Genomic DNA, 72,089 nt, shown 5'->3' with positions numbered 1-72,089 from the left:
TTTATTCATTTAGATAGTTTGTATACTTAGATGAAAATTGGATTAGGGATCAATTTTGCATCTAAATAATTTAATCATCACCATTCAATTCATTATGTTTTTTTACATTAAATTGTTAACTATAATTTTGTAAATAATTGATTAACACACACAGTCCCTATGGAGACAATAACTTATTTTACTTACTTATTACTTGAACGAATGTGTACAATTGCACAAAAATTCCGTTACAAGTTTTTGGCGCTGTTTCCAAGGACTGTTGCCTTAATCATTCTTTGTGAAATTATTTTTGCAGTTTGGTTTTTATTTAGTTTCTAACATTACTAATTTATTATTTTTCTTTAATTATGATTTATTTATCAGGTGTTTATGAACATAGATCGAATCATTGATCAATTACCTGTAGACCCTGAAATTGAGTGAACATTTAGATAGAGAAGACGCTAGAGATTAGCTCAAAGACAAACTGAGATGAACTGTAACAGCCCGTTTTTAGTGAAATCAGAACAGTGGTTTTGGGACCACAAATCTGAGTTCAAAAAAATATTTTATAATTATTTCATTGCCTACAGTATGATAGAAATACCGTATAAATATTTTGTTAAGAAATTTTACCGTTTACATGTTCAATTTGATAAAAATATACTAAATTGCGTAAAGTACAAAAGTTGAGTTCTAATAGCTAAAGGTATTAAATAGCTATAGAACTTTAAAGTGGAGGTCCTTATATGGTAATTAGAACATTAAATGTGATAATGGATGTACATGGCTTGGCATTAGTGTAATTTTTAAAGTTAATTAAGGTTAATTTTGTAAATATGCAATAAATGATAAAACAAATAAAACCAAATTTGCTATCACCTTAATCCATCTTTTTTTTCAACCGAAGATTGAAGGAAGAGAGCCATTTTTGTTCAACTCAGGTTCAACTACTTTGAAGCTCAATTGGTGAGTGATTTTTGTCCTATTTTTAATGATTTTTAAGTTTTCGGGATTATTGTAGCTTAATCTAGCTAGCCCGGGGACTAATTTCTAAATCTGTTAAAGTATTTGAGTTTTTCCATTGATGAGCATGTTAGATTTTTGAAGTTTAATGGTAGAAAATGAATGGCTGTTGTTAGATAAACAATTTTTGTAAAGGAATTTTTGATGAAATTATTTATTAGGGCTTAAATTAAAAAAATATGATAAATTGTGTGGTAAATTTTTAAATTTTTGGAATATATAGGCTGCTATAAACATGTTTATAATTCGGCTACGCTTGGGTAGGGATAAAATTGAATGAATTTCATTTTCCAAACCTAGGGACTAAATTGCAAAGAATTAAAAGTATAGGGGAAATGGTAATTTTGCCAAGAATGTGTATTGGACTAAATTGAATATGAATTATATTGAATTGAGTTAACTTCATTCGTATAGATCCGGTTAGACCTCGTATGGAGTTAGATCGAGGCGAAGAGAAAATTTCGGATTAGTCGCCTCCATCTCTACGAACATTCGTCAAGGTGAGTTTGTGTAATTAAATTGTGTAATTATATGCTTTGATTGAATTAGATGTATGTTATTTGCATTATCCTCATATATGAATATCGATCGCATATCTGGCATCGTATGATGATTATCGATCCTCATTTGAACCTTAGGAATTTGAAGGAATACAAATGACATGTCATTAGGATTACCGAGTTCAGCTCTTATAAGCTTACAGATACTCAGCTCATACGAGCTTACCATTATTTAGCTCGGAAGAGCTTACTGATATTCTGTTTGGAGGAGCTTACCATTGTTTAGCTCGGAGGAGCTTACGTTTACACCTCATATGAGCATACATGTACATGAATTGACGGATTACAGTTCAGTACACCTTGTATATGCTAACCGCGTATCCAACGATATTCTAAATGGTTCAATGGGAACAGTTCTGTCTCAAGTTTCTATGATTTCAATACGAACTAGTACAGGTATTTACATGCATTACATGGAAATGGTTTGTATATGATATATGGATACATGATATTGATGTTACATGTATATGGAGTTTGAATAGTTGTTGAACTCATACTTGATTCTTGGTTTTTATATGAATTATATGGCTAATATGGTTGATGAATATGTGTTAGGCTTTTGGCCAAATTGAGTGAGATATGCTTTGGGTTTACTTACGATAAATGTGATTAAAATGGTAAGTTAAATTCTCTATTTTACGAACTTACTAAGCTTAAATGCTTACTCTGTATTATTTTTTCATGTTTTATAGTGATTCGGGAGCTCGTTTGGGTTGGAAGCTTGTCGGAGCTATATCACACTATCCATCAATTTTATTGGTACTTTCAGTTATTTAATTTCGGTTATAATGACATGTATAAGTTAATTTGGCCAATGTTGGCATATATGTGTTTGCTGAGATTAGCCATTTATATGGCTTGTGTTTGGTATATTTTGATGTGTATATATATGTGGCCTTATCATGTTTGATGTGCATTTTTGGGAGTAGGTTGACGTCATTTTTGGGTGTGAAATGTGGCTTAAAAATGACCTATTTTTGTCCACACGGGTAGAGACACGAGCGTGTGTCTCAGCCGTGTGTCCCATGTATCTTTTAAAAGGTGCAAGTCAATATGCTCACACGGCCTAGCACAAAGGTGTGTAGCTTGGCCGTGTGGCATAAGTCAGTGAGTTACACGGGTTAGGACAAGACCGTGTGTCCTTATTTCGAATGCCCACACAGTCTGACCACACGGTCATGTGAGCTCTGCAGTTTTGAAAATTTTATAAGTTTTCAAAAAATTCTATGAATCGCCGATTTCTTCTCGATTTGCTTATAAGGTGTATGTTAGGCCTCGAAGGCTCATATTAGTGACAACATGCATATCTATGATTGGTTTCTTTCATGAATGCTATATGTTATGGAATGTTTAAATTTTTGTCCATTTAAATTGTAAATTTCGATAATACTCTGTAACCCTATTCTAGCGACGGATTCAAGCTAGAGGTGTTACATTTATTGGTATCAGAGCTACGATTTAGTCAATTTTCATACCAACGTAGCATATACGAATCTAGCTATATATGCCATTATTTAACATGTGATAATGTGATATCTCCTGTCCATTTTAAAGTATGTTTTTATATAGCAATAGCATTCAACTGAGCTGATTCCGTATGTTTTTATATAGCAATAGCATTCAACTGAGCTGATTCCGATGAAGTAGAAAGTAACGCTCAAGCCTCCGTTCACGGAGTAGCTTCGAGTGGCACGAGGCTCATATCTAAGGGCCGAGAAGGAGAGGCTGAGGAAGCCTTCTTCCAGTTGATGAATGAGTGGTTCACCGAGTTTGTACGAATGAACTCGGCTGCTCAACAACCTCCACCCTCTCTTGTTCCCCAATCAATTCCCGTTTTCTTAAGGTACGAAACCAATTCGAGTTAGTAAGCCTCTTTTTGATAAGATTCGTAAGTACGGGGCTGAAGGATTCCGAGCTACTGCTAAAGATAATCCTAAGAGAGCTGAATTCTGGTTAGAGAATACTACCAGGGTTTTGACGAGTTATCTTGTTCCCTGATGGAATGTGTAAAGTGTGAAGTATCTTTATTAAAAGATTAAGCTTACCAATTGTGGAATACATTAACTTCTATACTGCCGAGAGAGAGGATCACTTGGGAATTATTTCAAACCAAGCTCTGCAAGAAATACATCAGTCAGAGGTTTCTAGATCAGAAACGTAAAGAATTTCTAGAGCTCAAGCAGGGCCACAATTTGTTCAATTGAGCAAATATGCTTGAAAGTGTATTCTGACTAAGACTGCAATGTGTAAGCGGTTTGAAGATGGCTTGAACAAGGATATAAAGCTTTTAGTTGGGATCCTTAAGTTGAAAGAGTTTGTTATACTAGTTGATAGGGCAGATAAAGCTGAAGAGTTGAGCAAAGAGAAAAGACACGCTGAATTTGAAGTTAGAGATTCAAGAAAGAGATTGATAGAAAAGTCGTATCAGTCAGCATCGAAGAAATCTAAAGAACATTACTATCGTTCTACTGCTTCTATAGGATACTCCAGTAGAGATAGAGGTACCTGAGACTCCAATCCTAAACCTTAGGCTACATCTATAGAACCCATCGGTAGTGTTAGAAACACTAGACCCAAGTGTAAGTACTGTAATAGGCCATATTATGGTGAGTGTTGAATGAAAAATGAAGCATGCTTTAGGTGTAGTTCCTTAGGCCACTGTCTTAGAGATTGCTTAGAGAAATCCAAGAAGGAGAAAGCTCAAACCACGAGGCCAAGCAATACTACTATGAGAGGTAGACCACCTCGTATTCCCAAAAATATGAATGGTAGTCATGGCGTAACATAAGACTCTGCTATGAGATCTGAGGCACGAGCACCAGCTAGAGCTTATACTACTTGCGCACGCTAGGATGCTTCTGCGCTAGATGTTATTACTGGTACTTTTTCTCTTTATGATACTAATGTAACTGCTTTTATTGATCCTAGATCCACCCATTCATATGTAAGCATGAATTTGGTGTCTAGTAAAAATTTACCTGTTGAGTCCATTGAATTTGTGGTTAAAGTATTGAACCTCCTAGGCCAGTATGTGCTAGTTGATAAAGTCTGTAAGAATTGTCCTTTGATTAATCGAGGTTTCAATTTTTCGGCTGATTTGATGCTATTATCATTTGATGAATTCGATGTGATTTTGGGCATGGATTGGATAACTTTGCATGATGCTGTGGTAAATTGTAGACGAAAGCTTATCATATTGAAATGTCAAAATGGTGAAATGCTTCGTATTGAATCATATAATCTGAGTGAGTTGTCTACTGTGATATCAGCTATGTCAACGTAGAAATATGTGAAAAAAGTTGTAATGCTTATCTTGCTTATGTACTGGATACTAAAGTGTCTGAATCGAAGATTGAATCAGTACCTTTTTAAGTATTCTGATGTATTTCCAGAGGAGTTACCTAGATTACCGCTGGTCAGAGAGGTTGAGTTTGCTGTAGAACTTGTACCGGGAACATCACTGATATCGATAGGACCGTACAAAATGGCTCCTTCTGAGTTTAAAAATTTGAAAGCACAGTTACAAGAGTTGACTGATAGGGGTTTTGCTTGACCTAGTTTTTCACCTTGGGGTGCACCGGTTCTATTTGTCAAGAAAAAGGATGGATCGATGTGATTATACTTTGATTACCGTCAGCTCAACAAAGTTACAATCAAGAACAAATATCCACTCCCTCGTATTGATGATTTGTTTGACCAGTTGAAAAGTGCCACAGTGTTCTCGAAGACTGATATTCATTTTGGCTATTATCAATTATGAGTGAAAGATTCAGATATGCTGAAAACTACATTTAGAATTAGGTATAGACACTATGAATTTCTTGTGATGTTGTTTGGTTTAACTAACGCACAAGCAATAATTATGGATTTGATTAACAGAATCTTCAGATCGTATTTAGATAGATTTGTTGTGCTATTTATTGATTATATTTTGATATATTCCCGAGACAAGTCTGAGCATGCCGTGCACTTGAAAATTGTGTTGTAAACTTTGCGAGATAAACAATTGTTTGATAAATTCAGCAAATGTGAGTTTTGGCTCCGAGAAGTTGATTTTCTAGGACATATAGTATTTGATCGAAGGCATCCGAGTTTATCCGAGTAAAATTTCTGATGTGTCATTGAGAGCACCAAAAATATCCTATTCCATGTAAAATAGTAAAATAACAATAAAGGGGAAGTAAGGTCGAATCCTCAGGGACCGGATTGTACGAATGCTCGTTTCTTGAAATCCTGGACAATTTCTTGGCCAAGAAAACCTGCGTTCTTGAAAAAAAATTGAATTAAGAATCTGGAGAAATAAAAACAGAATTTAAAGTGAATTAAAATTGTGAAATTAAATAAATTGCAGAAATTAAAATGAGGAATATAAAAATAGATAGAGTTGAGAAAAGAGAAAGTTTCTTATGTGGCAAGATTCCAGCCTCCGGTTGTCTCGTTCCGCCTTGGGCTCAATCCTTGGCTTTTAAGTAACCCTTCTCAAGCAGGATAAGCCAGTTATAGTGGAAGAGGACGCCTACGACCACCAGCTCCAAGGATTTAGACTTAAAATTTGGCGGAGCCTGACTCTAGCCAATAATCGCTTTTGTCGGACTATCTTCTGCTAGATCACCTCTTCCCAACGGCGAATACCATGCTGTTTTGTCTCTTGGATTCGCCAACCTCTGATGCAGAAAGCCAACGAACCGACTGTGCAACCTTCCTAAAACGTACAAAGCGGCTATTCCTTGCACAAGTTGAAAAGATCACTTATTAAGGGACATGGACGGAAGCGTCGGGCCCGTAATGCGGAGAAGCGATGAATACCCTGTTGAGAAGGCTAAGCGCGGATTCTAAGCCTCATAAACCTTTTTGGAGAATTTTGACAACCTTCGGCTAAAGGCTCATGATTTTGGGGAAAGAAATAAATATAATATAAATGTGATTTTAATTAAAGACAATATGGAGAGAACAAAAGACAGTTTTTGGGAGAGGGAGTGTTTACAGAAAAAAAGAGATATCAAATATGTGCCACTCCATTCCCTATTTATAGAACTAGAAAACCTAGTCTATTCCTAATGAAATTCTAAAAGATAAATACAAATAAATAAAGAGAATTAAAGATAAATAAAGATAAATGAAAATAAATCCTAAAATTAAATCTAAATAAAAATCCTTAATAATTATCCTAATATAATTGAAATTAAAATAGAGTCTTGTGCTATAAAATCTCTTCTTTTGCATTTTAGTCCTTGGGTCTTCCATGTTTGCATTTTTGGCACCACTTCTCTCTTCCTTTGCATTTTGGCCCTTTATATATTCAAATTTGCACTTTTTTCCCTTAAATTTCCTCTTGTCTCTAATTTAGTCCCTAAAATATAAAAGACCACAAAATAATCCAAATTAGGAGGATCATTTTCAAAATAATATGCAATTAGCAAATAAAATATGTCGTTCTAGAGTATTATCAAATTCCCCCTACTTAGCCCATGCTTGCCCTCAAGTATGGTTCGTGTCCACTGTGAAAGTTAAATCTTGCCATGAAAGAAATACTATTCCAAAGTTTTATAAAAATTAGTCAGAATGCATATGTGATCGCGTGATTCGTAACAAGTAATAAATATTTATAATGAAGATCAAACCTAGACTACCTATTATCACGACGAAAAGACAAGCGCACCTATCGAACAATAGTATAGTAATGGCAAGATCGGGATATCGTACCCAAGGGAACTAAAAGTACTAGTAATAACTATCTTTATATTTTCTAGCCTAAGAATAAAAGGGTTTATTTTAATTAACTAATTATCTAAACTAAATAACGAATTTAATTAAAGCAAAGAGAAAATTTGGAAAAAGACTTGAAGAAAAGCAATTGATAAAGACGACAACCAAGGAGGAATCCACCTAGATTTCACTTGTTATCTAACTCTGAACCAGACGATTTATTCACTTAACTTGTTCCGTAAAGATCCTTAAGTTAAGTTATTATCCCTATTCAAGACTAATAACGTCTTATCCCTAGATTGAATAACCGAGAATTTTCTCTAATTAACACTCTAGGGTTACATTAACTCGATCTATGGATCCCCTTATTAGGTTTCACCCTAATTCGACAAAATCTCGTAACCCTGTTTCTAGGCGCTCGATCAAATCCGCTTAATTATGCCAAATCTACTCTTAGGCAGGGTCTATTCCTCCTTTACATAAGCACATCAAAACATAAATTAATACCCGAAATATTAACTCAAGCATTAAGAACACATAATTAAGAATAAATCAAGTATTTATCATACAGTTCAGATAATAATAACAAGATCCATCATAGGTTTTATCCCCCTTAGGTATCTAAAGTGTTTAGTTCATAATAAAATAAAAGTACATCTCAAAAGTATAAAGATAACAAAACATGAAGAAAAGTCTAAAACCCTTGAAGGAATTCTGAGAGAGATCTTCAGTCTTGGAGTGGCTCCACTTTTGGGATGGATCGTCTGGCTTTCTTCAAGTAATTCCCGGTGTGAGGTTCTGTATTCCAGAAATGTTCTAGAAGAGCGGCCCCCTTCTAGGTCATACTTAGGGTGTTTATATAGGCTTTGGATTGGCTTTCTTCCTCTCTAAGTACCCTTTTCCGTGTAAAATACAACTCTTTGAAAAAGGGACACGCCCGTGTGCCACGGCCGTGTGGCGTGATTACCAGACCGTGTTCTATCCGTTAAATTGCACATGGCTGTGTGGGCTCAATGACCTGGCTGTGTGAATTGTCAAAACCTTGGTCGACACCCCCGAAGGCCATGGGCGTGTGAGATGCCCGTGTGGCAAGGCTTAGGCCGTGTCATCTTTTCGATTTAGTCCGTTTTGTCCCTTTTTAGCTCATTTTTGGCTCATTTCGACTCTTGGTGCTCTCCTGAGTACAAAACATGAAATAACTGGATTAAGAGCACCAAAATCCACAAATCTAGTAATAAACATCCATAAATATGCTAAGTATTTGGGGTATAGATATGTATAATTTGGTGTCTATCAATATGAAAAATAAAGAGAACCCTTAACTTGCTTTAAGTAAAATTGAAAAAAGTATTCCAATTAACACACACTTAGATTATTTTATGAAAATTAGGTAATTTACCAAACCTATCAAGACACCCTATTCGTTTCTACCTATAGTCCTCACACTTTATTAATGTCTCTTTTTTCTTTTTTTTTTTCTTTTTTTTATAGAATTTTAATTTTAATTATTTATTTTTACTTAGGAATATATTGAACCTTTTGATGCGAAGAGAGATGATAGCCAAGCACCCCACCCCGGTTACTCAGCCCAACATACTCCTAATTTTTATTTTTCTTAAGAATATATCGAACCTTTTGACGCGAAGATAGATGACAGCCAAGCACCTCACCCCGGTTACTCAGCCCAACACATTCTTAAAAATTAATTCCTATTAGCGGAGTTTTGCCTAACACGTCACACAACCTTTTGACGTGAAATAGGATGACAACCCAAGCACCCTACCCCAGTTACTCAGCTAGTCACGTCTTAAGCTGCACTCATAACCACGGAAACATTATTATTAAACGAAATTTTAATTTTAGAGGACTTAAGAAAAACGATCAAGTGTGAAAAATAAGTTTTAATAATCACCTTAAAAGTCATGAACATATTTTAAGCATGCAATTGTATTAAGTGTCCTCTTGTATTTAGACTTAATCAAATTTACCAAAATCAAGATAGGGTTAACTCCATTAATCATAATCATTTAAGCTAAAAGAAATAAAACAGTGGAGATGAAATCTATCAAGCAAAATCATAATTAACTCAGTAAATAAGAATCATGCATGTGGGTCAAATAGTAGGCAAGTCGTGGTCAAATTCTTGGGCATGAAAAGAAAAACATAATATGCTAAAAAAATAATTGTGGGCAGAACGCAGCAGCAACAATAATATAACAGCAAAACAGATGATAAAATAACACTAACAACGAAGAATACTTCCCCTTACTTAAAACATATTGTCCTCGATGTGGAAGAAAATAAACAAATAGATGGAAGAAAAGTTTAGAAGAACTCCCTGTGTAGTTACCGTTGTTCGCGCATTATAGTAATGAGTTCCCGCTATTGTTGCTTCAGTTTACCTGGACAAAAGAAGAGAATTTTATTAATATCTAAAAATAATAAGTAAAAAAATAATAAATAAAAATAAATAAAAATAAACTCAACTAAACTAAAATAAAAAAAATAAAAATAAAAATTCGGTTGCCTCCCAATAAGCGCTTGTTTAACGTCGCTAGCTTGACGCCCCAACTAGTATTGGGGCTGTTCCAGTTGAATTCTTTCATTTGTATGGGCTTGGAAATTCTCATTTTTTATCATGCCCACCATATTTGGGTCTAATCATCCTTGCAGCTCTTTCTTTGGTTTCGTATTTTCCTCCAAGGGGTTGATCCCTTTTAAGTCGGCAATGGTCTCATCATTCTCCAAAAATATGCATTTGAGATGTTCGGGAAGTGGTTTTAATTTCAGATCTGGTGCTTGCACAACAAAAGGTAGAAGTTTAGTATTCATGAGAGCCAATAATTTATTAACAGATTCAAAATCATCAAACATCATTTTAGATTTATCTCCATAAGATGACTCAAAAGTTTTTTCTACTGATGAGTCAATTATGTCGACACGGTTTATGTCCAAGACTTCACTTGGGTGACTAATAGTGCCATAAACATTAAACTTCACGATCTCTCCGTCAAACTCCATCGTGAGGGTTCCGCTTTGTACATAAATCTTAGTATTCGCAGTACTAAGGAAATGTCGCCCCAACAAGATGTCTAAAGACCCAGGAGCATTATCCTCCTCCATTTTTATCACATAAAAATCTGCAGGGAAGATAAGTCCGTTGACTTTACTAATACGTCCTTGAGGACTCCTTCGGGATGCACAATGGACCTGTCTGCCAATTGAATGATAACACCTGTCTTTGTCAAAAAACCTGCGTTAGGTGATTCATAAACGGAAAAAGGCATGACGTTTATGGAGGCCCCTAAATCACACATAGCCTTCTTAATTCCTAAATGGCCTATTTTGCATGGTATTGCAAACATGCCCCTATCTTTACATTTCGCTGGCATTTTTCGCTGTAACACTGCTGATACATTCTCACCAACACTTATCTTTCCATTACCTGTTAATTTTCGTTTGTTGGTGTAGAGTTCTTTAAGGAACTTGGCATACCGCAAAATTTGTCTGATGGCATCCAGCAGTGGTAAATTGATCTCGACATTTCTGAATGTTTCGAGGATCTCCTTGTCTTCTTTACTTTTTCGACATTGATTTAATCGTCCTGGGAATAGAGGTTGGACTTTCGGCAATGGAGGTTTCGCTTGGATCTGTTTGTCACTTTTGGGATTTTCTTGGGTGATTTCTTGGCCAAGATTCCTATCAGGAATTGGTTCTAGTACCTTTCCACTTTGTAACGTCACTGTATTTACATGTTGTCTTGGATTAGGTTCTGTTTGTGACGGCAACTTCCCTTGAGAGTTCAATTTCTCAATTGATATGGTCAATTCTCTTATAGATACCTTAGTTTTCTGTTGAAAATCAAGTATATTAGTTGCTAATTTATTGACCAAAGTTTCTAAAGAATTACCTAAATCTTGTGGCTGCTGTGGAACCCGATTTTGGCATGGCTGGTTATATCGTGGATTAGCCCCAAAACTTAAGTTAGGGTGGTCCCTCCATCCTGGGTTGTAGGTGTTAGCGTAAGGGTTGTATCGCCTTTATGGTGGCCCAGGGAAATTTCCCGCAACATCTAAATGAGCCATAGTATCATCATAGAAACTGGGACATGCAACAGTTGTATGTTCAGGTGTAGCACATATTCCGCATATTCGGGTTGGTTTCGCTTTTTCTGCAACAAGAGAGCTCATAATATTAGTAAGTCTATCAATTTTATCTTCTAAGGTTGAATTACTTAACTGATGAACCTTTCTAGGGGGTTCAGGATTGGCTCAAAATTGCTGGGAATTTGCAGCCATTGTGGAGATTAAGTCTCTTGCTTGTTGTGGAGTCATGTTGACCAACGCTCCTCCACTCATGGCGTCTACCATATTCATCTCCTTGGGTTTCAGGCCTTCATAAAAGTACTAGAGCAAAGACTGTTCCGTTATATCGTGTTGTGGACAGCTCGAACAAAGCTTTTTAAATCGCTCCCAATAGTCATATAGAGACTCTGTGTCTTTTTGCCTTATTCCCACAATTTCTCTTCTTAACTCGGCTACATGCGACGCTGGGAAAAACCTGTTGAGAAACAAACGAGACAATTCAGCCCAAGTCATTACAGATCCAGGAGGTAAATATAATAACCATTCCCTAGTAGAATCTGCTAAGGAAAAAGGGAAAGCACGCAATTTAATTTGATCCTCAGTTACCCCCTAAGGTTTCATACTAAGGAAAACCATATAGAATTCTTTCCAATGCTTGTGGGGATTTTCGTTCTGTAACCCCCGGCAAGTTGGCAGCAGCTGGATCAAGCCTGACTTTAATTCAAAATCAGTATCCATAGTAGGATACGCGATGCATAGTGGCGGTTGTTCTGTCGACGCTTCATCCAATTGCCGAATTTTTTGAGCCATAGGTTAAGGTGTGAAATTAGAGTTTTCGTCAACCCTAGCCCTAGTGTTAAGCACTTCTTCTGGGGAATCGACTTCTACTTTTTCGCTTTCAAAAGTTTGAGTAGGGTTTTCGTTAACCCTAGACTCTGCTTCGTCGTCGATTTTGATTTCTGGTGGTGGATTGCTTTGAGTTCCAACCACCGCTGACTGCTTTTTTCTTAGCTTTGTTTCCTTGTGATTAGCTCTCGTAGTCTTTTCAATCTCCGAATCAAACGCAAGAGTTCCTAGAGCAGATCTGGTCATAAGAAACAAAAAAAAAGATTAGTACGTTACCGATCCTCGGCAACGGCGCCTAAATTTGATGTGTCGTTGAGAGCACCAAAAATATCCTATTCCTTGTAAAATAGTAAAAATAACAGTAAAGGGGAAGTAAGGTCGAATCCTCAGGGATCGGATTGTACGAATGCTCGTTTCTTGAAATCCTGGACAATTTCTTGGCCAAGAAAACTTGCGTTCATGAAAAATAACAAAAATAGAATTAAGAATATGAAAAAATAAAAATAGAATTTAAAGTGAATTAAAATTGCGAAATTAAATAAATTGCAGAAATTAAAATGAGGAATATAAAAATAGATAGAGTTGGGAAAATAGAAAGTTTCTTATGTGGCAAGATTCCAGCCTCCAGTTGTTTCGTTCCGCCTTGGGTTCAATCATTGGCTTTTAAGTAACCCTTCTCGAGCAGGATAAGCCAGTTATAGTGGAAGAGGAAGCCTACGATCACTAGCTCCAAGGATTTAGACTTAAAATTTGGTGAAACCTGACTCTAGCCAATAATCGCTTTTGTGGGACTATCTTCTGCTAGATCTCCTCTTCCTAACGGCAAATACCACGCCGTTTTGTCTCTTGGATTTGCCAACCTCTGACGCAGAAAGCCAACGAACCGACTATGCACCCTTCCCAAAATGTACAAAGCGGCCGTTCCTTGCACAAGTTGAAAAGATCACCTATTAAGGGACATGGACGGAAGCGTCAGTCTCGTAATGCGAAGAAGCGATGAATACCCTGTTGAGAAGGCTAAACGCGGATTCTAAGCCTCATAAACCTTTTTGGGGAATTTTGACAACCTTTGGCTAGATTGGTTTAGTGGCTCATGATTTTTGGGAAAGAAATAACTATAATTTAAATGGGATTTTTATTGAAGACAATATGGAGAGAACAAAAGATAGAGTTTTTGGGAGAGGGAGTGTTTACAGAAAAAAAGAGATATCAAATATGTGTCACTCCATCCCTTATTTATAGTACTAGAAAACCTAGTCTATTCCTAATGAAATTCTAAAAGATAAATGCAAATAAATAAAGATAATTAAAGATAAATAAAGATAAATGAAAATAAATCCTAAAATTAAATCTAAATAAAAATCCTTAATAATTATCCTAATATAATTGAAATTAAAATAGAGTCTTGTGCTATAAAATCTCTTTTTTTGCATTTTAGTCCTTGGGTCTTCCATGTTTGCATTTTTGGCACCACTTCTCTCTTTCTTTGCATGTTGGCCCATTATATTTTCAAATTTGCACTTTTTTCCCTTAAATTTCCTCTTGTCTCTAATTTAGTCCCTAAAATATAAAAGACCACAAAATAATCCAAATTAGTAGGATCATACTCAAAATAATCATGCAATAGCACATAAAATATGTCATTCTAGAGTATTATCAATTTCTACAGTTGTTGATTGGAAACCACCGAGAAACGTATCTGAAGTTAGAATTTTTCTAGGATTAGCTGGTTGTTACTGGAGATTTGTAAAAGGGTTTTTAATTATAGTTACACCGATGACACGACTATTATAGAATGATGTGAAGTTTGAATGGTCTAATAAATGTTAGCAAAGTTTTAACCAGTTGAAAGCACTATTGACCGAAGCACCAGTTTTGATTCAACCTTAATCGAGTAAAGAATTTGTAGTCAACAAGCTCCAAAACCACCTCAAGCTGAATCATTAAATAGTTTAAAGGACTTGTTGAAGGCATACACGGAAACAAATGATACTTTGATCCAAAGTCAAGTAGTAACACTAAATAATCTGGAGAATCAGATAGATCTGTTAGCTATAGAGCTTCGTAGTAGACCGCAAGGAGACATGCCAAGCGATGCAGAAAATCTGATAAATTCTGGTAAGAAACATTGCAAGGTAGTTGCATTACAAAATGGTAAGATTATGGAACCCAATGAGGTTGTGATTGAAGATGAGCCTACTAAGAAGGAGGAAAGTCAACCAACAGTTGAAGTTCCTACACCGACAGAATTAGATGCAAAGAAATTTGATGAGGTGAACCTTAAACTAGTAAATTCTGAGAAGCTAACACCTTTTTTTGCAGATTTACCTCCTTAGAAAAGTTATCCGTATCAACCTAGAGTTCCATATCCTCAAAGACTTCAACAAAATAAGCAGAAAGAAGAGGTGCAATTCAAGAAGTTCTTATATGTTCTAAAGCAATTTCAAATCAACATCCTGCTGGCAGAGGCTTTAAAGAAAATGTCCAACTACGTGAAGTTTATGAAGGATATTTTTTCCAAGAAGAAATGGCTTAGTGAGTATGAGACTATTGCTTTGACAAAGGAGTGCAATGTGTTCTTACAGAACAAGCTACCTCCTAAGCTGAAAGACCCTAAAAGTTTTACGATACCCTGTGACATCGAAGAATCTTACTGCGGTAAAGCTTTCTGCAACCTTAGAGTAAGCATCAACTTGATGCCCAAATTTATTTTCAAATTTTTGGGAATAGGTAAAGTAAAACCTAGTACTGTGACACTTCAACTAGCAGATCGTTCGTTAGCATATCCTGAGGGAAAGATCGAGGATGTTTTGGTAAGAGTTGATAAGTTTATTTTTCCTACTAATTTTATTGTGTTAGACTTTAAAATAGATAAAGAATTCCGATCATCTTTAGGAGACCTTTCCTAGCCACGGGAAGAATGTTGATAGATGTGCAAAAGGAAGAACTCACAATGAGAGTTCAAGATGACTAAGTAACATTTAAAGTTCTAAAGGCTATGAAACTTCTCGATCCGATAGAGGAATGTTCAGTAATTGAGGAATTAGAAACCTTAGTTTCTATGGAATGCAAGAGCAATTTTGAAGAATACCCATTAGAGAACACTTTAGGGTCTAAACCATTGGAAGATCAAAAAGGTAATGAAGGCATGGCTTTGATGGAAGCCTATACGAGGAGCTATGTTGAACCACTACTTTGTTAGAAGTCAACTCTAGAGTTGGAAGTTCGGGAATTTACATAACCCAAGTTGTCAATCGAGGAACTGCCTAAGCTTGAACTAAAGGTACTTTCGTCCTATTTAAAATACATTTATTTAGGTAACAATTCTACTTTTCCTGTGATTGGTTAGTAGAATTGACAGAACACCAAGAGGAGCAACTAATTGCTGCTTTAAAGAAATTTAAAAAGGCAATTGGTTAGACCATAGTTAACATACGAGGTAGAAGTCATTCCTTCTGTATGCATAAGATTATTTTAGAGGAAAGAGAGTGAGGTAGAATTGATGGGCAAAAGAGACTTAATCCTATCATGAAAGAGGTAATACGGAAGGAAGTGATCAAATGGTTAGATGCGGGAATTATCTACCTCATCTCAGATAGTTCTTGGGTAAGTTTGGCACAATGTGTACCAAAAGAAGGTGGAACTCGACGAGAACTATATAGGGGTATTGTGATGCTTTTGGGAGTAGTGTTATTTTACTTGTAATGGACATTGGATATTAAATTTTGGACTTTAATTTTGGTGATTTTAAAATTACTTTAATACATGATTTTATGTCTAATTGATGTTTGATTTATGGTATGTTGATGAGTGTTCGTACGGTGGTTGATAACACGGTGTATGAAGCATGTATTTTATACTAGCAATGTTTAATTGAAGTTTACCATGGAGTGGATTGCTTGCAACTAAGGTATGTAGCTTGTGTGAATTGATTGATGTTTGCTAAGCGTGTAATTGGGTGTTAAATTTTGATTAATCGTTGCATATTTGTTGTAAATAAATTAAATTGTAGATCTGTAGATGTTTATGGTAATTAATTGTAGTTATTTCAAGTTTAATGGGTAAGTAAAATATATAAAATCGGGTAATTAAAACAAATTTTTGACAAAATAGGTGTAGTGGTTTGGACAGGCGTTTGTCTTTTCACATTGGTTTGTCGGGTTTGATTTTTGGTTTTTGTAATCTAGTATTCTAATTTGCTTAATTTATAATTTAGTCCTAAAAATTGATTAGATTAATTGAAGCCTTTAATGATAGGGAAACTTGGTATTATTTTAGGATTAAACTTGTAACTGTTAATATTTAATAGAAACACTCTTCATTTTTAATATTAAAAAAGTACTAAAAGTTTGTAAAAGTTATGATTTATCCCCTAATAATAAACCTTTAATTAGACATAGTAAATGAACTCGAATTAAGCAGAAATTTTTAGGAATTGCATAATTTGACTAAAAGAAGGTCGATAACTATTCAGAAATAAAATCAGGATAATTTAACCTTAGGCGGTAAAATAACCAAAATACCCTTAAGTTTAAATACATAGAAAAAGTTATAAAATGGTTCACAAATGGCTTCCGCATTAATAAATGATAGTTAATTAGTCATAAATAAGGTGTTATAAGGTTGGGGTGTATGTCAGGTGGTTGTTAGTTGGAGAGTCGCTTTGGTGACTAATGTAACATTTCAAATTCGGGCTAGTCCGTCCCAGTCTGATTTGAGGTGTCACGGTATCGACAAACAAAATTGAGGTGTGACCTGATCTTACATATGATCAAGAGCCAGTGGAAATTATAGCTCGCGAGGAAAAGGTCTTACGAAGCAAGAGGATTCCTTTAGTTAAAGTGTTATGGAAAAACCACAAGACTAGCGAAGCCACTTGGGAAACTATGGAAGCAATGAGGAGTCAATATCTTCATCTTTTCTAACATAGGTAGTTTCAAGGACGAAATTCCTTAAGAGGGGGATAGTTGTAACATCTTAAGATAGGGCCTAGGAGTTTGGAGTCTAGTGAACCGAAGTTTGCCAAATAGTCAGGCGAGCATGTAACACCCCTATACCCAGTCTAACTGTATGGACCTGGTATAAGACTATTACATTTGGTGCCAAAATGGTTTTGGCTAGACATTGTATAATTTAATCGTTCATACATAGTGTATTAACTTATTTAACCTAAAAATTATTAATATAAACATCCAGGGTTATTAATGGATGTTTATTTGCGTTCAGAAATGATTTAAAAATTGTTTTTACTCAAAACAGGGACAAAGCATCAATACCTTATGAAAGGTATCTATACCACTGCACAAAATCGATACCAAAATAGCATTCTGGAACTCCAAAAATTCAAATTTTGATGAAAGTATCGATACATATGCTTTAATATCAATGCCCACCTAAAAAACGATACCAAAATTGCTCTCTATTTCTCAAAAATTTGATTTTTGGGTCAAGGTTTCGATACCTTACCCTCAAGTATCGATACCTTGGGTTATAATGACACAAAAATAGTTGGAAAATTTTCTAAAAAGCTCCCTGCACTAATTCAAAACATTCAAACACTTCCAAACCAATTCAATTACCCTCAAACTCATTAAAATTCACCACAAAATCCATATAATAACATCATATATCCATTCATATGTTAAGATATTATAGATTCCTTTCAAAATCTAACTAAATGTGCCATTAGATCACCAAAATAATAAGGTTTCCAAAGTTTGCATTTTAGTCCATCTAACATTCACCTATACCAAAAACCTATGTACATGCCATACTAACCCCAAAATTCATACATACAACCTTGCCTCTTGGAATGGTGCTGAGATGGGATGCACTCAACCTTGATATTAGCCTAATAGGATCTGCAGCACCTACGCATTAGAGAATTAACACGGTAAGTCTGTGAAGACTTAGTAAGTACTTCAAGATTTTTAAAATCTACTACTAATAAAAATATAAAATAAAATTATATCCATTTTATAGACATATAATTCATATAAAATTAGTCCCTAGAGTTTAACATTTTCCTAAAATTGTGCTTACCATTACTTATCGTAACTCATTAATTGATAATAGCTGAATTACAACACTGTAGCCCAATGTAGACTAGCTGAACACTTAGGATATACGGAAATAAACCGATAATGTATTGTTAATGCATATCTTATATCACTAAGAAAAAAGTGAAAATAACGAAAAGCACCTAGGTGCAAAATAATAACGATAAGCACCAAAGTGCAAATTTTTGCAACGATAAGCACCGAAGTGTAAAATAATACGATAAGTGCAATAATTTTTCTTAATGGCATGCCATCAATATCTCAATAGTTTGGGACTCTTCTACATGGGCTTTTCTTGTTATTAAATCTTTTCATTCATTCACTTGATAGAAAATAATATAACTTTGTATTTTTTTACGATTTAGTCCTTATCACAATAATAACACTAAAACTTGTAAATTCTCTTCACTTTTACTACATACAACACTATAATTTTTATATCAATTCATTTAAACTCACTTTCCACATATTCATAATATCATAACATATTTTAATTTCTTTCAATTTAGTCATTTTTTCATTATCACCACAATATGTCATATAATGGTACACCAAAGTCAAAATTCATAACATTTACATTATTTACCCCTATTATGATATCATAATTTAGTAATTAAACTACTTAATTAACATAATTATCTAATTAACATAACTTAAACAAAATTACTACTTGAAGTACTTACAACCAAAATTTGGATGAGGATTTTTTCTTCTCTTCTACTTATTGGCCACTTCTTTTCCTTTCCCTTCAATTTTTTCCTCAAAATTCTTCTATTTTTCTTTAATTTCATAACAACATATAACATTTATAAGTTAAAACTAAAATTAAATAACTTTTCTATGCTAGATTATGAAAATAAGCATGTATGTTATGAAAGTTTCCATCATTCTTACCTTAACTCTTTGAAAACCCAAAACCCTAACTCATGTCTTTCTCTTTTTTAGCCCATCTATGGAAGTTTCCTCATGAAATAAAGTTGCTCACTAGTCTTCTTTTTAGCTTTTACTAAATAAATTTCAAAGAAAAATGAAGGTTTGAAGCTCGGATGGTTCAACAATAGAGGAAGGACATGAAAGGAAATAAAAGAAAAGTTGGATGGATTTGGAGGGGTGAGTGATGGTTTCGTGTTTGGTAAAAGATGATATCTTTCATATTTTTCCACTTTTCTACACATTTCCACTAAAAATATCTCACCTTTTTATTAAATGGTCAATTTGCTAATAAGTCCTCAAGTCATCCATTTTTACAATTTTGCCCTTCATCATTACGCCTTAAAATATCTACTTGACTATTTACCATTTTATCCCAACTCATCTTTTATAATTCTTAGGATGACTCATACTTCACTTTGGTTAAATTTCTTTTTAATCATTCCTTTCTTTCTACTACCACTATGTATCTCTTAACTTTCTAAATTTCTACTTCTACTACAACAATTTCTATACTCTTTCAATTTAGTCTAAGCTTCTATTTAAATCTTTTCTATCTTGAAAATATTTTCTAATCTCCTATCGGGTCTAAATACTTCCTAATTTAATACTAAAAATCCCTATTTAGTCTATTTAAAAAATTCTCCATTATTTTTTGACCTGAACCATCATTGTACCTAACTCCAAGTCAAAATATGGTCATTACAGAGTAGGTATTGACCAGTTATGTTGGCAAAGAGGAGGTTTGCCAAAGGAATTAGTGAACATGTATTCGCCAAAAGATTTTACGAGATGAGGTCGCCAGTAGGTTTGGCGAATAGGGGTTTGCCAGTAAGTTAGCAAACTAGGGCTGTAGACTTTGGCCACATGTGAAAAGAGCAGTTATACCTGAGTTAGGAAATCAACTTATACTATGACACCATTCATACAAGTAATTATTTCCTACCTCTAATACAACTAAAGTATTCTAAGAACATTAGAACACTTTGTGCCTATTAATTAAGCTTTTTTCATTAGAAATTTCATATTCTGATTCTTCATCGATTATTCTATTATCAAGTACTAAGAACCCAAAATTTAAGCCCTTAGGACCTAAGGTAAGACTCTGTTCCTCTATCGGTGTTTAGAAGAGTTCGCAACAAAGGATACTAGGTTCACAATAAGACTAGCATGTGTGAACCTAGGCTCGCTTATGTTTATGTACGAACCTTATATGTTTAGTCTGTTAATGACTTGTGAAATTGCGAACTTAATAGAACCATCTATAAAATAAAGACAAGGCAAATACGAAGCTTGTCTAAAAATATTCAACAAATTGGTGAGTGTTCAGGGATCGCCACTTGTATGTGCGAACCACAATGTTAATCAGGAGCTTAGGGTTTTAACCTAAGTTCCGAGAGTAAGCTTCCTCTAAAAACTCTTCTTTTGTGATTGTGTTTTAACTGTATGTTTTCATAAACAGAGTGATACATGAGCTCTTTATGGTGAGCGATACATGTTCATAAGTTTTGCGAGCTCCTCATGATTTGTGAGCCCTATGTTTTAAGTATGTGTTTTGACACTATAATTTTCTACAATTGTTGGATATAATGGCATGCCATAGGATTTTGAGTACTACATATGTTTTATGTTTAAGGCATGAGGCCTTGGGATAGGTTGGAGAGATAAGGGAATGTTGAGCTTAGCTCCCTTCAATGGGACATATTGGTGTACTAGAGAGTGCGTAGGTTATGCTACACTTAAGGGACATGTTAAGACCCATTGAGTCATTTTAAGGCATTATAAGGAGATCCGCTTATCCAACAATAAAGATCAAGTATATGAAATTATGTTTTCTGAAATACAATGTTTTACAATTTTAAGCTATCTGGCAGTAAGCATTGACGAACTAGATTTCGCGTAAGTATGGCAGACCCAGTTCACAGTTTAGTGATTGCCAAAGTTCTTATTTAACTTATGTTTTACGCGTTCTTTGTGGTTTTTCTTTCCTATATATTCACTAAGTTTGAAAGAACTCACACACTCTTTCCTAAACATTATAGATAACTAGATCGCAAGGTGAGTTGTGGCGAAGCGAGTGATCTAGGAAGCAAAAACTCTGGAAAGGTAGAACAAGTAAACCTTAGATTAAAAGCAATGTAGGTTTCTGTTTGGGCATAGAGATAAATTTTTTATTACTTCGCAGCTCGTCTTAGGACTTAGTTCTTTTCTTTATGATTCTTTATGTTTGTCTTTATATTTTAACTAAGAATCGATATTACTTTATAAACACCTTTGTATTTCAAGAATAAGATTTTAATCCAAGTCTGAATTATGTTTTCTTAAATGATTAGTTCACAACTAAGCACTAATTTCTAAACCTTGAGTACGCCAAAGGAAATAGTGTGAATGTTTTAAAACTAACAAACCTATAGAGTTCGCCAAGGTTACTGCAAAGTGACAAGGGTTGAACTTTACTAAACTATGAACCCTAGTGATTGGCGAACTGCTATCTACGAACCCATAATGTTTTTAAGTTATAGAACCTTGCGAGCCGAGTTTGAATAACCTTAGCTCATAGAGGTAGCTCACTAGACCTACCCGATTTAACAACGTATCCCTTAAAAGACTTTGAATGAGCGAGCTATGTAGGGGTGCAAACCCCTATGTTAGATAGACGAACTGTTGTGCTCTACGAAATGCATTGTTTTGTAAAAACTTAGAGTTCGCATGCTAATAATTCCTTTCACTATAATCATATATGCTTCCAGGGAAAGATGTTAAGTTTATTCTAGTGAAGTATGTTTGCATGTTTCTGCCACTGTGTACACTAAAGCCTGCAAAATGCGTTCACGAGTTTGGGGTTGTCTTAAATTTGTGCATGTTTACTTACAAATATATGTGTACCCCTAACTTATTATGAATGCGAAACCCCTTAAGTCTGCGAACCTTTATTTGAATGCGAGCTGGTTAGTAGATTTTTGTTGTAAGTACTCATGTGAAATTCCACTACACATTAATCACTTAAGCATATTCTATGGTGTGATGGAGGTTAGGTTGTGAATTAATGGAGAGTCACTTTGGTGGCTAATGTGGCGTTCCATAGCTCGGGTCCGACAACTAGACCAAGTATGGGGTGTTACAAACCGATGTGACAAACCATTATTTCAATAGTCTGGGAAGTTTATACAAACGTCTCATATGGTCGAAATAACATAGTTCAAGTAAGGGGTGTGGATGTTAACATAGCCCCAAGTGAGATTATAGGATTCATAAAACACAGAATATTCCATACGATTTTTATGAGAACCTTGATTTGGATTCGGTGAATTTTGATGGTAGTTTTCAACAACTTACCAAAGGTTGAGGCCAATGGAAGTTGAAATTTGCAAAAAAAGCTCCCGTAAGTTCCCAAGAAACGATAATGTTTGCAAATGCTAAAATGTGGATGTATTTTCTTTGCGCTAGACTAATCGTGAACGAGCTGTCTTGTTATATGCTATTTTGAAGCAAGAAAAAATTGATGTTGGGGAAATGATTGGTCACCAAATGATGAGGATGGTTGTTTCCGCATTTGATGATTGCAATGTGTCGCAAAGCGGGTGTGTAGTGAGGTAGGATGTGAGCCAAGGGGGATAATTGACCATGTAATTGTGGAGTCTCACGAAGCTGTTTTGAAGAAAAAAATCAAAATTTAAAGGAGATGGCGAGTCCGTTTACTTGTCCTACGCGTCAAGAGACATTTGAACCTATTCCTCCACGCCTGATCAAGAAAGGTAAAAAATGGATGCGAATATGCAAACATTTACGGCATGGTTAGGACCAATGATCAGCCATTACGATTGATTTTGTTTATACATTCCTCCAGTATCATAAACCCCTTTTTCACTCCCCAAAAGAATCACACTAGAAGACATTAAACAACCATTCCCATAGAAAATGAATATTTACATGATGCTAACAAGGTTTTAGTAATGTGTGTAAATTGTATTCTATCTTAAATCTCATCCACTGATTTTTATTTAATTATTAAATCGTAATTAAAAAAAATAAAATCTAAAGTTGAGTTATAATGCAATCAACACATTTTTAAGATGCTTCTCTGTCACATGATCATCATTATTCACCAAATCTGCTACATCAAGTCATGAAACAATCAACCCTTGCGTGGAGCCACCACACTTTTAATATAAAAACTCAGGCTGGCTCAATTTTAAATTAGCGGCCGCCGCTGCATTATACACTATCCTCTTAATTTATCATTAAACATACCCTACCCCAAAATCTAGTATCTTGCTGTCTGCCGCGGACTCCATGCCTAAAATTTCTTTTAGGTTTTTTATTTTATGGGATTTATATTTTTTAATCATAAATTTAGTTTAATACAAGCTAGTATTCTAAATATTAGTTTGGTGAAATAAAGTTTATATAAGTATCTAAATATTAATTAGGTAAAAGATAAATAATTATAATATCTAATACAAATTGAGTATTTAACTATTTTTTTTAAATTTTAGTGATCAAAATTATCTCAAATTTAAAAATATTTTATCAAAAGCACAAGTCAAGCCTACTTTGAACATGTATATTTTATATAAATATCTCGATCCCCTTTCAACAATTTTGACTTTGTCCCATTCATGCTTTTTTAAGTGAGATTGAGGTATTTTTTTTTCCATTTTTTTTTGAAGCTTATGACTATCTTTCTCAATAAAATTATATTCGAATATGAATTTGAGTTTTCTCTAAAAATGCAATGTGTTTTAACATATGGTGTTTATTAATATAAATAAAAGAAAGAATTTTTTTCATTTGCATGTGTATAAATGTTATTTATTGGTTATTAGTAAGGTTAATAAAGATCAACAACTGTTGGGTGAAATGTTAAGGTACCTTACATTTTTAAAGAGAGAAAATATGTTCGAACCTTAAAAATAACATTATTGAGAGGGATAACTTGGAACCCACAATATGAATCTCAAATTTTTTTTCTTCCCTTTCATATGTATATAATTTTATACATTTAAATATGGGTACTCTCCTCCCAAATTAAATGTATAAATTTAAACATAAATTAATCTCACTTCTTAGATCTAATTAGACACAAACCCAATTACTTTCTCTTTTATTTATTTACTGTTTCCATTTATTCTTCTTGTAGTAAAAAAAAAACGCTTATATATTATTCACTTGATTTTAGAAACTTTAAAACAACATGAAATCCTCGTATTATCTTTTATGTTTTACACCTGAAGAGATAAAAAAAATAGCTCAAGTATTATTTTTCAAACCTTTTTCAATTAATTTTAAAAAACCTTTTCCAATTCAAAAAATATGTAAATACATAAAATCAAGGAGGAAAGGAAGGTGGTGAGAGAAGGAATATACCTAAATTAAGGAGGAAAGGATTGAAAAGAGTTCTGATTTTGGATGATAAGAGGTCAAGGTTCTAAGTGTTTTGGCTTCTCCTCAAGTGTCGTGATTAGGTTTATAAATAAGAGACAAAGGAGCTCATACGTCTTGGGCTTATTGACAACAGAGTTATATCTGATTTTATTATAGTGGCAATTGTGTGACGTTCTATGTCAAAAATATGACATCTTAGAATAGTTAAATAATCAATGAATCTAAAATCTTACGTGCATTTAACAAAGATGGTCTAGTAAGGGTTCGCCATAGTATTAAATGTGGTCTAAAGTTTGCTTGACATGAGTTCGCCTACCAGAGACACATACATGTACAATATATAGTTCTCCTATTGAGAACATGTTGAAGGAGCATTTGGAGTAGGAATAACACCTATAAAGATATTGAAAATTCTGTTTTAATGATTTTTATGATGTGAGCAAACATGCTTTTTGTTAAACAGAAATTTTATAAATGCATAAAATATGTCAATATAATATATCTTATTTGTGCTGATTTTCGAGTCGGATAAAGGGTGTTATATATAGAGGAAGACAAGCTTTATCATGAACCCACTAAAATGATGGCCTACTATATATATAGAGTGGTTATAGAGGTATGAATGTTTTGTTAGGATGTGATGGGTACTTGATATTAGTGTGTAAAAATGAATATAAACAATATTATTTAAATTTTTATATGTATTTTTTTAGAATTTATTTAGGTATTTTTCTTTATCTCTTACTATTTCTTTTATAGGTTTTTCTTAATTTATGGAATAAAAATATACAATTAACATTTCTCAAGTTTGGTTGTAAAACAGGAACAACTAGCTTAAGTTTCAAATTTAAAGAAAAAAAAGCTTCAAAGTTAAAAAAGCTTTAGAATATTTTCAAAGAAAAATCAACTGAATCCTTTTATGAAAACACATTTAATTAAGCTATCAGATTTTAAAAATACATGAATTAAGTTTTTTGACTAATAATTTTCATCATTGAGTATTATTGTACTAACGTGATCATTAACGGTCACTAAATCAATCATTATAATGTTGACGTGACAGTTCACGATAGTAAATATAAAAAAATTTTAAAAATTAGACAAATATTAAAAATATTTGTAGCTAGACAAATATAAAAAAAATTCAAAAGAAATATAAAAAAAATAAGTTCAATTAGACAAATATCATTGAAGTTCTAGACACCTATTTATTTAGAATCTTTCTAAATGTAATTTTTTAAAATCATAAAAAATGGTAAAAACATGAAATGGTGGTTATTGATAACTCACATGGGTGAATTCCATTTTTTTTTATAAGTGTTTCATGTTCTTGCTACTAGTAGTTCTTTTTGTTTAGGGTAAATTATTCTAACTATTTATAAATTTTATTTGAAATTATATTTTAATTATTTAATTTTTAAAAGTTACATAATAATTATTAATGTTATTAAATGTTACATTTTTGTCTCTTAATTATTAACTTCAATTAAAAAGTAACGTTGTACCTTAATTTAAAAGATTCGATATCTGAGCTATTTAAAAAATTTTAGACTAGAAATTACTATAAAATCTATAAAACTGATTAAAATCATAACTTTTATAAATATTTAAATATATATAAATTTAAAAATACTTTTAAAATTAAAACAAAAAAATAAACTAACATTTCTTTCAAATTTTAATTATATAAAGAATATTAAAATTGCCAAACTAAATTTCATTTATTTTTCAGCATTGATAAACACTTTGCCAATTTTATTTTATTTTTTCTTTAAACCCTAAAAAGTGGCTAGCAAAACACATAACATTACAAGATTCGAGTTCTACTTTTAAGTCTGTACAATGATTTAAATTTAAAATTTGCGGTTCCATCATTAAAAGAAAAACAAGTAAAAAAAGAAAGTTTAGAGTCAAAGGTGAAGTGTCCATCTTCAACTGCTTAATCTAGAGATGATGATTAAAAGAAAGAAGAAAAGGACAACACCGTAGTTATTGTAGACCTTGCATATGATTTCCATTAAATTTCCGTCTTCATTACTGTTTTTGGTATAGTGACAAAAAGGCTTTTCAGTTATATAAATGACAAAAAGCCTTTAAGAGTCGGTGTCATTGTCGGATGGGGTTCTAATCCTAGTGCCATTATTATATTTATACACACCATTTTATCCTCTCTAATATCATTTCTTTCCCACTAATACCAATATGCTATTTCTCATCACATTTATAAATTTTAAATGATTATTTTCAAATATAACATTTAAATTGTGAGGATAATATTATTGAGAGGAATAGTCATGAACCTCAAAAATATTAAAAGAAATGATAAGCAATGGTAAGCAGATATGAAGGAATCCGCCAAAGTGATGGAAATGGAAAGGATAGACATGGAAGCCGATGTGGCGTGGGCGAAGACCCAATAAGAATTAGAGGAAGATAGGTCGTGCAAGAGCTGGCCTAGTTTTGGAAATATAAGAAAGGGAAATTATCCAAGGATCACAAGCAATGATCTAAAATAAGGGAGAACTCAATAAAGTTGTACACGAGAAGCAAATCTCGTGGGAGAATGGAGAAGTGTCCTTCCAGGATAAGGATTCTTTTTAGGGGACAAAATATCTATTCGAACCATTCCTCTTGGAGAAAAGTCTATTGTGGTTGTATTGCCACAAGGATAACTCTGTAGGGAGAAAGCGAGCAAGTGGAAAGGAAAGCTCATATAGTCGTAGGAATGATAAATGCTAGTTTAGCTAGACAGAGCGATCTTCACTTAAGGGATAGGAGAGTCTCTAAGTAAAGACTAGTGTATGGGGTGGATTACTAGAAGTAATTCCCCACTGCGAACAATGAGGAATGAGAATGGGTTTGCTAGAGTGGCGAGGACTGCTGGAGATCAGCACAACACAGAAATGTCAATAAGTCCTTAGGTGCTATTGAATGGAAAGAGAGACTCCGCCAAAGGATTGGTTCAACCATGGAAGTCCACCAAGGAAGGTATGCTCTAAGAACCCTTGGGCAAGACGAGGATTAGATATGTCTATTGGTAAACTGGCATATCTCCAAGACAATTAAAGGTCAATAAACACCTCGAGTAAGGGGAAAGAGTAGGGAAGGAAGACAAGGTGGAAGGATAGGAATCGCCGATTTGGTGAGGTGTCTAGATTTACTGTCAAGAGGAAAGTGTAATGCCCCAAAAATTTGATTGTTTGAATGTTAGATCTTGTCATAGTTAAGTTTTTGTATTTGTGGTTATGTGTTCTGCTTATGTGCACGAGGTCAAGAGTTTAAGTCAAATCTTTAGAATTTTGCTATTTTATTCTAAGCAACCCTAATTTTAGAATTGCATAATTAAGTTAATTCAGTGTAGACTTATGTTAATAATGAGCTTGCTGGTTCAATGGTTAAGCATCTGTGTTCTATTTGGCCCTATGTTTGAATCTTTGAGAATGCAATGGGGTAATATATTTTTACTAAACGCTAAAAGTCTGGTTAGCGGTTAACTTAATGTATTTTGAATTAATTCCATCGCTCCTCTCTTGTTTCCTTCTTATTTTTCTTGTTTTTTTCCTTTTCTCTTTTATCTTTTTACTCGCTTCTGTAATCGTTACTACGTTAACCGGGAATTCTTTCGTTGCTCGTTGCGTCAATTGTACAACTGTTGTGTAAGTTTTGTCGTTATCTCCTTCTGTTTCTGCAAGCTTTCATCTTGTTGTCGTTCATTCTGTCGAAATAGGATTTTTCTTGTTTTAATTGAATTCTCAGTTTAAGGGTTCTTTCAGTTACCTTTTTAGGCGAAGATCTTATGGGAGACGCTCATCCATCGCATTAGTTCAGTTTTCCTTTGTTATGTGCAAGGTAAGTATGCGAATTCGAGATGGGGTTGTGTTGAAACTTTTGACATAATTTTGGTGATATGTTGATCTTAGCAAAAAATTGAGAATAATTTTTTCATTGACTATTGGTTGGTCATTATAGGTTCTGGAATCCTTTTACGTTGTTCCTACTCCGAAACTATTGCAAGGGCGTACCGAAAACTTGAGTTTTTGTGAACTTTGGATGTCGAAAAACATGGTTGTCGACCCCACATGGCCGTGTGTCAAGCCGTGTGGTTGGCCGTGTAACTCATTGTTCATCAAATACAAGCCACACGGGCAAGGGACACAAGCGTGTGTCCAGATCGTGTATGGCCATGTTAGTGTATTGTTCACACGGGCCAAGGACACGGGCGTGTGTCTAGGCTGTGTAACTCACTGTTCACCATATAGGGACTACACGGCCCAGGGACATAGGCGTGCGCCTAGGCCGTGTGACTCACTATCATTTTTAAATACCACACGAGCTAGAGACACGGGCGTATGTCTAGGCCATGTAACTCACTGTTTACAATTTTGAACCATACTAGTAGACGACACGGCCGTGTGTTAGGCCGTATGGCGTGTAAATTGAATCTGAACTTGATTTTGAGGCTATGAATGTCGTCTAACACGGGCACTGGCCTCCATAATGTATTTATGATCAAAATTAGATTATATGAGTACTATCTGATACCCTGAGACTAAGATATGAATTATATAAATGTATATGTATTGTGATAACTGTTAATGGTACTGACCTATATTATCTATTTATGAGTTGAACCAGAATGACTGAACACATATTGTTGATATCTATAATCTGCATTTGCATGGGTTGGGAATTAAGTAAAGAAGGGAGAAATCTACTCTAATTCAGTGGCTAAGCCACGATTTATATGTGAACTTGGCATTTGGCACAATATGATCTGGCAGCTAGACTACATTTTACTAAATGTGTCGGACTGACACTATATGGTGTGTAAGGTTGGATGAGTATTGAATGCCCTTAATGATGTGTTGGGATGGTCGGAGATGGTGTGTAACAGATAGGGGTGGGAATAATTGCATATGTTTTTTATATGTTCTGTATCTAAACTGGAACTATTCTGTTATATAGTTCTTCCATTAATTTTGTACGTAATGTTATCTACTTTTGATTGGAATTTGGGATTTGAGAGCCTTTTATTAAAATTATGCTTTTAATCGAATCTATATTGATTATACATTGAATTCTCCACTCATTTTTGTGGTTAACTGAATTTTAGGTAAATCACAAGCTTGATCGGGTCGGCGAAGGGGAAGTTCGGCCAATCTAAATTCTTATTATATTATCTAAATGTCATGTAGTTATAGTATTTCTTAGTGCTATGAGTATTTTAAGACTTTTGAATCATTGCTGGATTTAATGGGTTTTATGATTTAATAATGAATCTATCTATTTTTATGAAAGTTTGTTTTCTTGATGACGTTAATGTAACCTTTCGGACTTAGACTAGATGCCTAGGCCGGGTTTAAGGTGTTATAGAAATGTCGACCAAAGGAAGATCTCCAGCGAGCTGAGTAGCTCAGAGGATCAGGTGGAGTCCACTATCCTAATAAAAAACAACCGCCTTGAGTGACCAATGAGTTAATATACGTTTAAGTTTATTTTACATTTGTTACCCTTATGCAATAGGGTTTATTTATGGTGTAGTAAAGGAACTCACTAAGTTTATTTGAACTTACAACAGTGTAGCTGATGTTTGCAGGATTTGTGAGGATGATCGAGGACTTCGAGGAGGGACCAAGCCAAATGCAATGGAGATCAAGGATCGTTGATGGATCAAGTCATGCACATAAGAAGGGGTATCAATGAAGGCTTTGCCTTAGGATAAATTTTGGAGTAACCAAACGACGTCCTTAGGGTTTGGGTTCTGAATTAGATAACCCTAAGTTAAAAACATTAAGGGTCTCATTGTAAACAAACAATCTGATTAAAGATAGATATAATTTGAGGGATTAAACATTCAGTGGCTTAAGGCCTTAGTTGTAAGAATTATTATTTTTAATTTCATTATTAGATAGTTTTATTTTTAGGTTATTTTATAGCAGCTAAGTTAGCCAACTTAAGTATAGGTGAACCTGGTCCATTTGTGACATGCTATAGCCGGATCCAACAAATGGGTCAGGTGTGAGGTGTTACAAAGGAAGTATTTGAATACGGTTATATGCTTTAAGTAAAGTTTAATAAGTTAGATGAAATGGGTAACGCGTGTGTATTGTTACATTTAAGCATGAAATGTGATCATGAGAAGGCATATTGAAATTTACAAATTGATCCTAGATATAGAAATTGATTTAACCATGTGACATGGAAATCATAAGTCAAATACGGTTATGGTATGGATTTTATAGCATATGGATAAGTATGAAATGAAAATAAATACTCATTTGTTAAATGTGCCCATGTAAACTTGGTAGAAATGTTAGAATATGGTTGGCACGCCAATTAGGGTTATATGTGTATTTTTGTATGAGCTTGATATGAAGTTGGAGTCTTACCCTTTCATTTGTTGATTGTGCATTATTGCGCACCATTGGATATACACCATCTCTTTGAAGACTACTTTGGTATGGTGGACGTTTCGTACTTATGTGCGTTTTATATTGCCTTCAGGCCTTACACTTATGTGCCTTTGGTGTGGTGTAGTTTTACGCTCTCATGAGCCTTTGGTGTGGCGGTGGTTTCCCGTATGTCCAAGTCCATTTTACTAATGTTACATTGGGCGAAATAGTTGATATGAATAAGAAATTGACTAATGAAAATAAATAAGAATATATTGAAGTATGAACTTTAATGAATAGTCATTATCACTACATGTATTTGCATTGTCATGATAGATACTATGCAATGTGCTTTAAATTATGGTAAATAGATGTATTATATCACATGTGTAATATGGATTATGATTTGTATAATTGTTATTCTATACTTAACTTGCCATGTGTATGTCTTATACATGTTTAAAGTTACTAATGTTAATGTTCTATTGTATTTGGTATGCTCATCTCATTTCAAGGCAAGGTAAGTAAATTAATTCCATTTGAGCTTGCTAATCATTTTATGCTTACGCCCTGTTGTCTTTGCACATAGCTTATCGGCTTTTGGATTCTTGAAGCCTGACTCAACTCGAACACCACATTATCAACAAGACAACCAAGAGTACGAAAGTAGCATATTTGTAACTTGAGGCATGTACTTAGGGTGTCTTCATGTATAAATATGTTAGTCTCATATGCTATATAGTACTTGGAAAATTCATTTTTGATCCATTGAGTTTGGAGGCATAAATGATACTTTTAAACGTAAAGTGTTTGAATATTTCTTTCTTAATTATTTTAAGATTAAACTTGTTTTGAATGTTATTTATGAATGAGCTTGGAAGGGTTACTTGATGTTCCTCTACTCTATCTTCTTTTGATTACTTGTGGGTATGCATACCTACTCTTCTTTTGATGACTATGAATATAAATTGAAGTGTTCAAAATGTCTCCAAAATCATTAAGAATTCTTTTGAGGTAGAAATTTCTATGATTGGATTTAGTTAAGAAGGAATTTTCAATGTTTTTAAGCAACCTTTCGTCTTACTTTGTACTTGTATGTTAATGAAATGTTTTGGAATGGTTTTAGTGTGTTTTCAATTTGATTTTAAAGTTCCTTGCCTTAAGTCTCGTGACATGGAATCTATGTCTCCAGACTTGCATGTTTTTAGGCTTAATTTTTGCACCAAGGGTCTAGTGTCTCGAGACATAAACCCTGTCTCAAGATATAAAACATCGAAACTAAAATTCGACAGTAACTAAGGTCATGTCTCGTGACATAAGGACCAAAGTCTTGAGACATAAGAGCCAATGTCTCAATACATGTAGGTTTGCACCTATTTAGTTTTATTTTTGACTCTTTAAACCCTCTATAACCTCAATTCATGATTTAAGTACGTCAGAAACTCCTTGAAATGATTCAAAATGATTTTAAAGATGTTTCTAAACTCTTAAAAGTGACTTCAAACATGTTTTAATGATTTTATTTAGTGATTTAAAGTTTAAAATTCTTACGTATTCTTAGCTTTTCTTTATGTATATGTTTCGATAGCATCTCTTAAAAGATGTTACATTTCTCCTAACTGCGGCTTTAGTTAGTACAACAGTTTTAAAAAAAATTCTATCTAAAATAGAACTTGATTAATAATTAATTAAAATCATAAAAGATATTTACAAATTAAAATTAAAATTAAAATGGCAAAAAGAACCATTTCAAATCAAAATAATAAAAATTATGCCCTATAATATTCTGTACATTTTATTTATGATATTACTCATAAAATGTCTAAAATAATTAAATTGTGCATCACACAAATATATAACTAGTTAATCTAAGATTAAAGAGTGCATATTATTCATCCTAATATAATTTATATTTCACACAGAGAAAATATTGCATGAAATAAGGTTGACTTCGCATCATCTTGTATCACTTTCTAATTATTTAATAACAATTTAACAATTTTTTCTATGTTATTAATATATAATTTACATAATTTTTTTAACTTGAACCGTGAACTTAATTAAAAATATATCAAAATTATCATTAAATAATAAAAAAGAAATACAAATGGGGTAACACCCTTCTTCAAACAATCCTACCTCTTGTTTTCTTAAAAAAAAAAAAAGATATCGATAATAGCATATGGGAAAGGCCTAAATAATATTTTAAATGGGATCTAGCTAAGATAAGAGCTATAGACAATAACCGAAAGAGAATATTGATGTTTTGTATAATTGTGGAACGGTCCAACCATCTTTTGAAAAGTTTAGGAATGCAACAAAACGGTCATTTATAAAATATTGAAACAAAGTGGGAGTTGCTTGTTTTGCTCAAAACCCATGTGGACTGACACTCATCCCATGTTAGCATTAAAGAAGAAATGACAATGGTGAAGTTTTATGTTTATTGATTATAATATTAATTCATCAATCAATGAACATGTGTTTTGACACAAAACAACAAGTGAATGACTAAGCAAAACCCCATATCAAGAATCCAAGACATAAAATCATCTCTCTGTGTTGTTGGTTTGGAGTATTTTGTCAGCCTCATTTTCTCCCCACTAAACCACTACCATGGCATCAATTTTTTCTTAATAAAACTTACAACTTATATAAATTGGAAATGTCGCACCCATGCACTATCATCCGCTTGCCAATTCCTTACCTTCCTCCGCTACTACAATATGCCTAAATCCTCGACTCTTGCCTCAACTTCCATCGCATTTCTTATCTTGTTCTTCATGCTCCACATGAGTTGCGACGCACGTATTCTCAAGATACCGGAGACACACATGCACAGCTTAGGTTTTGATCTTCACCAACTTAAACGTTATGAAAACAATTTCTGATAGAGTTTCACCAGGTGGACCAGATCCGCAGCACCATTTCTGATTTGCTCCTGTAAATTAGTTTATATACGTTGGATTAAAGAGCAAATTGTTCTTTTTTATTAAAAATTCAATCCATTCTACTGTTAAAAATTGGTATAATTGACTAAATAACCAGACAGTTAAACACGATGTGTCACGTGTACCTCATGCTAACTTACAATGACCAATTTTTAAAAGTAGAAATGGATGAAATTTCTATCGGAAAGATTACTTTGCTCTTTGATCTAACGTATAAGAATTAATTTTTTATCTTTTTTAGCAAAGGAAATAAAGTACCGCTACAAAATGTTACTGTGTTATGAAATGCACTTGCATTAATTTGTACCATCAAATTTCATCCATTAGTATCGATAATTAAAACTAAATTTTATTTTTCTTTTAATGTCATTAAATATCTTAATTAAGAATGTTGGTGCAATTTATTGCAAACTCAGTTGCAACTCATCTCATTAGGCAACAAATTTGCTTATATTACCTTTAGCAAATTTCGATGTCATTTTATAATGAGATACTGCAACTGAAGCTACAATGTGTGTGTGAGAGATTGGTTGAATTTAAATCACGTTTTGAATTAAATCTAAATTGTATAAACATTTGTTTATGTTCATTATTTAATATTTCTATTATAGTTGTTTGTTATAAGCTACAACTAAACAAAAAACTACTTAGTAGCATGAACAATTATAATTTGTATTCAATGAAATTCGGTAGTTAGATGTCGAATCATGGAAGGAAGTTGAATTGCTAAGTTAACTATACTTGATGGTTGGAATTATACCTACTAAAAAGCACATATGTCTTTATAATGCTGATGAATGAGAAGATATAGAAAGTTGTTTTATTAAATTGGCTGGGAACCTCCTAGTAATGAGATAAATGAAGCTCGCATTCCCAGACTTAAAAAAAACCATTACAAATAAATTATCATATATTCATTACCATAAATACATCTCACAACTAATTTTAATTAATCACTATAATTTTTAATATTATCACTACAATTTTATCTTAATTAATCTCATTATCTATTAAAATTTCTTTTTTTTTTTTAAGAAAAACGTGTAGGATGATTTATTTTAAGTTCCGTACATATGGCAACATTGGACTTGGGCCTATTTTGGTTTGAACTCAAAAAAGTCTATTGTACTTAATTGATTTTGTATTATGGAGGTCCTTTAGTAGTTCGATTTTTTTATTTAAAAAAAAATAGTTATTATGTTTTGGATAAAAAAGTAAATTAATATTTTATGTTAAAAAATTTATTAATTTTTATTGTTAAAAACTAGTATTATTGACAGAATAACCAGACAAGTAAAAGTGGTGTCTCACATGTACCACATTCTAACATATAAAGACTAATTTTTAAATGTATAAATTGATATAATATTTAACAGAAGAGTTAATATATATATATAAAGGTACCTAGACAACTATTATGCTTACCTGCTACCTAAATTTTTTTTGAACCTAATCAGTACCTAAACTTGATAACTGTAAGTTAATTTATTTCTTTTTTTTAGGTATTTGACTAACACCGTTAAATATTCTAACATGACACTGTCGACTAATAGAATGATAAAACGTGTCAGCCTTATATTTTGACACAAGGTTTAATTTAAAAATAAAATATTTAAAGTTTATTTTTAAAAATACGTCTTTTTGCCACATGTCAAAATATAAGACTACCACGTGTCACCATACAATTGGTTTTTAGTGCCACAATAGCACCATGTCAACATATTTAATGGTGTTAGTGAGGTACTAAAAAAGGTACCAACTTGGTTTACTATTGCCAAGTTTAGGAACCAGCTAGGTTCAATAAAGGCTCAAATAAGAAGTATGTATAAGTTATCAAGTTCAAGTATCTTTATATATATTAACTATTAACAGAATGATCAATTTGCTCTTTCATTTAACATATAAAGACTAATTTATCTATTTTTTTTGTAGAAAAATAAATGCAATCTATCTCTTAATACAAAGATGTCCAAGTTTAACTCTTAACTCTACAATGGTTTTACCTCGTATTCTATGTTGCACTTTATTTCCACAAGGAAAATTTATCCTTAAAATATATATATATAAAGATTTTTGGCGACAAGTATAAGTGAATTATTGGATATTGTTTTGGTTGAAGAAAACATGCATTTCATTACTTAAGAAATAATGATTACAGATTTGTGGATAATTTTGCATCCAGTAAACATCCTCATTATAAGAAGAAACATGCTTGGCCAGCAGTTTGATTGCCATGTTGGAAAACACAGGATTGGAACATTCTTGCTAAACGATGGCCCAATATTAGACATGTTAAGCCTGTGATGTGATAACTTTAATAGCCTCCCCTTCCACCATAAATTTTTGGTGAGTCAGTTCCACACCTGCATCTTGAATTGTGCGGGAATTGATGCATACCTTTGTGGTCCGTAGCAAAGCAATGAGAGTCCATCGCTCATAAATGGTTGTGGACACAGGCATTTCAAGGATTCCTTCAAGCATGCTCACTTTGCTGTTTGGATGAATACTCAAACCACTTGATTGCACAAAAAAAGAATAATTTGTTGGCATCCATCGTCCCCAACTCTTCCCTAGAAGACCAAATGCATTCACTATGCACTAATGAGAACTAGTATATGGACTATATATGTCTTGTTCTAAAATCATATATCAATCTTAACATAATTCTTTTTATAGTTATATTTAGAATGATTTCCATTTTTAGAGTGAAGTTTTAATAATAAATACAATGAAGTAAATATTATTTTAATTTACATTTGTTTTTTTAAGCAAGCAAATATATTACTTAGAAGAAAATATGATGTAATTTTTGGTAAAAATCTAATTACATAATTATTATAAATAAATTAACCTAAAACATCTACAAATTATAAAATTATGTTGTTAAAAATTTTAAAAGTGATACAAAATTATCTCAATCTTAATTTCAGAAACGAGGATACCAGTTCCTTCTTAAAATCAGAACCATGGTGCTTCTCACCCCCAAGCTGAGGTTCTCACATCTTCCTACCCATTTTCACTTTACCAAGCTTCGGTTTTGCTTTTCTTCTTCTTCTTCTTCTTCTTCTTCTTCTTCTTCTTCGCAATTCTCTCCTTGGTCTGGTCTCCAAAGCTGGAGAGAGAGCCCACTGAACGAGGACCGATTTTGGGGAACCAGTGGCCCTCAACCTCTGTCCAACACTGAAGTCCCCAACACACCGGTCGCCCTTGAAGCTTTTGGTTCCTCTCTCGCAGAGCTTGGTTCTCTGGTTCTCTCTACCAGTGACCCCCTTACTAAATCCAAGCTCTCTCATTTGGCTTTCTCCAGGTGGCGCAATGAGGGTCTGCCCATTGGGCTCTGCCAGCCTCCTTCTCGACCTGCTCGCCCTACTAACCCTCAATTGGTTTGTTTCCCATTCAAACTTATACCGCATGGAATTGGAGTTTCTGTATAAATAGAATGTGTAATTCATCTTTGTGATCAATTATTCATTTGGGAGTTGCTATTGTTAGGTGAAAAGTGATTATTTTTAGTCGTTTTCCTGAAATGCAGGTTTCTCCAAAGGAGATTCCAGACCCTAAAACCTCTGGCCTGCCTCTTAATGCTTATCTGCTTCACAACCTGGCTCATGTGGAGTTAAATGCAATTGATTTGGCATGGGATACTGTTGTACGATTTTCACCCTTCTATCATATTCTTGGGGACAAATTCTTTGCTGACTTTGCTCATGTTGCTGATGATGAAAGCCGTCATTTTGCTTGGTGTTCACAAAGGCTTGCTGAGATTGGTTTCAAGTAAGTAGAGTTCTCGCTTTCTGCAGTGTGTTAATTTGCTATTTCCTTGTTTAAACGACGTTAATCTCTTTTCCCTTGACTTATTATCAACATATGCATTCTCTTACACTTAGTTCTACCTTGTTAATCATTAATAAAGCTCTATTTCCATGTACAATCCTTTCCTTTTCAGTGTAGATATGTTATTTCTGCTTGTCTTTTCACATGATAAATAACTAGCATTTGTGTTTGAAGAACCAAAATATGCCATGAATTGGCTCACCTTAACTAATTTACACTCATCGTATGCACTTCCATGTGATTGTTTTTTTTTTCTTTTTCCTTTATCTAGTTATGGAGATATGCCTGCTCATAACTTACTTTGGAGAGAATGTGAGAAATCATCAGATAATGTTGCTGCACGTATGGCTGCCATCCCATTAGTACAGGTGATCTTTTACTGTTGACCAACTTTTAATTCTTGAAATAGAAGCTTCCTTAAAGTACTTTATGATTTCATGAAAGTAAATCTTGAGTTCTTTTCTCTGTAAAATGCAATTGCTCAAAATGTAATTGCCCAGCCTGCAGATTCTACTGCTTTTCATCTAACTTGAACATTTCACAGCACCCATCTTTGAGTAGTGATTTAGGTGGATTAGATTTCACTCCAGTCTGAGATTTTCATAGCACTATAGTTGAGGACATTTCATTGGAAGTTCCATAAACCTAGATTAACTCAGTTTTCAAGTTTTTGCACCTGTAGTTTCTCATGTCCAATCTAATGCCTTAATAGGCTCAAGTCAAATTCAGGACATTTCCTAAAGAACCATTTATGATCTAGTCTTGGTCGAAGTTGAAGCTTAAAAAAATTGATCATCTGAAATCAAGATTGCTCTTGCTTCCTTTAAGTTTAAATTTAACCATTTCAATGTCAGGTCGTATGCATAAAAGTTGCTTCCAAATTCCAGTTACCTAGGTTTTTTATTACCAGTCCAGTAATCTAGCTTGGCTATTATTTTTGAGTTTATAGAACCTTTTTTCTGCTATGCTTCGCAAGTCAATGTCATAGTGCTAGTCAGACCATTTTGTTTTAAATGCATTAGCCATTCTCTGCAGGATTCTGATATCTGTGTTATTATATTTGTTTCTAAATTTAGAAAAGAGTAAAAATTGCAGTTCATCCAGTTGATCCTTCCTCTGATGTACCCATATATTTTCCAATTTGTGTTATTTTAGTTTGGTTTGGAAATTTAAGTACTTGTTTTTACGGATATAGGAGGCTAGGGGTCTTGATGCTGGCCCACGCCTGGTCAAAAAAATGGTGGGCTTTGGGGATCACAGGACATCTACCATTGTCGCTAGGATTGCTGAAGAGGAAATTGCACATGTAGCTGTTGGCGTATACTGGTTTATGTTCATCTGTCATAAAATGAATCGTGCTCCATGCTCCACATTTAAAGGTTTAGTAGCATTTTATCACTTCAAGACAGGTTTTGTGTTCAAATTCAATTCCATTCAGGCTTTGCAATATCTTATGTATTTCTTTGAGAAACCGTGCAGAGTTATTACAAGAGTATAATTTGGAGTTGAAAGGGCCATTTAATTACTCAGCTCGAGATGAAGCTGGTATTCCACGAGAATGGTAAGTATGAATTGAGTCATTTGCATGAAAGAAATGTAGATACAAATTTCGTCATATTTATTGATATGGTCCTTTGGAAAACCACACCCTAAAAGCTAGCTGTTGAGATTGGAGAGCCTAGGTCCACATAAACCTAACAATGAAATTTCGTGGGATCCAAGTCCAATACTTGGGCACATAGCAGTCTACCACACTCCGCAATCCTAATGCCCACAAGGTGGGCTGGCTTTGTGCTAGCTTGATCTAGCCCCAAGCGAATATTGGATTACCGACGTCACCACCTGCCACACAATTGCAACTGAGAAACATGATGGCTGGTTCTAATACCAATTGATATAGACCCTTGAAGAACCACCCCCCAAAAGCTAGCCTATGTGAGATCCTTGTCCCCTACCTTGCAATTGGGCATGTAACATTTATCCTCATCTAATTCTAGATTTTTAGTCTTTATAACCAGCTTGCAAAGCAATTCCAATTTAGAAGTTATAATCATATGCATATGGCTGTCTTTAACTAGCTGTCTGACACACTGTGTAGGTATGACTCATCGTCTACGAATAAACAAGAGCGTGAAGGGAATTGGAAGAGTAGTCAGCAGCTTTCTGAGGTATGTGATGCAGTATTATACACTTAAATTTGAATAACTTTTTGGAAAAAGGATTGATTTTTCTAAATTGATTACAGGTTTCTGATAGGCTTGCTTGTATTATCTCCATGGAGAGTGAGAATTCAAGTTTAAATAGACCATCTGAATGACTTTTATTTGAATAGCCACTGTTAAGATCCCTGTATAAATCTAAATTCTGGAATTTGATGTCCGGTTTTTCATGTAACAAAACTTGGGCAAGATGGCAAGGGTCAGGCACAAAATTTAAACTACTTTGTACATCAACGCAAAAGCTGTATCAAACTAAGGTTTTGCTTAGTATGAAGGATGGAAAGAAGTGATGATGGAAAATTTGTTAATTGTTGGGGTTTTTGACCTGCTCGTTCCATGTTCTATTATAACAAACCTGTTTTACTTCTTGGGCCATTGTGTTTGGCCTTGTACAGATTTGGTTAAGCTAAATTCGGTCCACTTGAGTGTGGCATATTTGACAAAACAGAAGTATGAGTCGACTTAGATACTAAGTCTCAGGGCTGTTTGATAAGTATGAAAGTCTTTTATCTGGGTGATTGAAGTGTTATTTTTTAGAGATATATGTCAGATTTATTCAAGAGAGTATTTCAAGCTGTTGAGGAACTTGTTTATGAAGGCTATTGTGAGGTAAATACTGAAGATAATTAATGGATAAAATCAGCAATTGAAGAGCTCTGGAAGACGGAGCAAGAATTGCATGCAATTGTTAAGGTACACTCCTCCAACTGTCACTGGTTAATTACTGATGTATATGCTAGCCCTAGGTTTAGAGAACGTAGATTTTTTTGGGAAAACCTTAGGAATGTAGCATGCCCTGGCTAATCACCTGGGTTTTCAATGATATTCTCACTATCGAGGATAAAAATGGAGGCCTTCCTTCATCCCCTAGAAGATTAATGGCTGATTGCTTAAATGATTGTAACCTCTTTGACCTGGGCTTCAAGGGACGCCGCTTCACATGTTCAAACCTAAGAGAGTTAAGTCAACTTATCCAAGAAAGGTTAGATTATGCCTTCGACAATAACCAATGGAAACTCATGTTCCCTAAAGCATCAGTCATTCATTTACCCTGTCAGATCTGACCACTGTGCCCTTCTTATCTCTTTTTCTAATCCTCAATGGCAACGAAGGACTCGGATGTTCAAGTTTGAAAGAATGTGGCTTGACCACCCAGATTTCCCTGGGATTGTGGATAACTTTTGGAATGACACAACCAACCCTCTTGTAAACACGATCAGAGACTTCACCAGTTTCTTGAGGGATTGGAACCGAATTAGTTTTGGCAATGTGTTTAGCAAAAAGAATAAAATCCTTGCTTGTATCAATGGTGTTCAAAGAGCCCTTGCTAATGATCCCAATGAATTCCTAATCAAGCTCCAACAAACACTCGCCAAAGACTATATGGATATCCTCAAGCAGGAAGAGGACCTCTGGCTCGTCAAAAAGAGACTAAATTGTTAGCTATCTCTTATCTTGCAGGTATAAAATTTGTTTATCAAGAGTGGTAGGACTTACTAAATATCCTTCAATGATGCATAGCCATATTGATGTAATGCGTAGTTTTATTTTTGTTTAGCTTAATCCAAAATGTGTAGGAACCATAGTAGTGGTTTTTTTTCTTTTGGTATAACTACAGGTTTTTTCATTCATTTTACGAAGTACTCTTTGGGCCGATGTGGTATTCAGGTAAAGTCCTTCTAATAATATTGATTCCATAATTTGAACTTGATCTAAATATTTGAGGAATTTTACTTTCACTTCTTCCAACCACTTGTTGGTAGAACCATACTAGCATTAATTAATATCTTTCCTCAAGAAAATTTATAAAATTGTTGAAAAAAAAAGAAAATTATAAAATTATATTATTAATTATTAAATGTTTTTTAAAAAAATAATGATCTTTAAAAGGTGTGGGCTATGAGTTGAGTTGAATGTTGATTTAGGATATTTGTCCAATCAAGTAGGAAAAATTCCAAAGGAAAGAAAAAGAAGTGGCTGCTAATTTTATGGGAAATTTGATCCTAAAAGAAGAAAAATGTGCATGGAAGATTCAATGGGTTTAGTGGATACTCAAACATGTCATAAATATATAATTATAAATAACTACATTGAAATCTAAATTTAAACTTAATTATTGACTCAAATATATTGTTTCAAAGAGAATGAAAACAAGAAAGAATCTTTATTTTTGTCGTCTGAATTAAAAATACCTTTTCATTTTTAACATCAGTCATAATTTGATTTGTTAACGGGTTGAAAGGATTTTGACAAAAATATTATGCCCGAAAATGGGTTGGACAAAAAAAAATAGACTAGTTTAAAATATGAGTTGGGCTCAGGCCTTGAAAATTCAAGGTTTAATCTTGACCCGGTCCAACCCAGCTCATTTTCTAAATTTGTTATATTATTTTTATATATAATATAATTTATAACACAACAATTTAATCTATAATAATATAATATAAAAATTAAAAAAGTTAAATATGAATATATATAAAACTATAATAAATATAAACATGCATTTTAAAATTTTTAAAAAATAATATGGGCCTCTATTAGTAATTTATAAGTTTAGATAGATTTTGGTAAAATTTTAAACCCATATTTCGAGCTGGATTTTGACAACTATAAAATATATTAATATTATACTTAATTCTAACTTCGACTAAAGAATACCTCTAGACTAATGAAACCAAAAGTAGAATGGTTGTATGGAACTTGAGAAAAAATACAGCATGATCTCTTCGCATAATACATGGATAAAACCCATAAATCAACCATAAAACATCAAGTTGTTGATCACTTTATGCAGTATTGCTAACTACATATCACATGTAATTGGAATAAAAAGATAGTTGCCACATAATGCCCTACAACTATTCTCCTACACAACACTGATACTATATCTTTTGCATTGTGACCCATTTTTTATAACACATCAGCATCAGAATTGTTCTTTCCCCACAGGTTTCTCCTGCAATAATCACCCCTTTCTGTTGCACCCTGCCATCATCCTCTCTCACTATTAGCTAATACTATAGAACTGTGACCAACTGATATAGGAAATTTCAACTGCTTGGATTGAGTGAGTCCTGTTCATTTATTGCACTTTTAAAGAGCTAAACTCAAGTATGCATAATGAAACTAATGGTAATTATGATAAAAGGGTTTGTATAATGTGAAATAGAAAAGCAGGATAGAAGCAGCTAGTCAACATTTTGTTCTACAGGACCTGTAACTCAAAAGCAAAATGCTTAAAAATCTGTACCCAACAATGAAACTCAACATGACAACAATGTTACTCCATTTCTGTGACTCATTGAGACCTTGCTGCTTCAAAAACCCTTCACCATTGAGATAACACTGCCCTTCGACAATCTTCAAGCATCTCTTTTGACCCTTCTCTCCTCCATACTCATTTAACATAAAACACTCAAAGGGATACTTGAACAAACTCAAGTAGTGCATGAAAATCCAATACTTAGGTATATCTTCTTTTGATATGAAATAGCCTGAAAATAGAAAAAAAGATCCTACGAGGCCGGCGATCAAAGATGTTCCCATGATGAAATTTGGAACAAGTGCACTAAAACATGCTACAAATGAATTTGACATTAGAACCACTAACCAGACCACCAATGAGAAGTAAAGAAAAGCATTGATTTCCCTCCTCAATCCTACTAGCCAGTATACAGGGAAGGTGTACAGCAGAGCCACAAATAACAGGAAAGGCATGAATACCATTGTGTTTGATATGACATAAGAAGAGACTCTATAAGCTCCCCTTGAGGTTTCTTTCATTAAAATTCTTCTCTCTTGTAGATAAATTGGTAAGCCTTCCGTTGTGGATGAGAGCAAGAAGGTGAGACTGAAGGCGAAAAACCCAATTTGAGTTTGTAGCTTAGATCTCATAGAACCATTACCTGCGTTCATAAATATTGTGCCAAGCACAATCCCAGCAGCTAGAGCTTGAATTGTTCTTGCTATGAAAAGCTGTTTTGTCCTATATATGTTATTAGAAAATCTCTGACATAATATCAGAACCTCCATGAACAGAGGATTGGCATAACAGATATTGTTTTCTTTGACATTACTGAATTGAAGATTTCTTCTAATATCTTCACAATCTTCACTTTCTTCGGTGCTTACGACCAAATCTTGTGTCACTTCAATGGCAAACTCCAAAACATTAACATGGCAAGGAATGGAATGACCTGCAAATTGGAGACGTTGTTCGAGGAGACGCAAGGTCCCATGATGAATAACGGTTCCATTTGATAACAACAAAATTCGATCAAACAGCTCGAGAATTCGGAAACCAGGTTGATGGACAGTTAAAACAATTGTTTTGCCTTGTTTAGTAGCCATAGATTTCAACAACGAAAGGCAGATGCAGAGTCCAACCCTGATGTTGGTTCATCAATCAAAAGAACAGTCGGATCATGAACTAGGTCGACCCCGATTGATACTCTACGTTTCTGTCCACCTGAAATACCACGATTAGATTCCTCACCAATTCTAACATTGGCAACTTCCTCTAGTCCAAGTTCCTTGAGTAACTCTTTTACTCTGAAAGCAGCCTTGTTGTGCTGCTGCCCATCATGCAACCTGAGACGAGCGCTATACATGAGTGTTTCTTCAACTGTTAGAAGCGGGAAGAGAAGTTGGTCTTGTGTGACATAACCTGATACCCTTCGGAAGTGTCCGGGATCCATTGCTTCGTTATTTACAAGAACATTACCGGAAAGTCTACTCAGTGGGATCATCCCTGCTAGCACTTCCAACAATGTTGTCTTGCCAGCTCCACTCGGACCGGCAATTGCCAAGATTTCACCAGGTCTAGCTTCACAATTCACTTTTTTTAAAATGCATTTACTAGCAGTTGCCTCTTTCCACAAAAACCACTTGAAGTCATCAACCCGCCGAGATAACCAGTAGGAAAGGTTCAAGGCTTTTATTGTGTAATGGATTTCGGTATCTCTACAATCCAGTGCTTTTATGGGTAGTTCCATTTTGAAGGCACGGAAAGAAGGGCTATGCTTCCAACTCGCTAGGCGCAAAGCTGATATTGATACGACAGATTCACCAGTCTGCAACTCTTTATATCATTTTCATTGCAATGTAGAGGGCTTTGAAATTTTCAACATTTGGCAGGTGAAGTATACCGTTTGTTACATCACCCAAGCACCATTGTCCATGTGACCTGAAAGCTGCAGTTACAATATCTCTCAAAGGCGTTAAATGGGATTTTGGTATTTCCGATGGATGAAGATAAGATTGCCATTACTTCTACTTACCAAAGAAACTCACACGAGGAAAATAAATATTAATAAGTGGTGCCATTTAATAGTTTTTTTCTTAAATATTAAAAAAAACTCTTTTATAATAATTCAAATTTTAATTCAAATTTAATAAAAAAATTAGCAATTAATTAAGCTTCTAAAATATGATTTTTTGTCAAAACACCTACCGAACTATTAAGTGATGATGTGATAATTAATGAGACAGTTGACATAAAAAAATGAAAATGAGATGACTAGTGTGATAGATATAGACTTAATTATTTGTTAGAAATTATATAAAATTATATATAAATCATTAAAATGATAAAAATTTATAAAATTTTAAAAGGGCAATAAAAATTAAGTTTTTAATGATATTTATTTCTTTTTAATAATTTATATAATCTTTTTTATAATTCTTTTTTATAATTTTATAAAAAAATTTATAATATTTTAATAATATCTAATATTTTTTAAAAAGTGTTGATTGAGTCTTAGCTTATTTAGTATCAATATTGTAGCCAAAATAGGAGGATGTGGGTTCGAATGCGCTAAAGTATATTTATCTTCCTATTTACGGGTGGGAAGAGGTTATGTGTAGTTCGAGTGAGCTAAAGGATGCGGGAGGATGTGGGCATCCTTGTACTCGAACAGGATTTTCCCTCTTTGCTCAATAACAACAGAGGAAGCTAATTTGGATAGTGTTTGCATGCGTGTTATCACTCATTGGTAGTTGCTTTATTTGTGCTTTATCAAATCCTGTGAGCAATTGAGTTGCAACTGAATGATATTTCTTCAACACTGCTTCTTTTACCTCGTACTCACCATTCATTTGCTTCGCCACCAATTATGAATTTGTATGGATGACAAGATCCTTCACTCTTAGTTGGTGTGCTAGCTGCAGTCTCGATATCAAAGCTTAATACTCTGCGATGTTGTTGGACATTTGCGTACAACAAATGGAAAAGAGATCTTAGAATAAAGTAAAACATTATTATGTATCATTATATAAATAACGAATTGAATTACTGGTGTTTGCCAATATTCACATGAAATTGTCAATAACATACACATTTAACTTCATAAAATGTTCATTATCTAGTATTTCAAGTTATAAGTTGTATTATTTGCTAGGCCAATAAGCTTCTCGAAAGAACACTCAACCATGAAGTCAGCTAATACCTACCCCTTTATTGCTGTTCTCGGGGCGAACTCCACTCCAAATTCAGCCAATTCAATGCTCCATTTGTCACCCTTCCTGAGGTATCGACTTTGGACAATACGTCATTTATAGGTTGATTAGTCATGACGAAAACAGAATGAGTTTGGAAGTACAAACGTAGTTTGTAAGCTGCAACAATAGAAGCAAAGATACATTTTTCTATGTTTGAATACCTCAATTCACCGTTCTGGAGTACTTTGCTGATGTAGTACACTAGAAATTGGCAAGCACTCTCTGCTCTGACCAATACTACCGTAGCTATCTCCTCTGAGGTAGCAAGATGCAAATAAAGGGTTTCTCCCACCTACAGCGACTTCAAAAGCGGTGGGGAGGTAAGGTGCAATTTCAGTTCTTCAAAGGCTGTTTGACACTCTTTAGTCAATGAAAAGGACGTTCTCAAGGCCTTGAAGAAAGGGAGGCATTTATCTGTTCTGGATATGAACCTGTTGAGCGCTACTACTCTACTTGTGGCGTTGGATGTCATTTACTGTTCGTAGAGGAGACATTTCCAAGATAGCACGGATCTTTTTCGGGTTCACCTATATTCCCCTTTTTGAGATCATGAAACCCAAGAATCCACCAACCTGCACACTGAAAGCACACTTTTCAATATTCTTTTTTTTAATAAAAAAACCCGAGGGTCAACATCAATTTATTGCATAATTTAAAACAAGATCATGGATATCTGACGGATAGTCCATGTTAAAAACCATGGTACAATTTTTGGTCATAGCCCAAGTACAAAGAAAGTCTGCTACTTGACTACAACACCTAAGAGCCCAACTAAAATTGAAACAACAAAAAGATTCCATCATTTTGTACATATCCTGGATGCGATGGCCCATAGTTGTTAAATCAGCATTCCTTCTATTAAAACGATTAACAAGGCTGACGCAATCAGTTTCAAAATCCAGCTTTGACCAACTTTTTGACCAAGCAAAATTAATACTTTTTTCAAGCGCTAGCAATTCGGCCCACTCAATCTGCATTTCTTTCTCCATAATGCCTATCCGTCCGCCAAGTACAAAATCATCGTGATCCTTGGCCACAAGTCCATAACTCATCTTTTTTCCAGTAATAGCAGCGTCAAAATTAATTTTAACCACCCTCGTATTGGTTTCCTTCACGCTTTCTTCATAACAGGTCTAGGCAGCATAGGTTTCTCCAGCAAATTAAAGATGCAGAAGTCATGACTCAAAGTCGCAGCTCTCTCCTAAGTTATTTGGCTTCTTCCTCCTCTCCACGAAAAACATAGTTATTTCTACTATTCCAGACATTCCATAGGACGGTAATAAAGTCAGAAATGGCCTTTTTATCCAGCACACGAGCCAAGTCTTCAATCCAATCGATACATCGGACATAATTCCCATCAAGCAATTTATTGTTAAGGCCACCATACATCAACATCACTCAGGCCACACTTTTCTATATTCAACTTCATGTTGTAGGCTCTTAAAACTGCGAACGCCTCTAATAAGTTCCGCACATGTTCCTCTATTTTTCCACTTTTCACCAGCAATCATCTACATAAACCTCAAGTACGCGTCCTATCTGCTCTCTAAAAATCCTATTTACCAACATCTGATAAGTTGCTCTCACATTCTTGAGACCAAAAGGCATGATTTAATAGTAGAAAGGTCCTTCCTCGGTGATGAAAGCTATTTTTCCCTGGTTATCATGATCCAACAAAATCTAGTTATAACCAGAAAAGGCATCCATGAAGCTCATGAACCTGTGACCTACAGAGGCATAAACCAAATGGTCAATCGAAGGCAAATGAAAACTACCTTTAGGACACGCATTGTTGAGGTTGGTGAAGACAATATACATTCTCCATTTGTCGTTTGCTTTCTTCACCATAGCCACAATTGAGACCCAATCTGGATACTCAACTTCCTTAATAAAGCCCGTCGATAACAGTTTAGCTACCTCCTGTCTCATGGTTTCCACCACTTGCAGAGCGAACTTCTTCCTTTTTTGCTTAACCATTTTTGCCTCTAGAAGTACATTCAACTTTTGAACGATCACCTATGGTTCCAGGCTTGGCATATCCGCTACTAACCAAACAAAAAATTTGAGTTCACCTTCAAACACCGGATCAACATGCTCTTTTCTTCGGTTGCTAACACTAATGAAATCTTTACAGTCATTTCTTCATTGTCGCAGGATAGTTGTAAAGTCTCGGTGTGCTCTACTACTTTGGGCTTCTTATTTCTCTCTTCATCCCTCACATTCAAACTGTCAAAGTCCAATGCTTGACTTGTTAAATCTGCCTCCTGCAAACTTTGTCCCCCAGTTGCAGGCTATTGTGGTTGTTTGATAGAATCTTAGTAAAACAGAGAAATCTTCAAGAGGAAATTGCAGAAAATATTAAATGAAAACATAAGGTATTATTCAATTCTTAGTCGACTTTTATGAACAGAGAGTCTCTTCCTTATATAGAAGAAGTAAACTTTAAGTGAGTCTATAACTGCTGTTAACAACTTCTTAACAACCGATAACCGCTCAACCAATTACTATATCCCATAACATTCACCCAACTTCCTCAAGGGGCAACACCCGAAGAAGACTACGAAACCGACTAAACAGAGATGCTGATAATGGTTTAGTAAGAATATCGGCCACCTGGTCACAAGCGGGAACCTCACCAACAACCAAGTCTCCACTGGCCACCTTCTCGCGAACAAAAAACAAGTCAAGCTCAACATGTTTAAACTTGGAGTGAAGAACCGGATTAGCCGCAACAGCTACGGCACTAGAATTGTCACACCATACAGTCGGTAGATCAACCGAATTGACCTTTAGTTCTGCTAGTAAGGAGACCAGCCAAGTCACATCACTAGTGGACGCAGCTAAACTGCGATACTCGGCCTCTGCTGTAGAGCGAGAAACAACTGTCTGCTTTTTAGAACACCATGAGATAGGAGTATGGCCAAAATAGACACAGTAGCCCGTGGTAGACCGACGATCATCAAAATCAAGACCCCAATTTGCATCAGCATAACCGACCAACGAGAGACGATCTGACGGACGAAATACCAACCTATGAGAAAGAGTTCCACATAAATATCGCAAAATTCGTTTTAAAGCCACCATATGAGAAGAAGTGGGAGCATGCATGAATTGACACACCCGATTAACAGCATAAGCAATGTCAGGGCGAGTTAGAACAACATATTGCAGTGCTCCCGCAAGACTGCGATATTCAGTTGGGTCTACCAGCGGCTCACCCTCACTTTTAGACAAAACAGATGAACTCACCATTGGAGTATGAACACCTTTGGCATTAGCCATAGAACTTCGAGTAAGAAGCTCGCGAATGTATTTGCTCTGAGACAAATGAAGACTACTAGAGGAAGACCGACTGACTTCAATACCCAAAAAATAATGAAGCTCACCCATATCCTTTAAAGCAAACTCATTATGTAACTGCTGAACAAAACAATTAATTTCATCAGATGAACTGCCAGTGATAACAATATCATCGACATAGACAAACACATAAAGTGTAAGTGCTGAGGAAACTCGGACAAATAAGGAAGCATCCGATTTAGAAAGAACAAACCCAAAAGAGACAAGAAACTGCCGTAATTTGAGAAACCAGGCACGCGGAGCTTGCCGTAAGCCATACAAAGCCTTCGTTAAACGACACACAAGCTGTTCACCATTTGGACCTAACTGGACATAACCAGGGGGCTGTTGCATAAACACTTCATCAGTCAGATCGCCATTAAGAAAGGCATTATTTACATCAACCTGTCGTAAAGACCACCCCTTAGTCACAGCAATGGACAAAATTGTTCGTATAGTAGCCGGCTTGATCACTAGGCTAAACGTTTCCTTGAAGTCACAGCTAGGGACTTGAGAACAGCCCTTAGCAACTAATCGAGCCTTGCGACGATCAATAGTCCCATCAGAATTCTTCTTGACCTTGAAGAGCCATTTACACCCTATAACCTTTCGGTTAGGCGGAAGAGGAACAAGCTCCCAAGTAGAATTGCGAACGAGAGCATCATACTCATCTTGAGCTGCAGAGCGCCATTCTGGAGTGGACAGAGCTTCTTCAATCGTAGAAGGTTCGGTGACTTCACATGCATAACCTTAGGCTTAAAAATACCAGCCTTAGCTCGCGTCACCATTGGATGCGTATTAGATACAGGAGTAGCACCGATGAAATGGCCAGCAGAGTCTCCCTCAACAGAAATAGAGCCAGAGGGAATGCTATTCCCGGATGAACACCCACTGGGCTCTCGATCAGACCCAACCCCAGACTGAGCAGGGACAGGAACGGAAGAACAACTACCTAGAGGGGACGATTGAGCCGGGAAAGGAACACCCGAACGAGTAACAGCCACAGACTGCGGAGAAGGAGGTCGAACAAGAGGAACAAATATGGACACAAACGAGCGCTACACAAGCACAGAAGTCAACGTAGAAGTAGACGATAAAAATCGAGTTTCATCAAAGACAACATGACGAGAAACCACAATTTTTCCAGAAGGTAGAAGACACTGATAGCCTTTGTGGTGAGGACTATAGCCTAAAAAAATAGAAGGTTGAGAACGAAAATCTAACTTATGAGACGAAAACGGGCGTAAGTAAGGGAAACAGCAACACCCAAACACCCGCAGATGATCATAAGTGGGAGCATGTCCATATAGAGCCTGAAAAGGAGTCAGACTCTTCAAAACTGCTGTAGGTAGATGATTGATAAGATGAACAGCACAACAGAAGGCATAGCCCCAGTATTCCATAGATAAGCTAGCCTGAGCTAGAAGAGTAATACCCATATCAACAATGTGACGATGTTTACGCTCAACCACCCTATTTTGTTCAGAAGTGTGTGGGCATGTGATGCGATGAAGAATTCCTTGAGAAGCAAGAAACGATGTGAAGGCACGATACTCGCCACCCCAATCACTCTGAAACTATTTAATATTCACCCCAAATTGAGTTTTAACAAGTTGATGAAATTGAACAAAACATTGAAGTGCTTGTGACTTTTGTTGCAACAAATACACCCATGTAAACCGAGTGCATACGTCAACAAACGCTATATAATACCAATGATTCCCACAAGAAACAGATGCAGGGCCCCAAAGATCAGAAACAACCAATTCAAAAGGAGTATGATATTTAGTAGTAGAACGAGTAAAAGGTAACTTTTGAGATTTTTCTTTTTGACACGCTGTACACACACCATCAAGACAGTCGTTTGCCAACACAACCTTACATTTATTTAGAATACTTTTAACAACACAAGTAGACGGGTGACCGAGGCGTTTCTTCCATAAGGCAAACACATCACCTTTATCAGGTTTATTCTAAACTTCAATAGAAGCAGCAACTGGAACCGAAACTGTCGGCCTGGAAACATCTGGTAGCAAGAACTGATATAACCCATCCTGAATGTGGCCCTTCAGAAGCGTTTCCTGGGTCATAATGTCCTTAACAACACAATATGTGGGGTGAAACTCGAAATAGAAATTATTATCTCTAGCAAACTGAGAGACAGACATCAAGTTTTTGCAGATGCGTGGAACACACAACACATCAGATAACCGAAGTAATTTAGAGTGCGTAGGAAAAACACAAGTGCCAACAGAAGATATTGAGGCAGGAGTACCGTTACCCATCAAAAGAGAGGACTTACCGAAATACGGAGAAGAACCTTGAAGAGCCGACGCATCGCGACATACATGATTGCTAGCTCCCGAATCCGGGTACCAAGAAGCAGACCCAACAGGTACGGGAATATAGCCATCATTTTCACCACCATTAGAACCAACCTGAGCAGTATTAACATGTGAATTAGAAGAACCCGAAAAATCAGACGCATGTAAATCACCAACCCGAGGAAGACCAATACACGGATCGGAACCACTATAGACACGAGCTCGCGGCTTCGTTCGCCAAGGAATAGGTGGGGCCGAATGATCACACCCATCACCAATGTCGGTTCAAAACTCAAAGGATACCCAACCTGAACACAATTGTTAACTAGCCTATAATCATTTAATTGTCCACCGGCATTTCCAGCTCTAAGCCCATTATAAGGAGCAAACGACCTAGAAGGTTCATGAGAGACATAAGCTAGATTCGGCCGACTAAGCTCAGGCCTAGGCACATGACCATCCAAGGCACTATTTTGCCCAACATAAGCATTATGCATGGGCCCACCATAATAACCAGCGGGAGTCCAATTTTGACCAAAATCATAATGTGGTCTAAAAGCATGCTGATTTTGACCAAAATCATTTTGATTTTGACCAAAAGAATGAGTAAATCTCATTCGTTGAGCAGAAGGCCCTCCAACGTCACCATCAAAACCACGTTGAGGAGCAAAAGGAACCGAGCGAGACCCGCCAAGAGCATGAGCCGTATTCGTCGCTCGAGCCTCCGCCTGCGACCCATCAAAGTCTCGACGAAAGCGGTAATAACATTTCTGAGCAAGATGCCCAAGTCTATTGCAGATCTGGCATTGAATCCTCGGCCTAAAACAACGTCCACGACCACTCATCAGCGGAGTACCACCACGGACAGAAGCTTCCGGTGTGGGCGAGGGACCACCTTCAACAAGATTAGCATGCATAACAACTTCTTGAACAGCCCGTAACTGCCGAGTTTCACACTCGAGAAGAGCATCAACGAGACGTTGAAACGGCACCGGTTCCGACGACAAAGACGCCGAGGATACAACCGCATCAAAATCAGAAGGCAAACCTGCGAGCATCACCTGCGTCTTCTCCTCGTCCGAGATCCGAGTGCCAAAGGCCGCCAACAAAGCACACAGAGTTGTAATTTTGGCAACATATTCCTTAATAGACAATGCACCTTTCGTAAGTGAATGAAGTTCATGCCGAATCCGGGACTGTTTAACGCCAGTGTCCGCAGCAAAGAGACGCGCCGCGGTAGTCCAGACATCACATGCAGACCTCGCATCTGTAAATGAAGCCAGACATGAAGAGCTAACCGTGGAGAGAAGCCACGAGGTAAGAAACTGATCTTGTTGATCAAATACTTGAGCAGCAGAACTAGGAACCAGAGATCCATCCGGTGAAGCTAGAAAACGTGATGGCGGAGATAATGTGCCATCGACAAAGCCTAGCAAACCATAACCACCAAGAATGAGACGTACCTGTTGGCGCCACTGAACGAAAGTACCGTCATCAAGCTTTACGATATCATGCCGAGGAAAAGAGTTCACCACCTTGTCACCGTGAAACGCAGCACAACAACCATCAGTAGAAGCAGAATCAGCAGAGTTTGTGTGAGCCATAGGTCCAGAATCAAGAGGCGACTGATAACATGATAGAATCTTAGTAAAACAGAGAAATCTTCAAGAGGAAATTGCAGAAAATATTAAATGAAAACATAAGGTATTATTCAATTCTTAGTCGACTTTTATGAACAGAGAGTCTCTTCCTTATATAGAAGAAGTAAACTTTAAGTGAGTCTATAACTGCTGTTAACAACTTCTTAACAACCGATAACCGCTCAACCAATTACTATATCCCATAACATTGTTTAACAAATAACATATGACATTGCCTCGCAATTTGTGGATTCGATCGCAAGAACCCTACCCCTATCCTTGTTGGTAACTTAATCTTCATATAAAACGTTGCAACTACCATTTTTCCATCCTTATTGTTGGGCACCCAAAGATGACATTGCATGCCATGGGATGATCACAACAAAAAACTGAACATACTCTGTAGTCGTATGTTCACCATCCACCAAGGTGATTAGAAAAGTGATAGAGCCCTTCACCTTGACTAGATGGTTAGCAAAACTATACAGCGGGCTCGCTTTGAACTTACCTTGCTCTTTTAACCCCATTTTTTGATACACTTCCCAAGATAACACCTCCATTGTGCTCTCACTATCTACTAGCATCATTTTAACCTCAAAACCTGCGATCATCGCAGAAACAACCATCGAATCATTTCCCTCTTCATTGCAGACTAACTCTTCATCATCGTTACCAAATTCAACACTCTATCTTCCTTAATGATATGACCTTTTAGGGGCACTAACAAACATCACATTTCTCATATAAGCCTTCCTCTTTGCACTAGAACCTACCCAACCTTCATCTGTACCTACAATCATATGGATGGTGCCTTTAACCTTCTATTTACCCTTAAGATCACCATGTGAATCCTAACCCTGCTGGGAAGTACCTTGACCAACAAATTTAGCGTGTTCACCATTTCACACAGCCTTTTCGATAGCATCTTTCAGAGTGAAACAATCTTCAGTCTTGTGCCCAACGTCATTATGGTAGGCACATTTGTCTCTTAAAATTTACCTTCTTGTGCTATGCCTCCTCGGAGATTGTTTGGGAAAGATACCGAAGCTCTTCACCTGTTTCAGGATGTAAGTATGGGCAGCATTCAAAGGATTGTAAACTTCGAACTTGTCTTGGGGAATGTACTTCCTGGTATGTTCTAGTTGAGACCTCTAAAGAGCTTTGGGAGAATCACCTTTCGGCTGTACTCTTTGCTACCTATCACCTCATGCTCGTAACAACTGGTTAGGGGACCCTACCTCCTGCGAGCTCCCTCATAATTTTTTAACTGCCTATCTTCCCTTTGAAAGGTGCCACATGACGCCCTTTTAATCTTATTTGCCTCTACGAACTTGTGGGCCCGTTCATATAGATCTGCCAAATTCTAGGGCATATTATCAAGAAATGAGTATTGTACATGGTCATCTTGTACCCCCATAATGAAAGTATCGATAGCCAACTAATCTTCTAAGTTCTTTGTGTTCAAAGTCACCACATGAAATCGCTTCATGTAGTCTTAGAGAGACTCGCCTTCTTTCTATTTCACGGGCATCAACCCCATAAGCGTGCTCATGGTTGCCCTATGAGCCTTAAATCTTCCTAGGAACATTTGACCCAACTGGGAGAAACTTTGAACTGAGCCCTAAAAAAGGGACAAGTACTAATCCTTCGCACTTCATTTAAGTGTCATGGAAAAAGCCTTGCATTTTTTCAAATCTGATGCTCCTAGCATGTTCATATAATCTTTGTACTGTATCAGGTGGGATTGTGGGTCTCTTCTCCCTTCGAACATGTCCTTTGGGACCTTAAAATCACGTAGCAAGTTCACTACTACTATCTTAGAGGCTAATGGATTGTTAGAACAAAAAAGCCAATCCATGTCCTGAGACTAGAAGTGCAACACTCTCATGTCTCATCGCAACTCGTCCATCTCGTTCTATCATTGTCTCGCATGCATGCCTGAACCTTCGTCCTGCATATTCACATTATCGTGGAAATCAAAATTGTCAAAATGTACATTCCTTCTTAGCTCATCATTCTGCTTTAGTAACTCTTTCTGGAAAGTCTGTTGTTGCTCGAACCGTGCATCTTATGCATTCATTTGTTCTCTCATTAACTTCATCTGCTCCTGATGAGCAAGAAACTGTTGTGGCGATGTTTCCTGGTTAAAAGGGAGAGGTAGCACATGACCAGAGGATATGTTCAAGTCCAACGGACTAAAAACTCTCTGATAAGCCGTATTGCTAAAGTTTTTTGGTCGATCGACAAACCAGCCGGTAAACAAGTCTGCCTCATTAGGTTGACCGCTGGAACTTGAGGCTCTAACCCATCCGGATGAAAGATTGAAGGGCAAATTGTCATTTGGGTGAGCCATTGTAATTTTTGTGAAAAATTTTTTCTCAAACTAAAAGAAATCTACTGGTCGAAAATCTATCCATGCTCATTGCACCAATTGCTGAGTAATTTTCCGTTGTGTCTCATTAAAGGGGACAATCAAATATTTATATAAATTGTTATCATTCATGGAATTGACATTCATAGAAGACTCTATGCATGCTGGACACATGTATTGTCTTGGGTTGCCTGCTGGACTTTGTGGCCTCCACATGCTAGCTCTTTAGGTATATGCGAGCTAAGACCATGAGCTCCCTTCGCGAGCACCCCCTGGCATGTACAAACCGAAACCACGAGCTCCCCTTTCTAACTTTTTTTTGTAAAGCTTGTATGCATCCATCTGGTAGGACCTAACTAAGTCGTAAATAAGTGACCCAAACCTTATCTAATTCTCAAATTAATGACCATAAGTACATAACAATATTACTATTTAGTAAGTTTACTCCCAACATTTATCTACTTTTTCTTTTAAGGGATTGAGAAATGCAACTCTTTATTTTCTTATAATATTGGTTGGCAATTTTCTTATAGAGAAAAAGGAATTACTTTGTTTGTAAAAAAATCGTATTATATGGCATGAGATAGGAAGTTAAAAACAATAATAACTATGATACGTGGCGTTCCACATGGGTGTTACAAATTATAAAGAAGCGGTGGTGGCAGTGTCACATCATTTCTACAACCTTAATTACAAGTCCCACGTATCAGTGTAATGCTTTATCACTCTCTCAATTTTCAGACACATGGATTATTCTCTCTATTTCTGTCCATTATCTGACCTTCTACAGTTATATATAACTTTGAATTAACCCACACACATAGAGTAAGTGACCTTTCACTCAACTGAAGCAACCAAATGAAGGTAATACGTTTCATTTATTCTAGCTATGTTTTGTTTTAGTTTAATGTTATTTCATGTGGGTTGAAATTACCTTAAGACTGAACTGATCTTTAAGTAACATGTTCATTTGCTCATCTAATCATGTTTTTGGAAATTTTTATTGCAGAGTGAGATATTTTCCGGAAGACCAAGTCTTAGGCGAGATGAAGGTATATGTGCCTCTTTAAATTATATATGCTTCAGAATCTGTTGGACTGAAAATGCTGCACTTTGATTTTATAAGCATCATTGAACAAAAAGAACATTATAGCCGTAATCAAATTGTGCAAAATGAAAACAAGTGTTTTGAACCTTTTGAGTTCACGTCGTGTCTTTTTGGTTACCATTTTGACCAATTTCAAGTTGTTGAATGTATAGAAGAAGAGATCAAAGGCAACAGAAGACGCAGCTGCAGCCTCCCACAACAACAAGGTACTAATATGTCCACCCTCTTTTCCTTTTTCACTTTTAACCTCTAATTTTACAGTGTTTATGTAATTTTAATTATAATTTTAATTGCAGGATGAATCTCATTACTTGAGAGAAGAAGAAGAAGAAGAAGAAGAAGAAGATAAGACGGAGATTCCACATGTGACCCATGGTTATGATTTGGTTAAAGGAAAAATGGATCATGGAATGGAAGATTATGTTGTTGTAGAAAGTAGGAGAATCAACGGACATGACATACGACTTTATGCAATTTTCGATGGTCATTCAGGTCGTGATGTTGCCAAATATTTTCATACTCATCTCTTTGACAAGATGTTGAGCCAGGTAATTATGTTGTTGGGTAATTGACCCTTTTTCTTTCCCTGATTAATTATGATGTTGTGTCATTGATAGTCTGATTTCTGGAGAAACCCGGAAGGAGCGATCAAAAGAGCGTATAAAGAAATGGATGATGAGATATTGGAAGATGTTGCTGGTTCAAGAGGTGGTTCCACTGCTGTTACAGCGATATTAATAGATAGAAAGAAGCTAATGGTGGCTAATGTTGGTGATTCTCGGGCTATATTATGTGGCGGAGATGGGGTGAAACAAGTAACAATAGATCATGAGCCGAATAAGGAGAAACAAGTAGTTGAAAGTAGAGGAGGATTTGTGTCAAAAAAGCCAGGTAATATAGTTGGGTCATAAATGAAATACAATTTAATGTGATTGATGTCTAATATATATATATGGATGTCAAGGGAATGTTCCTCGAGTGGATGGGCAGTTGGCTATGACAAGGGCCTTTGGAGATGGAAAATTGAAGGAACATATCACTTCAGAACCCGATGTGAGGATTGAAATCATTGAGCCGAATACTGTTGAGTTCATCATTTTGGCTAGTGATGGGCTCTGGAAGGTATGATTATGATATCAGCTTCTTTTTTTTTTTTTTTTGGTTTTGCATTGGATGATGATATTGGTTATACAGTATGGCATGCATGCATGCAGGTAATGTCAAATGAAGAAGCTTTTGATGAAATTAGAGAGTATGATGATGCATAGGAAGCATCCCAAGTACTGATCAAAGAAGCATTAGCCAGGGGGAGTCGAGATGATATCTCTTGCATTGTTGTAGCTTTTGGTTGGTCATAGTAGTTTTCTTTTTTTCGCCCAAAGCAACTTCATATTTCTCCTTGCCTTGTGTACGACATCACTTCAACTTATAGTTTATGATCAATATTACTTAAAAATCTAGAACAAATCCTTTGTCATTTATAGAGTGGTACGTTATAGCCTCCTACCTTTTCTCTTGATTCTTACATGAACAAAAACAAGAATCAAAACAAAAGTGAGGGACATACAGTTAAAATTCTAACACTATATACAAGAAAGTTATCCAATATATATATATTTTTTGGTGAAAATGCAATATTTTATTTTATAAGTAAATTACAAGATGTATATTAACTAGCCACTTAATAGGTCAACTATCACAACTTGTTAGCATTAACACTTATAACCCATTTACGCTTTCCAAAAATAGTTGCCTTTTACTTGCAATTCAAAACTCCATAGTACCATAAATTTCAATGACTAATCACTATTTCTTAAAATTTCTATTTAATAATTTTTAAATTTAGCCACTATTTTTTAGTTATCATTTTATTTTTTAATAGATTTAATATAAATATTTTTAAAAATTTTAAAAATAACTTAATAAAATATTATATGTGAAAAATAATAGAATAAATAAAGAATTCATGAAATTAAAAAAGTAGCTCTTAATTTAAAAAAAAAACGTAATTATTAGAAAAAGTTTTAAAATGAAGATGCATACATTTAGTATTTTCGATATTTATTTTGAAATTTTTTTCAAATAATTAAGTTTATTTTCTTTAAATTAAGAATTCTTTTATTTTATTTGTGACTTATTTATTTTATTATTTTTCAGATATAATTATCTATTGGGTTACTAGGTAATAAATTACATCTCATTAAAAATAATTAATGTATGAAATTTAACATTATCTCATTAACTTTTTAATGGTACTTCCGTCAAATCTATTAAAAAAATAATTAAAAAAAAGAACAAAAGTTGATGGTAAAAAAAAGTTCAAAAATATAATTACGGTTATCTTAACAAAATATGTAAACGACAGTGGCCAAATTTATTATTAAACCATAATGAATTTTTACTAAAAATTCTTCTCTCTTCATAGAGATAACTGTCTACATGGATATCTACATCTTTTATCAATAAATATATTTATTCAATAGTATTTACTGAATAATGATGACATTTTGTTATTAATTAAGTCCTGTAACTTGACCACTTACAAATATTTTAAAAATGTGTTGTGGCCAAACTTTAAAAATATTTTATATTTTGATAATTTTGTAAATGGATTGTGTAAATAAAGGTGTTTTTCGATTGAACTTTCACTTAATAAGAACACATTAAAATTAATCGAAATTGTATGATAGACTATACTTTGTTTGATTAAGGAATACATTTTACACAATAATTTCAACGTCAATTAATGTATAGATATTATTATGGCTGTAACTTCTTTTCATAAGTGTTGTTAGAGTGTAACTTTTGAGCTCTTAGAAGCGATTATATTTTCACTTACATAGGTAGAATAATCAATAGTCTTTTCCTAATTACAACATTTTAAAACATTAATGTTATGGGTCTACTAAGAGTATTATACTCTCATCATTTCCTTATCATTAGAGGTACTTAACAATTTTTACTTTAGAATGATATATCATATATTAACTTTTAGTGCTAGCATCACATATTAATGATGCACTTTGTCTCATTGAATTTAAGACTTCACGTTATACTAAGTGCTGAGTCGAGATTTCATCATGTGTGTCTTAAATATTATGGGCTTCTACTTCATGTAATACCTTAAATCTTGGTTTTTAAGAAAGGAAAAGTATTTTAAAGGTGAACTAAGTATTGAAGAAGTATGAATAATGAAATTCAGTAAGGATTAAATTGAGAAATTTTGAAAGTTGAAGGATTAAAAGTGCAAATTTATCATTTTTTTTAAGAGGGAGGAAATTTTAATAAATATTTTTTAGGATGTGACATGGATATGTTATCACATATGAAGTTGGAAAATTGAGTTAGAGATTAAATTGAACAAATTAGAAAATATAAGAACTAAAGTGTAATTTTTTCATTTTATCAAAATATAATTTTACCATTTTTAATTAATATCTAGAAGAAGAATGATTAGATTGTCGTGCCCCAAAAATGTTATATTTTGGTTTTGTGAAATTGGGTCATAAGTGTGTATCTGCTTCAGTGGTTAAGCATTTTGAGTGTGTGTGTGAGGTCCCAAGTTCAAGCCTTACTTGGGTTAAATTTTGGTATTTTATGAATAAAACCCTATCTATGTTCAGTAGACTTTTATTTAATTATTGGTAGGGTTATATTAGAATGGGCCTGTTGGTTTAGTGGTTGAGTGGAGTGTTGGTGTGATGGAGGTCTTGTGTTCGAATCTTTGCGTGTGCATTATTTTTGCTCGTTCGTCCGAAGAGTTTGAGTTGGACTAAAAATCTGAGTAGTTGGATGTAGTGGGTTAGTGGAGTGATTTGGGGGATTGGATGGTTATCAAAATATTTGGGTATCCTCTCATTCCCAAGAAGTCTCCTTGCCAAATTTCCATTCCCTTTTGCTGCCGAATTTCCTTCTTTTTCTTTCTTACTATTATTTTCTTTTTCTGAAAAGTCCCTGCATTCCAATATTTCGATCCTCTTTTCGTGTTTTGGTAAGTACGATTAGTGTATTATTATTTTTGGAACGATGAATTGTTGTTTATTGAGTTTCGATTGGTGTTTAGGAGACAATCGGAGGGCTGGAGATCTTTAATTGACGGTTTAAGTGTGCGGAATCCCTACTGCGCGATCGGAGGTAACGTTGTTGTTAGTTTAGCATTCGGTTATCTTGTGCGTTGTCGTTTGAGAATCGCTATAAGTGACTAAATTGGTGAGTTGTTGGTCAAATATAGGTTCTAGTGGTGTTGGAGTTGCGTTGGCTGCAAAATCGAAACAGGTCTGTACCCGAAACGCAGGAAACGAGATTCAACGAAAAGCCGAAAAAGTATTTTGTTGATGCCACATGGGCGTGTGGTCGCCCGTGTGGTAGGCCGTGTGACGGAACACGGGCGTGTGATCGATGAGCCAGGCCGTGCGTGCAGGACACGGCCGTGTGATGGTCAAGTGGACTGTGTGCGACACACGGGCTGGACCAATTTGGGCCGTGTGGGCCTACACCGGTAGACTACACCGGCGTGTGAGATTCTGGGCCAGGCCGTGTGATCCACACGGCCAAGGCCAATTTGGGCCGTGTGGGTCACACGAGTGTGTGGGCCCACACGGGCAGGCCACATGGGCGTATGAGCCCATGTAACACCCTAAACTCGGCCTAGGTTATGGCCGAATCTGGCGGTGTCACATTGGAGTGCTTTTCGAAAACTTGCTCTTGCTGATGAAAACCCGTTTGAAAATTTAAAGCCTCTTTGTTAGAACTCAAATCATTCTAGCTATTCGTTATTCATTTTAAATTATCATTACTTTTGAAACTCTTTTTGTTGCGGAAGCATTTCAAAAATGTTGCGAAAACTTAGTGTTTTGAAAACAGCTATCGTTTTGGAAAACCGCGTTCTACTTAACATATATAAATCATAATAAACAAAAATCCCAAATTAAAAGCTAGAAAATTAGAAAGGCCTTATTCCATAATTCAAAACCCAAAACAAAATCTAATAGCAAATAAACACCAAATAAAAGAAAAAAGGAGCAGTAGTGTGGCCATCTCTGAGTCCCTCGCAGCTCCGATCCGCCTAACGGTGGGAATTACCTGCACAGTTAAATAGTGGGGTGAGCTTACGAAAACTCTGTGTGTAAACCCTTATCAGCTGATTGGTATACGGCATACAATAACAGTCTGGGCCTGAGCCCTACTCAAAAATAGTACAGAGTGGGCCATAGCCTAATACAGTAACAATACAGTACAATAATGCAACCCATCCCAATCTAGCCAACACACCACTCCGTACCACTAACACACCATGTAGGGACAAAGTTGACTCACCTAGCCAACACACCAATATTGCACTAAAGCTGCCAGTAAAAGTAACACAGCAAAGCTACCAGTATCAGTATATATGGCAAAGCCACCATTAACAGTATATATGGCAAAGCCACCAGTACAGTACACTTCCTCTATAACAGTATCCCAACCTTATGCATAATTTCATGTCATAAATCATACGTGTATGCAGAATGTCATACTTAGTATAGTCATATACTTTTCTTAAACACATTAGTTAGTCTACCTCTAAGGGTATAACGGTCATTTTAACCTATTAGGGGTAAAATAGTCATTTTACCCTTTAGGGGTATTTTGTGTCATTTTACCTGTCTTGGGGTCCAGAGCCGCATATCGACCTCTCTGAAGGTGCAAAGTTGTCTCGAACAACTCAAGCAACCTTAACGGTCATAACGGTGTAAATGGGCCCAAGGCCCATTGTTCGGCCCAAGAGGGCCCACATGCTAGTGTGGCCCATTTAGCCCAAGTTTAGCCACTGCTATTCGAACTACACAGCCCAGTCTAGTATTAGCCACGTACTGCTGATTTTATTCGTGTGGAGCCCATGAGCCCATTAGGCCCACACGGCCTATTTCAGCCCATCGAGGCCCAAAACAGCCTAAGCTCATGAGAACGCCCATAGTGGCCTCTACAGTCTTATGCCCATGATTCGTGGGCTCGTCTTACCACATGTACGTTAGCACACCCATGTGGCCAAAAGGGCATTCTTTCGACTTTTCAGCTTTTCGACTTTTCAGCTTTTGCCGTTCTACAGTCTATTCAGTGTGTGTATACACACCTGTTTGCGAAATTGAATGAACCGCTCACGAGCCCAAAGCCTATATTCCAATAAAACATACTGTTAGCCTTCAATCATTACGGTTCATAATATTAAATCCCCAGATCTTCAATTACTACTAACCTTGATTGACAGTAATACAGCCTATTACCCTAAGATCACTGGCTAGAACCAAACAAACGCTCCTTGTCGATTAGCTGCATAACAACAGATCCTGTTAAATAGGATTGATCACAGATATAGCTTATATCCATAAAATCAACTTACAATCTACAGGGATATTCGACCTAACCCAACAGTAAGGTAACGTTCTTACCTTATTCGATTAATAAGAGGAAGGGGTAAGTTGCTTCAAGGCCACTTAAACTACTCCACTCTTCGAGGAACCTAACAACCCAACGAGCAACACATCATGGGGAAAGGATCATCATTTGGCAATCAAGAATAGAAAGGAGGCATTCGGCTCAAAGAAAGAAAAATGATAAGAAAGAACGGATTGAATGAGAAGAGCCAATATGGACACTTACCGTTCTAATTAGGAACTCTCGCCGAAAACGAATTAATAAACCAACAGCAACGTATGGAATCAATCGATCAAGAATAAGGAGAGAAAATAAGGCATAGTACAATCGGTATTCCAAATAAAAAAAGAAAGAAAATAGGGAATAAAAGAATGGGGAAAGAACAATTGGCTAGGGGGAAATCGAGAAGAAAATAATATGGTGGGAGAGGAGATGATAAGAGGAGCGATTGGAAAAGAAAGAAAAGATCAGGATGTTCGGCTACTTCACAAAGAAGACAAAAGAGAAATACAGGAATAGATGATATCGAAATAAAAGAGTAGCAGAAGCCCCAGCAGTAATCGATATAGTAGCAGAAGGCAACCAAGGATATTAACGAAACCAAAAATGAAGAGAAAAAACACAGAACCCCAAAATGTTCACAGCCCCTATAGATTCCCCAAAGCCGAATTTCCTCAAAGTTAGAGACCAATTTCGGCACACACTCCCCTTTTCACTCAAACTCCTTAATTTTCTCCAAATATTTCTCCCTTTATCCCTCATCAATTCTCTCCATGAAATCCTCCTTGATTTTCTCCATGACCCATTCAAATTCCAACTTGCAGAGTTCTAGACAAACTCCACTTCTCATACAGCAAATAAGTAAAATAAATACTCTTTTGTGAAAAGAGTGACTCGAACCCCCAAGCTCATTAGAAGCATAACACATCACTACCACTACACCACAACTCTCTTTGTATTATATATTGCTTAATTTAATTAAAAAATGCTACTATCTAGAACTAAAGGCCCTATTCACTTAAAATTAAAATTTTTGCTAAAGCCCAAGTTTGAACCCAGGACTTCTCCAACACTTCACAAGACACTTAACCACTGAAGCAAATACACGGTTGTGTCATTTTCTTGCACAACTAAATACTTATGTGCAGTCTCTTAGCTGTTCCCATGCTCAAGGCTTATTCCTTCTAGGCCTAAATTCGGGGCGTTACAGCCCATGTTTCTAAAAAGTTTCTTAAGGTTGCACGGGTTGCCCAAGTCGACTGTGAACCTACTATAGGGTCGGTAAGCATTACTTAGACCCCTAATTGTGTGAACTGTCTGTATGATATCTGAACTGAGTATGTATGCTGATCTGAATGTATGGACTATGACTGCATAATAGCATGACATCTTTCGTATGTTGCATTGCATCGGGGTGGGTTATTGTTATTTGGAAGAAGTGTTTGAAAGGCTATTAAGCCTGTTATTTAGTAGCACTTCTGCAAATTTCAGATCATGTGTCGCATTTCAGTACAGCATGGTGTGTAAGGATGGGTGGGTTGATTTAATCCCTACATGGTGTGTAGGTGTAACATCTCGGTTTTAGCTAAATCAGAACAGTGGTTTCGGAACCACAAATCCGATGTCATAAAATTATTTTAATATTATTTTTGGTGTTTACAGCATGTGAATATGTATGTGTGAAAATTTCGTGAGCTAATTTTGTCGTTTAATAGCTCAATTTGAAAAAAAAGGACTTAATCGCGTAAAATACAAAAGTAGCATGCTAAAAGTTAAAAGTGCCAAATGGCTATGTATGTTGTAATTAGACCATTTATAGTGTATATGGACATTAATGGGCATCCATTATGTGTTTTTATATGATTATATTAAAGGTTATAATTGTAAATGGTTTAATAATGAATTAATAAGTTTAATAAAATCATTTTAGTTCATCTTTTCTCTTCTAATCGATTGAAGTCGCAAAAACACCATGGATGGAGATTCAAATATTCGGCCATAGTTTAACCTTGCATGTAAGTTCATTTTTCGTCCATTTTTTTATGATTTTTACGTTTTTGTGATTGTTGCTTCGTGTTCTAGCTAACCCATATCTCAATTTTTGAAAGTGTTGATGATTTTGTGAAATGCCATTGATGAGTGCTTAAGGTCTTGAATGTTTGATGATGGAAAATGATTATTTGTTGATAGATTATCTTTTTTTTATAAAGTGATTATTTGTTGATAGATTATCTTGTTTTATAAAGTGATTTTTAGTGAAATTGCATAAAAGGGATTAAATTGAGAAACTGTGAAATGTTGTGGTTAAAAGTGTGAAATAAATGAAAATATGGGCTTTTAAGGAGCCTATAGAAATTTGGCTAGCTTGGGTTTAATTGAAATTGTTGTAAATTGTGTTTTTATGAAGTAGGGACTAAATTGTAAGAAATGTGAAAGTTTAAGGCCAAAGTGAAAATTGATTTAAATATGTGTTTGTGGATGTAATTGATTGAGAAAGTGATTAAATGGATTAATTTTGAATATATATAGATCAAGAATGAAAGAAATCAAATTTAGATCGAGGGAAATCGAAAGTTATCGAATAATCGATCTGGGCCTTCTATTCCGACTATGAGGTAAGTTCATATGCAAATAAATGTCTTTAAATTGAATTATATTTGTTTACTTATCATTGAATTGTTATGAATTTTGAACAAGTAACTACGAGCAAGAATCGACGAAGTTTTGACATTTGAAAGTCCCGTACAAACCTTAGGAATAGTATAGGATATGATTATTATGACATTAGGTTATCAAGATGTGATTACATGTAAGACCATGTCTGGGACATTGGCATTATATTGAGATTATGTGTAAGACTATGTCTGGGACATTGGCATCGTTAATCAATTTCGTGTAAGACCCTATCTGGGACAGTGGCATCGATATGTGATAACATGTAAGACCATAAATGGGATAACATGTAAGACCATAAATGGGATATGGCATTGTACGAGCCATATGTGAATGCCGAGTATCCTTAACGATTTCGAACGATTCAACGGGAAAATTCAAGTCGAGATAGAATATGTGAATGAGCTAAGTGATTCAGGTACATACGAAATTCATACGAGCATTGAAAAGGGAAAGTAATTGATGAATTTGATTAAGACATTGAATATATGTTAAATGAGAAAGGTTTGTAAATTTTGAATGTGATTAGCTATATTTAGCATAATTGAATTGATATGCAAAGGTTTATATGATAGCTTTATTTGTATATGGCTTACTAAGCTTTTTAAGCTTACTTTGTGTGTTCTTTCCATGTTTTATAGATTATCGAAGCTAGCTCGGACATCAGGAATCATCGGGAACCATCATCACACTATCGACTACTTGTTGGTACTTTTAGAGCTTTGTGTATATGGTATATGGCATGTATAGGCTAGTGTCATCTTGGTATGTTTTGAGTTGTGATTATAGCCATGAGATTTGGCTTGTAAATGTTGGAATATGGTCATTTAAGTTGGCTAGAATTATATATTGGATAAATAATATATGTGATGTTTATAATGTCCTAAGTGTTGGCTTTTTGGAATGGTTGTATGGATGCTCATTTGGATAGTTACATGTCGTGGTATTATTGCTTGAAATTTGGTATATTTTGTTGGGATTTGAGGATGATGAATTGATATGTTTGAGAAGCATGAATTTGTTGATAGAAAGGTGAGAAAATTTATTTAGGAGTTATGTGAATTTGATGATTGTGGCATGTTGATTTGGTATGTTTGAATATGGAATTTAGTATTTGAATTGGTTGATGATAGATAGCATGGTATGTAATTGAATTGGCATATTTTAACTGCCTATATATGTATTGAAATGATACCATTTTGATGACTAGGTGTGCATGAGAAAAAGGGTGGCAAATTGGCTTTGTGAATAGCCTATTTTTTTCCACACGGGCAAAGGCACGGGCGTGTGTCTCAGCCGTGTGCTACACACGGTCATAGTACACGGCCGTGTGTCCCCTGGGGTACCTTTCGAATTAAATCGGTATACCCTACAGTTTTGACACGGCTAAGGTACACGGGCGTGCCTATTAACCGTGTGTGGCACACGGTCTGGCACATGGGCGTATGGTCGGCCGTGTGACCAAAGTCAGTAACCTCCGTAGTTCTCCCACTTCCATGGCACACTGGTGTGTTTCTGGCCGTGTGGTACAAGTCAGTATGTATGCCCTGTTTTCATACGGTCTGTGACACGGGCGTGTCTAGTGGCCATGTGAGGCACATGGACTATTCACACGGGCGTGTGACCCTGAAATTAAAGAAAATTTTTTATGTTTCCTAAAGTTTGCATATGTTATCGATTTAGTCTCGAACTACTTTTAAGCATGTTTCAAGGTCTCGTAAGGCCTTACATGGGACAATGTGTTTGATATGAATGGATTATTATTATTATTGCATATATGTATGTGAATGAGGTGTGTTATTCGGTGATACCTCGTAACCCTATTCCGGCGACGGATACGGGTGAGGAATGTTACAGTAGAGATGGACGGAGATGGTGTGTAGAGGCTGGTGGGTAAGGTTCTGATTTCCTGCTATTGCATACTATACTTGAGATGGGCCCAGGCCCTGACACTGTATTTGATTGGGCTAAGGCCCAAACTGAATCTGTAATGGGCTCAGGCCCAGCCTATATTTGACTGTATTCTAATGTGTATCTATATGTATGTTTCTGTGGGGATTACACACTGACTTTGTGAAAACTCACCCTTTCTGTTTAATCTGTACAAGTAATCCCCAAACTTGACAGATCAGTACAGCGGAGGACTCAACTGTGGCTACATGTAAAATTTAGTCTACTTCTATTAACTTTTCAAATTTTATTACTTATTTGGGGTTTTTGATGTAAGTTTTGAACTTTGGGCTGTCTAGTTTTGAGTTTTGAATTTTTAACTACTTTACGATTTTAGGACGGCTGGACGGTAAAAACTCAATTTTGCTAAAAAAAAGGTTTTTTCAAAAAGAACAATTTTCCTAAAATAAACGTTTCCAAAGCTTTCGTTAAAAAGATATGATTTTAGAAATAACGGAGAACATGCGTTTTACTTCGAACTAAGATAAAGGCTAATTTAACTGGAATGATTTTAACTCGACAAACTCGTTTTTGACTTCCATTCTAACGTCTAGGCCAGGTCTGGGGTGTTACATTTAGTGGTATCAGAGTCAGGTTTCAAAATTCAGCTGTAGATTTTGGGGTTTAAAAAGTCAGTTTCAAAGAACTAATTTACAAATGGTTTTAAATAATTTGACTGAATATGTAGTAAACCGAGTCTTCGGCGCTGATCCTATAAGTGTTCTGAAACTTTGATAAGTTTTATCTGAAAAATATTATTAGTACACTATGAAAATACAATAGTTAATATGCTCTGACACTATAGGGAAAACTGATAGAGACTGCGATTCGCGATAACAAACTCTGAACTTCTAATACTGTTTTGCATAAAATGTCTGCTAATAAATATCGAAACTGTAACTGATTCATAAAACTATTAATGTAGATAAACTTTGAATCTACGATGAGCGCACGAGGTATCCGTGGACGAGCTACTAGAGGCCGTGGAAGAGGCTGTAGAGGGGCTCGAGCTGAGTCCTTGTCATCTGGTAGTATGCTTAATTTAGACACGAGTGAGACGCTGGTGTCACCTATAACTAAGACTGGGTCTCAAGACCGCATGGCTGGGGACGACGCATTGTCCCAGGCTATGTTAAGGATTTTGGAGATGGTTGCAAGGCCCAATGCTGGATCTGGGGGCCGAGGGTCGGTTATGGAACAACTCCGGTCCAATAGGGCTGAGCTATTCAGGGGTGTTACTGGAGTCACCCCTAACGTGGCCGAGTACTGGATGGAGGCCACGAAAAGAATCATGGATGATCTGGACTTTACCCCTGAACAGAAATTGAAAGGGGTTGTTTCCCTACTTCGCGATGAAGCATGCCAATGGTGGCTGACCGTTAAGGAGGGCACTCAGCCCAAACGACTGACATGGGATTTCTATAAAGCTGCTTTCCAAGGTAAATATGTGGGGGCAAGCTACTTAACATTAAGAGACGTGAGTTTCTGAATCTCATGCAAGAAGATCGTTCAATAGCTAAGTATGAGGCCGAATTTCTAAGATTGAGCCGCTACGCCCGAGGCATGGTGGCGACTGAATATGAACATTGTACCCGCTTCGAGGATGGACTCAGGGACAATTTGAGAGTTCTGATAGCTCCACAAAGGGAGCATGATTTTTTTGCACTGGCAGAGAAGGCAAAGATAGCCGAAGAGGTAAAACGCACTGAGCGCCAAAATAGAGATAGTGAGAGGGGTAAGAACAAGAGGGATTCTGAGGCCTCATATTCTGTGATGAGGCCTAAGAAAAATACTAGATTGGATAGGCCAGTTAGAGTTGGGGCCCCTACTACACTTATTAGGATCTTACCTTTTGGGCATTATAGTAGACGCCATCCGGGCGAATGTTAGAGGACGACTAGGGCATGTTTGAAATGTAGGTCTATTGAGCACCACATTCGAGAGTGTCCGTTGAGGGCCGATCAGATGCAAGCTCCGAGTTCTGGTACTGCACAGCCGCCGAGGGTAGTTCAGCAACCACCTAATGGTCGTAGCCAAACTAGGGGTGGTAATGGCATGGGCCGTGGACAGGGAGCATCAGGTAGTGGTGTTGGATATACTGAGGCGAGCAGCCCACTCTTGTTTATGCTACTTGTCGACGAGAGGAAAAAGATACTCTAAACATCATTACGGGTACATTTTTAATTTATAATGTACATTACCTTGCACTGATAGACGTAGGCTCTACACACTCTTACATAGTTAGTACTATGTCTGAAACTTTGGGGACTCCAGTTGAGAGTATTGATAGTGAGGTAACTGTATTGAGTCCTTTTGGGCAATTTGTCTGAGTTAACAAATTGTATAGAGATGTTCCTTTAGAGAAACAGTGGACAGTGCTTTTGGTTGATCTGATAGAGCTTCCGTTTGAGGAGTTCAATTTAATTCTAGGGATAGACTGGTTGGTTAAGCACCGAGTAAGTCTGGACTGTGTAACTAAGAAGGTTCTTTTGAGAACTGAGGACGACGATGAGGTAGTTGTGATTAGGGAACGTCGGGATTTTCTGACTAATTTGATTTCTACATTGGTGGTAAAAAAGTTGGTCCGGAAAGAATGTGAGCCATATTTGGCCTATGTAAGTGTTTTTATTCTGGGGATTCTTTAGTAAAGGACATCAAAATTGTAAGGGATTTTTTGGATGTCTTTCCTGAAGAGCTATCGGGTTTGCCTCTGAGTAGAAAAACGAAATTTGGGATCGAATTATTCCAGGTATAGCTCCGATGCCTATTGCCTCCTACCGAATGGCACCGAAAAAGCTTACGGAGCTTAAGGTTCAGATTTAGGAATTATTGGATCGTAGGTTTATTCGTCCCAATATATCTTTGTGGGGAGCACCTGTGTTGTTTGTAAAAAAGAAAGATGGCACAATGAGGATGTGTATCGACTACTGATAGCTAAACAAGCTAACGGTTAAGAATCAGTACCCATTTCCAAGGATTGATGATTTATTTGATCAGTTCAGAGGGGCTTCTGTGTTCTCCAAGATTGATCTATGTTTGAGTTATCATCAATTGAGGGTTAACGAGGTTGATGTGTATAAGACGACATTTAGGACTCGTTATGGTCACTATGAGTTTCTAGTGATGCCCTTCAGTTTGACTAATGCACCAGGGGTATTTATAGAGTTGATGAACCGAGTGTTCCAGCCCTATCTGGACCAGTTTGTAGTGGTGTTCATCGATGATATCTTAGTGTATTCTAATACTGAAGACGAGCACAATGAGCATCTCAGAGTGGTACTACAGATTTTTCGTGAGAAACAGCTGTATGCGAAGTTCAAGAAATGTGAGTTCTGGCTCCAGGAAGTAACCTGTTTGGGACATGTAGTTTCTACTGAGGGGATTCGAGTCGATCCTTATAAGATTGAGGCAGTGTTGGATTAGAAACGTGTAATATCCCCAATTAAGGCCTAATCGGAATAGTGGTTTCGTGACCACAAATTCGAGATAAAAATAATTATTTTATAATTATTTTGAGGTTTTTGATATGATTGCATAATTGTGTGAAAATTTCGCGAAGAAATTTTTGGCATAACGAGTTTAATTTAAAGTCAGGGACTAAATCGAATAAGTTGCAAAACTTGCATTCTAGAAGTTTTTAGTATGAAATTGCTTTGAAATATTAATTAGGAGGTCTTAAATGGTAATTTGACCAATTTTAAGTTCATGGACAAAATTAGGACATGGAAGGAATTTTTGGAAAGTTTAGTAGTAAGGGCATTTTGGTCATTTGGATATTAAATGAAATAAAAATAGGAAAA

The 72,089-nt window shown here is 35.6% G+C and overlaps 5 protein-coding genes and 1 pseudogene across 8 annotated transcripts; 3 read left to right on the top strand and 3 right to left on the bottom strand.

Annotated features, from left to right (window-relative positions):
* Positions 1-9,932: 9,932 nt before the first annotated feature.
* Positions 9,933-12,448, bottom strand: LOC121206739 (uncharacterized). The gene is made up of 4 exons (XM_041077822.1): positions 12,284-12,448; positions 10,635-11,122; positions 10,235-10,524; positions 9,933-10,069 (listed from the first exon to the last, which is right to left on the bottom strand). The coding sequence occupies exons 1-4, from the start codon at positions 12,446-12,448 to the stop codon at positions 9,933-9,935; spliced, it is 1,080 nt and encodes a 359-aa protein (XP_040933756.1).
* Positions 12,449-36,824: 24,376 nt separating this feature from the next.
* Positions 36,825-40,280, top strand: LOC107888455 (uncharacterized protein HI_0077). The gene is made up of 7 exons (XM_016812565.2): positions 36,825-37,302; positions 37,452-37,693; positions 38,025-38,121; positions 38,949-39,132; positions 39,233-39,314; positions 39,852-39,921; positions 39,999-40,280. The coding sequence occupies exons 1-7, from the start codon at positions 36,886-36,888 to the stop codon at positions 40,068-40,070; spliced, it is 1,164 nt and encodes a 387-aa protein (XP_016668054.1). The 5' UTR covers positions 36,825-36,885; the 3' UTR covers positions 40,071-40,280.
* A 2,848-nt stretch (positions 40,281-43,128) lies between these two features.
* LOC107888456 (ABC transporter G family member 10-like) lies at positions 43,129-48,374 on the bottom strand (annotated as a pseudogene).
* Positions 48,375-51,612: 3,238 nt separating this feature from the next.
* On the bottom strand, positions 51,613-55,566 carry LOC107888457 (uncharacterized). 3 transcript variants are annotated; one of them, XM_041077568.1, is made up of 2 exons: positions 52,112-55,566; positions 51,613-51,875 (listed from the first exon to the last, which is right to left on the bottom strand). In XM_041077568.1, the coding sequence occupies exons 1-2, from the start codon at positions 53,735-53,737 to the stop codon at positions 51,783-51,785; spliced, it is 1,719 nt and encodes a 572-aa protein (XP_040933502.1). In that variant the 5' UTR covers positions 53,738-55,566; the 3' UTR covers positions 51,613-51,782. The 3 variants fall into 3 exon arrangements, with proteins under 3 accessions (XP_040933502.1, XP_016668056.1, XP_016668057.1); XM_016812567.2 differs by having other exon boundaries at positions 51,613-51,905; positions 52,112-55,565; XM_016812568.2 differs by having other exon boundaries at positions 51,613-51,890; positions 52,112-55,565.
* A 1,333-nt stretch (positions 55,567-56,899) lies between these two features.
* Positions 56,900-58,719, top strand: LOC107888459 (probable protein phosphatase 2C 28). 2 transcript variants are annotated; one of them, XM_041077570.1, is made up of 7 exons: positions 56,900-57,008; positions 57,154-57,196; positions 57,405-57,458; positions 57,549-57,800; positions 57,870-58,143; positions 58,217-58,374; positions 58,447-58,719. In XM_041077570.1, exons 2-7 carry the CDS (start codon positions 57,191-57,193, stop codon positions 58,468-58,470), a joined length of 768 nt encoding a protein of 255 aa, XP_040933504.1. In that variant the 5' UTR covers positions 56,900-57,008; positions 57,154-57,190; the 3' UTR covers positions 58,471-58,719. The 2 variants fall into 2 exon arrangements, with proteins under 2 accessions (XP_040933504.1, XP_040933503.1); XM_041077569.1 differs by having other exon boundaries at positions 56,901-57,008; positions 58,467-58,719.
* A 10,513-nt stretch (positions 58,720-69,232) lies between these two features.
* LOC107889825 (uncharacterized) lies at positions 69,233-70,449 on the top strand. Its single transcript, XM_016814378.1, has 3 exons — positions 69,233-69,728; positions 69,794-69,984; positions 70,180-70,449. Exons 1-3 carry the CDS (start codon positions 69,233-69,235, stop codon positions 70,447-70,449), a joined length of 957 nt encoding a protein of 318 aa, XP_016669867.1.
* Positions 70,450-72,089: the final 1,640 nt, after the last annotated feature.

Source organism: Gossypium hirsutum, chromosome A09, assembly GCF_007990345.1.
Source record: "Gossypium hirsutum isolate 1008001.06 chromosome A09, Gossypium_hirsutum_v2.1, whole genome shotgun sequence".
Lineage (NCBI taxonomy): Eukaryota > Viridiplantae > Streptophyta > Magnoliopsida > Malvales > Malvaceae > Gossypium > Gossypium hirsutum.
Note: the sequence above shows the minus strand (reverse complement) of the source record. Positions and strands in the feature narration are given on the sequence as shown.

Bases quoted from the DNA above. Each gene is read 5' to 3' on its own strand.
- LOC107888455 (XM_016812565.2), top strand. From the start codon at position 36,886: ATGGTGCTTCTCACCCCCAAGCTGAGGTTCTCACATCTTCCTACCCAT. The intron at 37,694-38,024 runs GTAAGTAGAGTT...TCCTTTATCTAG, and splicing joins CTTGCTGAGATTGGTTTCAA to TTATGGAGATATGCCTGCTC. The intron at 39,315-39,851 runs GTAAGTATGAAT...CACACTGTGTAG, and splicing joins GCTGGTATTCCACGAGAATG to GTATGACTCATCGTCTACGA.
- LOC121206739 (XM_041077822.1), bottom strand. From the start codon at position 12,448: ATGACCAGATCTGCTCTAGGAACTCTTGCGTTTGATTCGGAGATTGAA. The intron at 11,123-12,283 runs GTTAACGAAAAC...GATTTTCAACAG, and splicing joins ACGACGAAGCAGAGTCTAGG to AAAACTAAGGTATCTATAAG. The intron at 10,070-10,234 runs GTGAAGTCTTGG...TTGTTGTGCAAG, and splicing joins TGGCACTATTAGTCACCCAA to CACCAGATCTGAAATTAAAA.
- LOC107888459 (XM_041077569.1), top strand. The intron at 57,459-57,548 runs GTACTAATATGT...TTTTAATTGCAG, and splicing joins CAGCCTCCCACAACAACAAG to GATGAATCTCATTACTTGAG. The intron at 58,144-58,216 runs GTAATATAGTTG...ATGGATGTCAAG, and splicing joins ATTTGTGTCAAAAAAGCCAG to GGAATGTTCCTCGAGTGGAT.
- LOC107889825 (XM_016814378.1), top strand. From the start codon at position 69,233: ATGAGCGCACGAGGTATCCGTGGACGAGCTACTAGAGGCCGTGGAAGA. The intron at 69,729-69,793 runs GTAAATATGTGG...TCATGCAAGAAG, and splicing joins CTATAAAGCTGCTTTCCAAG to ATCGTTCAATAGCTAAGTAT. The intron at 69,985-70,179 runs GTAAAACGCACT...GGCGAATGTTAG, and splicing joins AGGCAAAGATAGCCGAAGAG to AGGACGACTAGGGCATGTTT.
- LOC107888457 (XM_016812567.2), bottom strand. From the start codon at position 53,737: ATGGCTCACACAAACTCTGCTGATTCTGCTTCTACTGATGGTTGTTGT. The intron at 51,906-52,111 runs GTAAGTCCTCTC...TGTGTTGTTAAG, and splicing joins AGGTTCTTCTCCGTATTTCG to GACATTATGACCCAGGAAAC.